The following is a 72,089-nucleotide window of genomic DNA, read 5'->3' as shown; positions in this document are numbered from 1 at the left end:
TTCATCATGATCATGATCGTGAAGATCATTGATTATTGACTGCGTGGACTTATTCATATATCTTAGATCGAATTATCTTCATGATCTTCGTCATCATGTAATTAGTCTTATTTGGTTATGCTCTTATGTTTCTTTTCTCACAGTGAATTTGATTTTGGGTTGTGATAGGTTCTTGAGTTTGTGTTATAGTACTACCATCATGAGATTCAAGAAAGGGAGTAAGGTTGAAGTTTTGAGCAAAAAGGAGGTGCCTTCTGGCTCATGGCGTTGTGCCGAAATAATCTCTGGGAATGGGCACAATTATGATGTTAAATATGATGTATCGTCAGTCATCACCGAAGAGGCGGTTGTTGACCGAGTTTCCAGAAAAGCCATTAGGCCATGTCCTCCTCAATCAGAAGGTGCAGATAATTGGATGCAAGGTGACCTTGTAGAGGTGTTTGACAATGTCTCATGGAAAATTTCAATAATTTCCAATGTTATCGGTGGGAACTACTTTTTAGTCAGACTTCTTGGATCCTCCCAGGAATTCAAGGTCCATAAATCTGACATCAGGGTGCGGCAGTCTTGGCAAAATAACAAGTGGATTGTAGTTGGAAAGGTAATTTTTATTTGATTTTGTTGGCTTATTTTTCCATAATGGTGGTCATTTGTGTATCAAAGTTTAAAAAGGTTTTTGAAGGGATTTTTTTCCTATTTTCTTTATATTTTCAAGCATGATCTAAGAAAGATTCATAAGTGGTTTCTTATTTGATTTTTCGCATACCAATATACCATCATTCAAGAGTGTGGGCATTTCAATATTGTTTAGATTATTCTTAAGTTGATTTTAGTCCGTTGTGTTCATGTGGTTTGATCTGGTGATTACCTTGTTATAATTGTTCCTAGGTTTCTATTGATGTCTCTGTTGTTTTTTTTTTCTCCTTTTGGGTTTTTTAAGTATCTGGTATATAACAAGTAGGACATTCATGTACCCACTTTTTTATGGCCTCATGTCTTCTTTAGATTGATTACTTATTTTTTAATCATGCATGCAGGGTTCTGTGAATTGTGAAGATGGTAAAAATAATGAACTGTCAACTATGAAGTATTATAAGAAGTCAACCTTCCAGGAGCCACAAAAATATTCAGAGATGAAACTTCATGCAGGGGACGATTCTTTTCCTGTTGAGGACAATGTTGGTTACCAGGAGTCCCATATGGTTTCCTCGAAAACCTTAAAAAGAGGATCACCTTATTGTTCATCTTATGCTGAAGCATACGCAGGAATGGGCTTCAAAATTAGAGCCATTGAAAAAGCGGGTAGACGTCAACGATTGGTTCCAGGGAATCCACCTCCATTACATGAAAAGGTAGATGCTGTTGCTTCCCCACAAGAAATGATGGGTGAAAAATACATGCATTCTTCCTTTAACAACAGAACTACTGGATTTTCTGAAATGGATCTCAAGAAGGGAAAACCAAGTGGCAATATCAGGTGTTTTATTGCAGGAAGCTTGGCATCTAATGATGTGGAGAATAGTACTTGTTCTGTTGGTAGTTGTAGTGTTAATAGCATCAGTTTCCATGAGTTGCCCAACCATTCTACTGATGCTGAATCTTCTTGTGGATGGGGATATGACAAAAAAAGTTCCCTTCCCATGAAAGAGGAATTGACAGCAGAGGTTCATAAGTTAGAGTTGCATGCCTACCGTTGCACTGTGGAGGCATTATATGCTTCTGGACCCTTAAGTTGGGAACAAGAAGCTTTACTAACAAATCTCCGTCTTATGCTCCACATTTCAAATGATGAACATTTGAGGGAGCTACGGAACCTAGTTTCAGCTGAACCAAACAATACTATTAGTTGACAAGAAAGTATTTCCTGGTTAACAGGTTTTTTTTTTCCCAGTAGGATCTCTTTATCCTTTTTTTAATAGCTCACAGGTCAGAATATTGCAACAAGAAAAGTGAGTTGTTATATTTTGTAACTCCTGTTTTGGAAAATTCAATCTGTAGTGATCTAGATAGTCAAATTTTTTTTTTTGTTTGGTGATCTAGATATTCAGTTACTGTTACCTCTCAAATGTATGTACCATAAACTCTTATAGAGGAATGAAATTTAGAAATTGAAGGCTTTTCAAGTCCATCCTGGTGTTAACTGCTTTTCTGATTTTCTCTTTCTTTGGTGTTACATGGGCTTGTGCAGTATAAATGTTTCTTATTTTCAATATTGTTTCAGTTTTTAGAAAGGGTCCTCTTATGCAAAGAGGATCAATTAATAATTTAATTGGCGACACCAAGAAAAAATTATTTGGGCTTCCAGTTGTATTTTTGAAGGCTTGATGAGTGTATTCTTCCAATGTCAAATAATACAAATGGTGATGGATTTTTGGAATAGCACAAGCAAATGATTTTGTTAATTTTATGCAAAGCATTTATAAGGAAAACAAGGACCAAAGGCGTTTCAGGCATGAGACATCTATTTTACTGCAAGGCATTACCTATGCATCACTGGGGTGATAAGTTCCAGCTGGTCGCTTTTTGTACCTCAATTTACTTTTGTTCTACACGTTACAGCTTATTTGAATTTCAAATGCTATCCTTGTATGAAAATATAGAAGACAAATGAGAGTTTTATCTTTATGATTGAGTAGTAACAGTTTGGGTTACGTGATATTAAGAATGCGTATCCAGTGAAACTAATGCTTATTTTTTTCTTATCCCTTTCTTTCATATCTGTCTCTTTTTCCCTTTTGTTCCATTCCAGTGCTAGAAAATATTTTTAGTTGATTTTGGAACAAATTTGGTAATACACAGCTGCTCTATGCTTTCTTGCTTCTGATTTAAGACTGTTGGCTCTATTTATAAATAGTTTGGTGTCCTCCATACCATTTGGCATCATAGGGAGCTTCATTTTGAAGATATTATTGATGCTTCCCCTGTATTTTCCAGGGCCAAAGTTGGAGGCTTGTTCAACTTGCTTCCAAAGGTCTAAAGATGATGGTGGAGTATAGCCACCTCTCTTCCTGCTGTATACAATGGGGCAGTATCTGCATCCAATTCACTACAAATAAATCAGTGTATGATGAGCAGTTGGTATCATTAATTTCTTTAGTTCCGTGATTCTTTTCATTTTAGGCAAGCAGCAACCATTTTATCTCTCTGTGCTGAAGGAAGTTAGAAAGACATTCATAAAAGCTGCCATGGAATTTCCTCAGATGTGGATGCTTGAAAGGTTTATACAGCCACTCTATATTATTGCAACTTCTTTTTAATTTTTTTTTTACTTGTTTGATATGTCCGCACCATATTTTGTATATCTGGTATCACCACAGGCAATATATAGATCCCATTAATTTGAATAATTTTATTAAGTGTTGGACTTGTTTTGAAATGTTGTATATGGGAAAAAGAAGAGCAAATCTCATGAAAACTCAGAAGTATTTTTTGAAGAATTTTGAGATCTTATTCATTAGAAGGGGAACTTATAGAATCTAAGAGGTCCTGCAATGAAATTTAGTGTTTTGACACCCCTTCTCCAGGGATAACATCCTCAGGGGATTGTCTCTTCATCTACATCCATAGCTTCAAGTCTCATTACTATGGCAGCATCAGTTGTATGTCAAATCAAAAACCTTGATGGGTGTAGCTTGGCTAATCCTGGACCTTCAGGCATAGGAGGGCTATTTAAAGATTGTTTTGGGACTATTTGGCCATATACTGGGCCCATAGGTTATGGGGATACCACAAAGGTGGAAACTACTAGGTTTGCAGATGGGAAGAGGAAGATTACTTAATTTGAGGAATGTGATGGAAGAAGGGGATTCTTAAGTAATTGTTAAAGAGCATCAGTGATGCAGGGGCTAAGGAGTCAAAATTGGAAATTTCTGAAATCTTGTGTATTTTTGTATTTTTGGACAGTAGGGGTATTTTCGTCAGTTTACAATTTTTCTGTGGGGTCCAACGATGGGGTCTGATTTGTCTAGTTATAGTTTATTTTTAAAGTTTCAGAGTCATTGAATATGTAGTTTAACACTTATTAAGTCTTCTATGAAAGTTTGAATTGAAATAGGACAATGGCAGTTCAGTTTGAGTCTTAATAGGATTCTTATGAGTCTACAGTTTTTGAGTCCTAGGATTTTTGAGAGTCTGCAGTCTATAAATATGTATGGACGTTTTACACAAGAAATGAAAAATTTTGAGTGTTTTTTTTTGAGCTTATGCTTATTATGGTGAGTGATTCCCATACTCTAGAGTGATTCTAGGCACCCCATGAGTGATTCAGGGTATTCTCCCCCCCTCTCTCTTCTCTCTTTTCTCTCTCTCTTTTCTTTTTTGTTCTTTCAAGAAGCCATTACAGCCATCAACAGCCGTAAATTTCTGATCAAGGGAGATCATTCAACATTCTCAAAGGATTGGAATTGAGCTGATCCTACATCAAACAGTTAAGGAACATGAAGGTACCAAAGCATAATGAGGGAGATAAGAGTTTTGGCAAGAGAACTAGGAGTCTCCTGGGTCCATATATCAGCATGTATCAGCAAACAATCTGGCTAAGCTTGATTGTTTTGGGGCCAATTAATTAAGCAGACAATGAAAATTAGTGATTTAAAAGGTGCACAAGAGAGGTGCATTTTAGGGTATGTGCCTCGCCTAGGTCCCAAGTGCAGCACTTTCAGAAGGTATGCGCCTGGTGTGCCTTAAGCTTCAGGCCAGGCATGTGCCTTTTAAAAGACACTTGAAGCTACAAAAGTCTTTTTTTAATAGGAATGAAAAATTTAAGACCCTGATATGGACTTGTTTGGGCTTGCCTTGAGGAGCTTGGTACAAAGGCAGCTCATAAAATCAGGAATGCATAAACATCACATTAGCTATTTGAACTAATGCAATTGGGAAAAAAAATAAAGAGATTAGGAGTTTACATGCTTGAATATGTTTTATATGTTATGCTTGATTTTATTTTAAAATTTTCATTTTAAATATGTTTTACATGTTATGTTTTTAATTTGAGATAATAGGTTTTTTAAAACATTTATTTTAAAATTTAAGTTTATATTTTTAATCAATATTGTTTTTGATATTTTTAATATTTTTAATATTTTTGCATTTTTGCACCTTACTTCAAAAAGGCACACACCTTGTCATGTGCCTCGGGTGCAATATGGCCCTTGCACTTTTTTTTTTTGCGCCTTGTGCCTTAAAAACACTGATGAAAATGGAAAAAAGAACAGGTTAGGCTGCAGATGCCAGACTAAAACTTTGGGGATGCTTGGTGTATTTTGCATGTTATTTATTCTTTATTTTATAATCAATAAAAGCTAATGGCTTCCAATAAACGAAAGGTTTAGTGCTAAAACAAAAGCAAAAATGATGATTGCTTAATTAAATTTTGTACTAGTTTAAAAGAACCAGTGAAGTGGTTCATGTTGACATGATTCTTTAAGCTGGAAACTTTTTTTTTTTTTTTTTTTTCAGTTTGTCTGAATTTACCCTTATTAGCATAAATTAAAGAATAGTTGAAGGGGCCATAATAGTCCTCGCGGGCACTGAGCATGTCTGTTAATTTTGCATCTTTGCATGATTAAAGGAACTGAATACATTTAGAGTGCTATACAGCCCTGCTAACTAATCAAGGACCATGAACATGGACATATCCATCCCATCTCCAATCTAAGGATTCCTTGTTCTATTGATTGCCTCCAAACTTTAAACATTATGGTCTGATTCTACCTAAAGACCTGGAGGCCACAGGGCCTTGCAATCATGGTTGTATATTAGAGAGGTGGGCAGAATGCCCATGGCATCTCAAGGAACTGTGGATCATATCCAGTTGATGGCCTACCCCCACTATAAGCTTAAAAAGTGTGACTTTTTAAAAGACCCAGAGGCCATATTCATGCAATCTTGGATGTTTTACTACCGATGTTGGCCTGATACCTGTTGTTTCTTGAGGAACTGTAACAGCATAGACTTACACAACTTTTTTCTTGGTTTGGTTGATGAAGCTTTTCTATGGGTCAACAACAGAACACTGTATGGTAATAGTTCCTTGGGCCTTGTTAATTTTATAGTACTAAGGAATTACTCTTCTTTCAACCATGAATCGTTTTTGCACTTGATGACCAAATTATGAAGATGGATCCAAACAATGGGAAAAAAACAATACCATAGTTCTCTCTCTCTCTCTATATATATATATGTATATGGATTGCCAAACAGTGAAAAAGAAAAAGAGAAGTTTCTAAAAGGATGTAAACCATAAACAATACCATAAAGTGTGCTTTCACAGTTAAATCCTTTTATGAGGCCTTGGACAGTGCAGGACATTCAGTTGCAGCTCATACCATCTGGTGTAAAAACATGCCTTCAAAAATATCTTTCTTTGTTTGGATAGATTATCTCAACAGAATACTTACAAGGGACAACCTTGCCCGGAAAGATTCTTTACTGGGATTAGCTAGTAGTGTACTATGTGAAGGACGGCTAGAAACAGCGGATCACCTTTTTCTGCACTGCAGCTTCTCCTTTGGGATTTGGAACAGAATTTGACACTTGTTTCAAGTATAAAGTTGCTGGCTTGCTGCCCAGGATCAGTAGAGGACTTTGTAAAGGGTTGGAGGGTGGAAGGGATGAGTAAAAGTTGAAAATTAGTCTGGAATATAACCCCAGCAGTGGTTTTCTGGTGCTGATTCTATTTTCCGGAAAACTTTGGGAAAGATGTTCTCTTGGTTGGCTGGTCACAGGTTGTTTAAGGGTGTAGGTTTTGAGTCCTTTTTTGTACAGGATAATCTTTTTGTAAAGCAGGGTGGGGGTCAAGGTTAGAGGGAACAGCTTGTCTTGGTTCCTGAATACATCATCTTGCTGTACAATTTTTGTTCATACTAATACAAATGATACTTTACCTTTTCTCAAAAAATAAACCATACCATAAAACATGACAGTTTCTTTTAAGAAAAGTTAGAGAAATCCTCAGTCCTCACTGACATCTGGTGGTGGGCTTTATAGGCTGAAGGTAGGATTTGGTTGGTTATGGATGAATGATAATGATGGAAAGGCAAGTGGACAGTTTATTGTCTATCAAAGAATGAATAGGAAATTAGATTCTTGCAATGAAACACTTATGAAATTGGGAAAAGATGAGGATTCTTGTTGCTAGAATATACAGTAGAGAGAGAGAGAGAGAGAGAGAGAGAGAGAGAGAGAGAGAGAGAGAGAGAGAGAGTGGTCACAACCAGAATTGACTAAACTAAACTTTTACTCATCAGATCAAGTCTAATACGTTTCAATTGCAATGACTATTTGATATGGGGATTCTATTAGGGAAAGTTAGCTGCTATGCTGGATAGTCTAAGATTTGGAAAATCTCTAAAGTACAATAACATATAGGTGGAGTGTGGGGCAAAGTTGGAACAAAATGTGAAGGGCAAAATTCTTGGGATGTCTTTGTTTCCATGACCTTAAAACCCTTCAACCAAGCACTGCTTGCATAACTTGAATGGAGGCTTCTTCAAGACTGGAGCTCTCTTTGGGATCCATTACCCCTCCTTATCCCTCCTCCAATCAAGAGTGAGATCCAATTAATCTTGGAGCTGCAAAGCATTCAATCTGGATTAGATCTTCTCAAGAAGGGCGTGAAATGGAGAGGTGGTATGGGAATTAACATTCAATTCAAATATGGGAGGACCTTTGGATGCCATCCCCCCCAAACTATATAGAATCCAATCTCTGCGTCCAAGTCTTTTGCCCTTTACCCAAGTGTCATAACTCACCCTGCCTAGCCTGGCTATATGGAAACCATCAGTTCCAAGAAAATATTTTCAACAAGGAGGAAGTCTAGGCTATTATAGCCATTCTCTGAGTTTGCAAGACCAAGAAGACACTGTCCTTTGGGATCACTCCAGGTTTGGGGATTACTAGGTTAGATCTGGATCAATGTTTTAAAACGTGGAGGCGTGACGCAAGGCGTTCCACTACCTAGAGGCATGAGGTGTAGTTAAGAATACAAGAGGTGTAAGCCTCCTGAACACAGAGGAGGGGGGTTAGGAGGAGGATGAAGAGGAAGGGGGATCTCATTTTTTCTTTATTTTTAATAAAAATCTTTTATATTAAGAAGAATAAAGATGCATAACATTAGTTGAAAGGGGGCGAAAGAAAACAACCTAAACCATCATCACCAGCCAAGCCCTGGGATACAACCAAAAATTTAAAATTTTGTTTGAGTGTGTGTGTTTGAAGGTCAACGTGGTGAAGAAACTTCTGTCTGATTTGGATAGCCTACTTACCATGAGATCTGTAGATATATTCATAAGGCATTTTGATGAAAAGATAGAAATAGGATCTTGGTTAAATTAGCTCCATTACTAGTGGTTGAAAAAAGAAAAACAGCTTGCATTAATGGCTATCATATATTTGCAAATATGGAAAACCAGAAATGAGCTTTTCTTCAATGCTTCTCAGCCCAACTCCGTCTTGATTGTTCAGCAGACTGTGACTTTGCTTAACAAGTTGTTTCTGATCCATATGTTGGAACTGGTTAAATCTGAAGAGTCTGAAGTGGTCTTGGCCCTCCCTCCTAAGGAGTTGTTTAAATTGAACTGTAAGGTGGGCTATGATCAAACCTCAAAAAAGGGTAGTCTTGCTTGTGTCATCCGATTGAGCTCAGGTTCTCTCCTGGTGGCTAAGAGCAGCTAAGAGTTCTGTGGATTAGTTTTTGAAGCTGAGGCCAAGGTGCTTAATCTTGGATGTCTTGAGACAGTTCTTATGGAGATCCAAAACGCAGGTGAGTCTGATGCCAAAGCTGTGATCAATGAAACAATGAAGTGGTGAAGGTCAAGAGGAATCCTTTGAACCCCAATTTCAATGCTCTGGTTGATATTGATCTCATGGGTAGATGTTTGAATCATGTGTTTTCTGGCATGCCAAACATGAAAAATATTTGGCTCATGAATAGCTCAAGATGTTAGGCTTTCATCTCTCATCTCTTCAGTTTTTGTGTGTGTGTGTGTGTTCAGAAACCAAATAACAGCATCATGTAAAGCTTTGTCCCAATTATATGGGGTTGGCTACATTGCTTTCTTTGATCAGCAACCAAATAAGTTGAATTTGTTAATCTGTCAAAGAATATATGATAGTGATACAACATACAGTATGCAGAAAAGGAAAATTCACTCATACAGGCTAGGCCCCAGCCTACCCACCCCATTACATTTTTCCTTCCTTTAGTTGAAAAGCCCCTTACAGCTCTGTGCACTGTTGTCTAGATGAAGTATCTGCTAGACCATTTGCCCATCTATCAACCAAATGAATACTAGCGGCCAGTTCCTCAAACTCAGCACCTTTCTCTTATGATTTCTAAGCTCCCATTAACCTTCTTGTTATGATAGTCACAGCCCTTTTTTATGGCCTTTTTTTCAGGTCAACTATGATGCTGTACTCCCCACCTAGTGGTGTTTTTCTTTTCTAAAGGAAATTTCTATTTACCCAAAAAGAATGGTGGAATGGACTTGTCAAACAAAAAATGGTGGAATGGACACAGTGATCAGCCAAAGTGTGGCTGATATGTTGGCAAGATGGAGTTAGCAGAAGTCAATTGCAAATAGAAAGTCAAAAAGTTGTTTGGCTTTTGAAAGAAATATCCATTTAAGACAAGTGTGGCTGATATGTTGGCTGATATGTTGGCTTGAAGGTTTTCCAATACATCTTTATGCTTAAATGTTGATATAACTTTTGAAAGAAATATCCAGAAATCAAGAGGAAACCAAACACCTGGGTTAGGGCTTGGGGAAAACAAGTCCAATGGTGATTTTTAAGTTCTTGAAACACCATTTAAGACAAGTGTATTACTTTCTATGACATGAGTTTCCTGCGTTTCATTTTTATATTCCCTTCTCTAGAGTATTAATATCTAAGAAAATAAATACATCTCCAGAAGCAAAGGCCATTACCCAATGTTGGTCCCGGCTATCTGGTCTTGGGAGGGGTGGATTGGATACAGCGCTAACCTTTTTTTTTTGTATAAAGTAAATATAACTAAGAAAATTTTGGCAATATTATGTAATTGATGCAGCGTTTCCTCTTGATTTGGATGCATAAGATAACATGCTTCACTTCCAAATAGTTGGCATTCATTCAGCATCTTTGGAGCTTGTTAAATTTCTGTATGTTGTATAATAGCATAATGCAATGCGGTAGGTTAAGGTACTCTTGAGCAATTGTCTTCTAGCATCTGACACCAATGCCAACCAATTTATACATTATTCTTTTCTTTGCCTTTCGTGATTCAAGGGATGTTGTATATTGTATAGAACATATGCACCTTCAATGATTTTGCTTTCATTTTCCGACTTGTAGGGCTCAGAAACTGTCACACAACAATATGATTAAGGCAGATTTACCATTATAGATGGTGGGGCAAATGTTGCCTATCATGCTGAGTTCAAAGATGGAAGCTGCTTCCTTGTTTAAGGTTTGATGTTCGTTCCGTCATCATCTCGCTGCTGTCTTTCTTTGTTATTCGTTGCATTGCATTATTGCATTTACACTAGGCTCAGTTTGGTGGTGTAAATGCTTGGTAGTGCAAATAGGGCGTGTAAATTATGATATACTTTTTTTTCTTCAGATTTGACTTTGGCTTATTTGTTTGTTGAATCAAATGAAAAATAAAATGATGTGGTCCCCACTTTATATGGAAGATAATGGGATAGGATAATTATTTGTTTGGGATGCAGCAGGAAGCAAGATGACGCTGACTCCACTTTATACGAGAGGAATTGAGGTTATGAGGAAGGTGGTGGTAATTTTGTAATCAGTTTTTGAGGCTCAGTTTGGAAAGAGTACAAATACAAATATGTACAGTGCAAATACATACAAAATAGTACAAAATACAAGGTTTTGCACTCTTTATATTTGTATTTGTACCCATTCCAAACCTAAGCATGAGATGCCAAATTTGCACTGCCGGTTGGTGCAAATGAGAGTACAAATTTTGTATCAGATAGGTGTATAAATCAGTCACAAATAAACAGATGCAGAACTGAACCTTGTGCAGAATATGCATTCGGTTTAGATTTGCACTGCAAACAAACATAGCATGTAACAAAAGGACAACATGCTGGCATTCAATAGTTGATTCAAATGTGGTAGAAGATGATTGTGTAAGGCATCCAATTTTACATGGTATGCCTGGACATAGGGGTGTCAATTGGACTGGATTTGGTCCAATCCGATCCAGTCCAATGTGAGTCCATTATAAATGGACCAGGTCCTATCCAATCCAATGAATGTTTTGGACCAGTCCAATTCAATGTCTGGACCATCCAATCTGTTTAAAGTCATTTTGATTTAGATTGGTTTTAACCCAAACCCGGTCCATTGACACATATATTCTTATCTTATATTAATGGACCAGATATTGGCTTAATCCAATCCAATCCAATATAAATTTGTTACAGATGGAACAGGTCCAATCGAATCTAATAAATATTTTGGACTGGATTGGTCCAATCCAATAGTCTTGTTGGTCCGTCCAATCCGTCCAAATTGATTTTCCGTCCAAATTGATTTTGGACTGGACGGGGTCCAATCCAAAGCCAGTCCATTGACACCCTTACCTGGACAAACAACTAACATGCTTAGATAACAGTACCACATCATGATGGTCAGACTATTTGATATGTATTTATGTTGGATTGTTTCTATCTACAAAAATGTCCGTCCATTCTTGAAAATTGTCACTTGGGATTGACAAGAAACACAGCTGGAGGTGCCCGACACAACAAAATTGAAGTATCCAACGCAATCTGGCACCATGGACAAGGTCCTGGTACCATAGCTGGAAAAGTACCGATTTAGGAGGCACAGTTTAAAGCAGCTTGTTGTATATCAGCCCTAATTTCCAGTGTGTTGAATTTGTTGCATATGATACACATTTTTATTGCTTTAGCAGCTTGTACAGAGTTGCTGAGCCACTGATCTTTACTGGAATTTATTGCCTAACGTTGAGAAACTTGGATAAACCAAGTACAATTGATTTTTTGTTTTTTTATGGTAAGAAATCCAGTTGATGTGAATATTAATTGATATGAATAATAAAAGAAGGAAAAAGATAAGATTCATTTCCAATAACAGGGGGCAGGTAAAACAGTTATGTTCTAGTTTCAGCCCTTTGGTCCATGTCAAATGTAAATCTGAAGGATAAACTTCAGTGAAGTACTTATCTGCTATTCTCACCAGAGGTGGCAAAAAAACTTACAAGTGAACTGTCGTGTGGAAATTCTGATCCCCTAAATAAACGGTTTATATTCTTAACATTGGGGAATGCGTGCATTCGCCTGTATGTCAGTTTTTTTTTTTTGTTTTCTCCTTCTCATAGTTTTACTTGTTGCAGACAAGGTGAATCAAACAAGGAAGTGGAGTGCCTGTTAGTAAGCTGAAATCCTGGGAGGATGTTCCAAGTCATGAAGCGGTTAATGGCAGATGCTCTTTTGCTGTTTTATGATATCTCAAGTTACTTCTCAGAGGAACCTTTTTCCTGGGCATGTAGATTCTATATTGAGCTGCGATGGATGGTGTGAATTGTGGAATCCAATGAACCGCTCTGAATGCAAATTGCGGCCTATTTTGTAATGCCGGCCAGTGGGGGCATGCTATTATGTGTGGGAGATAAACTTGAGTTTGGGGGTCCACGGGCGCAGATGATTCTGGTTCGAAAGCGAGCCGACTCTGGCATGCTCTGAAGACTAGGTGGAAAATGTACGATAAACTAATGTAGACACATGGGAACTATCTCCAGTGGGCCGATAATTTCTGCAACCAGATCTAAAGTCCTGCATGTCCTAATTGGTTAGTGTTTCATGTGAGCCCCCACCCCCCACCCCCCACCCCCCACCCCAGCTTACTTGTTTCTATTGTCAATTTGTCATTCGAGACTGTCTTCGGAATTTCGGTTCCTGCTTTCTGATTTAATTGTTTTTTAAGGTTTGATTGTTTGAAGACGGCAAGTTATCAAGATTTGGTAGATAAAAGGAAAATAGGTTGGTTTGTTAAATATACTATTTTACGCTGTTTTTTTCTTTTTGGACTAGGCTTAGATAGGGTTGGACTAGGCCATGGTTACTTGGTCTGGACCTGAGACCCTTACCTGAACTTGTGTTGGAAATTGGAACAGATGATTGAGCTAACTTGAACAAAATGCAGCATGAAGAGAGTATGCGGTATGCCAATGTGCCAAATGAATTGATACTTTGAAGAAATGTATCTACAGATTGATCATTGATGGGGCACTGGTTGAACTTTTATTTTGTCAGGTGTACTGCAAATTGTCCATGCTCTGCGCCTATGGATAATTAGATACTGGGTCTGAGTCACGGTTAGTATCTACACCATACTCCAATGCTAGTTCACTTAAACCCAATTTTCCACTCATAAGATTTAGATAGAGATATCTAGATAGAGGTTGTCCTTCAACCTGACCCAGCCAATCTATTGTGCCTTTGAAATCTTTGCCATTCTGGTTCTAGCTAAAAAGCAACAACGAATCAGGTGGGTATTGCGTGACCCAATAATTTTGAACTCTATTGAAGGGTTCGATTAGTTAAATGTCACAGAGCAATACTGGGCATGAAGTACCATTTCGGATTTATCAGTGTTGGCTTTGACATAGCCCCGTCCAGCCTTTCCTGGACCTATTCGACTGAAGCCAACATTGATCAGCACTGAATCGATATTATTGTGTTGGAAGGATGAGACCGTTGGGACCATCTTCTGGGTTGAGTTTGGGACTGCGTTGTCTTGCCTCCATGGAACCCAGTGCTGTGGTCCTTCTCATGGTCCTGATTCCTGACTTCGATCATGTGAAAGTAGGCACCCAACAGCCTTACAGTCTTAAAGACCCAAATTTACAAAATTCAGTATATCGACCTAAAAAAACGGCTTCGTTTCGTAGTTCTTGACTCTTTGAGTTGTTAAATCAGCATCAACATTACATTGAAATTGAATATTTGTACTTGGGGCAAGATGGTACTATGAGCTCTTCTTTTGTTTTGTTTCTTTTTTAGGAAATGAGGAGACTGTCACCCAATAATTTTGGTAATTACCATCATCTAAAATTGTAGTTCTGGACTGGTTTCTCAAATGCTACAACAACCATTAATGAATTAATTTCTTTCAGGGCGATTTTCAGATATACCAGAATATGTTAAAACCCTAATATTAATCCAACCCAATATTCAAGTATTCAAGCTCTCACCATGGATTCAGTATATTTTAATGGTGTAATTTAAGATAATTTGTATTATGGGTTTAGACTTTGGATTAGAAGGATATAATCAAATGAAGAAGAGAGGGGTAAAAGGGAGGAAGTGGTATGAGTTTACTTTTAGAAAAGACGAGAGTTTTCCTCCAAAACAAGCCTTTATTTAATAAATTTATTTCTCTCTCTCTCTCTCTCATATGACTGTTCTTCTGTAACCTGGATAAGGGGATTACCACATGGGGATATCCAATCATCAAGATAAAGACAAAGCTTGACAATAAAAATATATTATTCATTTGTAAGCTGCCTAACTACCATAGCCAATGAGAGAGAATTCAGTTGCATTCTAATAAATGAAAAGGAATCTAAGTACCTAATATACTATTGAAATATATGTGAAGGACACGGTGGATGTGAACTCAATAAGAGGAACTTTTTGCCATGCCCCTCATAAATGCAAAACATCATACTATCGTATTATTATATAAAACAATACCATTTATCATCATCCTCTCTCCTTAGTACCTATTAGTTTTATTACAAAAAATCCTAACAACTTGTTTTTAATTACCCGTAATCCTAAATTCCTATATATTTAAGTTTTTAGAGAAATGGTGTAATACTAATAAATTCTTTCAGTTGTTTATTGAGTTTTCCCTTAAAATTTGATGGAAAGGGTATTTGCAAAAGTATGGATATAATACCGACAAAATATAGATGTTAAATGTAACCAAAACGTGCTTGAGAAATTTATGAAGGGCAAAACAGCCTTCTTGTTGAGTTCACATCCATAGTGTCCTTTTCCATATCCATTTCAATAGTATATTAGGTACTTGATTCCTTTTCATTTATTAGAATTCAACTGAATTCTCTCTCATTGGCTGTGGTAGTTAGACAGCTTACAAATGAATTGTCAAGCCTTGTCTCTTTAGGGATCTCTTGATGATTGGATATCCCCATGTGATAATCCCCTTATCCAAGTTACAGCTAAAGAACAGTCATGAGAGAGAGAGAGAGATACAAGTAAATTTAATTATTAAAGAAAGGCTTGTTTTGGAGGAAAACCCTCTTTGTCTTTTCTAAAAGTAAACTCGTATCACTCCCTTCTACTTTCCTCTTCATTTGATTATATCCTTCTAATCCAAAGTCTAACCCCATTCTTCCTTTTAAAATCAGAGGCTATACTTTCCTCTTCATTTGATTATATTATCTAGGCATTGTCTCCATACCTTGTCAACTCTATGAGATTGTTGATTAGGTGTCCCAGAAGATCACAACAGCTAATCAATGAATCAGCATTTCACAGCACCCTGTGTACAGGAGTACAGGACCAAGTCACCCCAACTAATTCCAGAGCAAGAAAATAAATATATAGCTTAGGGAAGAAATAGTATTACTTAAGCAAATTGGACCACTTAGTCACCTAAATTACAGGACCCATAACACAAATTACCTTAAATTACACCATTAAAATCTACAGAATCCATTCTAAAACTTCACCTAACCTTAAACTAAGCAACACACTTGCTGATTTCCTATCTGGGGTTCTCTTAAAACTTGTGATAAACCTGGGAATTTAGCACGCAGTTTGAGACTGGATTAGGCCAGTTCCCTTAGCTTATAAATACGTTTATTACACATGAGACCACGTTAACAGATCCCCAGTAATCCCTCAGATCCATGGTTGAAGCAGAGTCCTCTCTAATCAAGCTCTTTATTTAATCCATGTTGTCCCCTTTTGTTGCTCTCATGCCAAAGCAATTGAAATACTCATGTCTGCCCTTGATTCATGCCGCCTTGTCGGGGTGTTTTTAGTAGACCAATGGGCACGATTCTCCTCGTATGTTTGGCTTGCTCATGCCCCACAAGCTTGGCCTATTGGGGCTTCCCTCTATCTCTGCAACTAGCTGCTTAATCCCATTTGCAGTTTGATTAATAAATCAATTAATCAGGCTTGGTTGTAGCCCGGCTCTCGTTCAGATGGAGCTCATTGCTTTAACTTAATTAATTGTTATGTGTTTTCTTGTAAAGGTGTATCCTCATCTTTCTCGTGTAATCTTACAAGATCTTCTGGTATCTAATAAACTATACCATTCACCTCATTCCCTCTACTCCCTTATCTTGCTCTTGAGGCCAATGATGAACTGGCTGAACTGAATGGCTTAATATTGCTTTGTCTTTTAGTGAACATTCATTCAGTCACTCAGGAGGTTGCAAGTATCTTAATGGTTGAAGTTGAAGTTGATGTTGAGTTTCTTACCATATCTTCGAAGGCAAAGCAATAAGTGATTCAGTTCAGCTGTTATTAGATGACCCCTTAACATGTCCTACTCCCTCTCCCTTTCTCTACATACATACATACATACATACATACATACATACATACATATTGAATTCGACTGGTAGGTGGGTGAAGCCCTAATGCATTTAGAATGATAGCAAGCAAAACATTATAAAATAACCTTAACTTGTTGTGATCTTGTCGCACACCTTCCGAGATAATCGTTGTGATAAGGAAGAATAAACAGGTAATTATCGCCACTAATTCACCCGTGACTGTTGACACAAGGGGAGATAAGGGGCTAGAAAGGTGGTTAAGGATTTGATTAATAAGTGGGCTTATAAGGTAATTATGCTATGTAAGAGATGTTGCACATGCTCCATGGCATGCTTAATGCTTTGTGCTTCTTTATGTAGAGGAATTCTTCTAAGCATGACAGAGAAAAGAAATCCCCCTAACCACATGCTTCCTGGGGCTATCAAAACCACAAAATCACAGCTCCAAGAACATAAGACGATCCCACAAAAGGGAGAAAAGATTAATTTATTTTTTATTTCCATCCATAACAGTTGCTTACTGCACTGTAACTAAAGCCCTAAACCCTATAAAGGAGAATGTAAAAGTGATTCTATCAGAATCTCCTTTGTTTAGGGGGAGGAAGGGAGAAGGAAGTATGTTACTACTACCAAAATAAATTTTGTCTTGGGTCATGCAAAGCTAAGGGTTCTTTCATTTCTTTTTCAATTTTTATTTTTTTTACTTTTTCTTGGTAATTAAAATAATGTAAAAATACCATAATTATATTAATTATTATGATGTAAACTGAGCCGTGTCTCGGTTAATACGTGTAAATAAAAATAATAAATTGAAGATTACAAGCAGTTTATCATGCATGGAGTACATGGCATGCATTATTTATATCATTATTGTTATCAAAATTTGGGAAATTTTGGCATGTTTTAACTGCTTTCTTGGTTCATTGTGCTCCGTTTGAGGATTCTTAATAAGCATAAAACATCTATAGTCTACAGGGAACTGTCTTCCAATTTGAATCATCTTCAATTCAGTTGTTCATTCAGCAAAAAATTAAAATAGAAAGTAAGAAATCAGTTGTTCAGCCAAGTAATTACATGATCTCCCTCATTGGTTATGGGGATGGAAGGGGGCTTCACCATTATTTTGATGCACCATGCAATGAAGAAGCATTGGTCCACCACTTAATAAGTGGGGCCCATAATAAAAGGCTTTAGATACCTTGAAAGGACCTTAAGTTAACCTTATGGGCAATATGTCCTTGATGGAACCCCTCTTTTAAACTATGATTAAGGTAGGCTGATCCTGATTTTCCCATATTAATTCAGCTGGTGGTTCAACCTCAAAAGATCCTGATTTTCTGATTCTCTTGTTTCAATTAAAAAGGGAATGGTCTGGTTTTGGTTGAACCAGGTTCAGCCAACCAACCCACTCTGATGGTTTTTGGTTGAACTAGGTTCAACCAACCAACCCACTTTGATTTTCAAAATCATTTGGTTAGGACACATTTCAGAGAGAGAGAGAGAGAGAGAGAGAGGAAAGCATGTACTATTCATTTATATGTAAAATTACAAAAATTGTATAGGGTGTATACTTTACACACATGGAAAGATTTATAACTAATGGAGGCAGTGGAGAACGGGACTGAGGGAGAGGTTAGTGCTTATACTATGGCGGAGGCGCTTGTATCACAATAAGAATATTCGGGGGTAAAGTGGTCTTTTTGGCAAAGTACACATGATTCTATTCCGAGCACCTATGAACAGAAGATGTACTTGCAAAGGTAAAGAACTAAAGGGAAATGATCTGCTGTGTCGCAGATGCAGTGGCTCGAAATTCAGGAATCAGGACCCCTGATCCGTGGAGGCGGTGGGGCCCGATAAACGGCGAAAGATGATCGGAGCTCCGTACTGTGGGTAGAGGAGCATCAGCACCGTTGGCGCATGCTGATAGCTCGGTGCAAGTCGGAAGGAGAATCTTTGCAATATGATCGCCATCGCCAGCTTCGCCTGTAAGATCGCCAGATTCTGCCCAATGCATGTGCGGGCCCCAACCCCAAACGGTATGAATGCCATTGGATGCTTCGCCGCGCGGGCCACACCATCGGAGAATCTGGCGGGGTTGAACTCGTTTGCGTCATTGCCCCACAGCCCCTGATCGTGATGAACGGCTATGATTGGAATCAACAGCTCCGTACCACGTGGGATCTTATATCCCCCGAGCTCCACGTCAGCCTTGGCCCGCCTTATCGTAGCGATCGCAGGTGGATACAACCGCAGCGATTCATTCAGTATCATGCTCAGCTGCGAGTCAAAAGTTCAAAACCCCAACTCATTTTCATTGAAATTCCCAAAAACCGCCCAAAAATTTTTCGAAATTACTTCTAGGTGGTTTTTTTAAAGGGTATTTTGGCAATTTAATTCTTACCTTCCTGAGCTTAGCGACGTCGTCTTTGGTCGGGATGTCGTGTGGCCCACACACCCTCAGGACCTCTTGACGCCCCAGCTCTTGCCACTCTGGATGCATTGCTAGCAGAACAGTTGTCCACGTCAGCAAATTCGACGTCGTTTGCTTGCCGGCGAAGAAGAAGCTCTTGCACTCTTCAACAATGTCTTCGACGGTGATCGTCGACGACGGAGAATTAGAGGAAGAAGAAGAAGAACCGGACATTGTTCGAGTGGTTTCGTTTTCACTTGCTTTGATCATTAGTCCCAGTAGGTCTTTTGGGCTGCTGCCTCCATCCGGCGTTTCGTTGCAAGAGTTCTCTTTTCTGCGATCAATGAGCTTCATCAGAGATTTCTTTATTTCTTTGTCCAGCTTCCAAGAACTCCGGTTCTTCTTCGTGGGCAGGAATCTGAAAAAATTTAAAAAGAAAAGAAAAATTAAGATATTACAGCTCCGTAGAGTTAAACGTACTTGAGGCCTCGGAAATCCTGCAGCCTCTCTTTTGGATTATTATATTATTTTGAGAAGATTTATTAATTTGTTAATTGATTAATGACTGTTAATGATAAGAAGGCAGATTGATTCAGGAATGAATTAAGTACCTGTATCCCGGGATGAAAACCTTCTGGAATGCCTCGGCGGCATAAATCATTTGCTGGGCTTGTAGCCGGAAAATCGCCTTGCCGTCTTCGTAGCTTATACCGAAGGCCGTTCGGGTGATGACGTCTTCGGTCAAGGTCTGGAACCAATCGGAAACTTCGATCTCCACTTCGCCGGAATTCGACATTTCTGACCACTTCTCCGACATCTCCACCACACTCTTTCCCATCACCGGTATCAAGAGCTGATTTAGAAGAACGCAAACAGAGATTAATAGCAGTAATGGAAGAAATAAAGCTGAGAAAATTAAATGGGTTGGTCATTTCTTTTGTTGTTTCTGAATTCCTTCTGGACTTACTTTGAGGTTCTCCATGTGGAAGGTTGGTGAGATGATCTTTCTGTGGTGAGCCCATTTCTGGCCTTTCAGAGTTAATAGTCCTTCACCTTCGAGCTGTCTGACGAGTGGGTGGGAATCGTTCTTCTCGTAGAATTCTGATCTCTGGACGAAGATTTCTCGAATGAGGTCCGGATCAGTGACTGTGAGACGAGGTGTAGGACCGAACCATACAAGGAAGGTCGCACCTGCAACGAGCCAGAGTTCCCATGTCAGATAAAATGGAAAAGATTACAGAGAAGAAAAGAACTCCAATGCACTAGAAGCAGTATATATTGCAGCACTGAAGAAAGCAGGAGCTATCTGCAACAAACCAAGTAGGAAATCACTTCACAAGCTCAAATGGTAGATATGGGTGTTCGAAAAGAGGAAAGATAAAAGGAAACATTACAACCACTACTTTCAGAGTTCGAAGTGAAAATGGCTAAATGGGTAGATAGAGTAGACCCTACGAGAGAGAGAGAGAGAGAGAGAGAGAGAGAGAGAGAGAGAGAACCAAAGAAAAATAAAGAAAGAAAATAGAGAGAGAAATTAAAGAAGAGGACAAGACATTACTGTACCACTACCAAACAGTTTCAACTTCTTTATCAGCATTCAGATTCATTTAGATCAAAATAAAATAAAATAAAGAAAAACATAAAAACTAATCAGCAGTCAGAAGAAGCAATGAAGAATATCTAGAGGATCCCACTTCATAATTATATATACCACTAAAACAACCCAGAGAAAAATTTAAATGTGAAAGGTTGGTCTGTACTAAATTGGAGCAAAAGAAAGAAGAGACAGATGAGCAATAAGAACTCAGCTGTAACCCACGGCCTAGCTCAAGGCTAAAGAAAGCCTGACAAGCTTGGAAAGACCAAAGAGTGGGAAAAAAGAGAGAACTTTAATTCAGTCTGTTTTGATAGCTAGAAGGAGATGTCACAAATAGAGAAAACTGATAGCTCAGAAAAAGCAAAATTTCCATCACAAACTAAACAACTGACACTGGAAGCTTTCAAAAACCCAATTCAGAAAGCTTGAAGACCATAAATTCCATTGTTCAAATGGCCTCATGAAAACAGTGTTTATGATGATCACCAACCTTACCTCATTCATTAAGGGCGAAAAACAAAAGGAATGAAGGAGGAGGACCACAATAGCACAATGACTGCTCTCCTCAGATTTTGAGGAGGGAAAGAAAGGAAGAAAGAAAGAAAGAAAGGAAGAAAGAAAGAAAGAAAGAAGGGATATCAAATGAAACATGAAGATATAAAAGACGAAATACCATAGATTTTCTTCCAATGGTGGTAGAAGGAGAGAACTCTAGGGAGTATATTGTGTGAGAGAGGCATGGGCTGAGATGAGGCCTTCAACATCAACTCCACAAGCTCCTTAACGTTTCCAACGAAGAAACGATAATGGGGTCCTTTGATTCCTTGCTTTGAGAAATGCTCTTCAATTCTTCTGGGTCTCCACCAAAGCAGACCCATGATCTTCAAAACCAACACCAATACCAGGAACACTAAAACAGGCTGCCAAAACCAGTTCTCTTCCATGTTTAAACCTTGCTTACAACAGTCTCCTCTCCTCTCTACTACTTCGTAGCCTTTCTCCTTATATATCTTTTGTATATCCTTTCTTCTCTTCTGTTGCTGAGAGAGAGAGAGAGAGAGAGAGAGAGAGAGAGAGAGAGGGGTGGATGAGTTAGAACTTGGAGCGTTCTATGCGCTTTATATAGGAGCTGAGAGGCTTTGCAAGGCCGGCGCCTTAGGGGCCGCCATTGGAGTTTCTAAGGGTCAACGAATGAGGTGTATTTAATCCATTTAACCCATTGATGACAGGATTGCCCTCATAAACCCCCATTAGTACAGACATATCCTCTAGTTTTTTTTTTTTTTTTTCTCTTCTAATAACCCAATTAAATCTTTGCTGGTTATCTTTTGACTTTTGGGTATGAACATTCACCGGTAATATCAAATCCTGCATTCTAAGGTAACGGTAGGCTGGTCATTAATGAAGTTTAGGGTTTTTTCACTAGAATATTAACATTCTAGGCGTGAGGAGGAGATTTTGGTTAAGTAGTCCATTTTCCCAAAACAGACAAGATTTTGGGATAACAGAGAAGCATGAGGTGTCCATTTGTATACATTTATGCCTCTATATAAAAACTATCTTAGGTAGAATCTCATAAAATGGTTTCTATAATAAATTCCCTCACTTCTTTTGTCCCAGGAGAATTGATAAGATTGCAATGAATTCTACCGGCAGAGATTAAATTTACCATATAAAAAAGAGGAATTCATATAAGATATTGAGAGAAGTGTGAAGCAGGTTTTGTTGTAGAGGCAGCAATACCTAGCTGTTCATCAGCTTTACATTATTTTATTCATTGAGTGTAAGAGAGTGGATGAATGCAGTTTAGCAGTTATAAGAAATAAATAGCTTTCATCTTTACTTAGCTTCTGATATCTGCCTTGATTTCTCTTTTGCCAAAAATAGAAGCTGAAACGGTTGCCCATATTAATTTTTTTTCATCATATTAAAAGAGGTTGATGAATTAGAAGAAATGAGTAACTTTCAGCTTTATTTGAGCTCTTTGTTCTGTGTATCTTGATTTATTTTGTCCAAAAGTAGAAGCTCAATATTCACCTAATGGATCCATTTGGGGTAACTGTCTAATTTCCGTTACCAAACCAGTGGTCATTATAGCTCTGCATATGGCTGAGTAAGGCATTGTCTCAACATTTTCTGCTGTAAAACGTGGAAGGGTCTGAATACTTGAACCAAAGATGGTGGTCTTGCCAAAAGCAGGTTTGGAACTCCTTTAACCGATAGTCTGCAATTTTCCTTCATGGAGAAATCCGTAGCTCAAACGTGTCTGCAAATTAAGATGGCTGTAGATCTGGGGGAGACCAGACCATTACGTAGGATGAAAATCTGTAATTAGAGAAGAATTTTACATTTGGCAGCATTTTATGGGTCCAAAGGGGCTCCACATGTTCCCTTCTCCACCCCCTATTAATGAATCAAGTTTCAGTACAACAGCTATGACCAACTACACCCTTCTTCTGTATGGAGTTTTTCTTTTTCGTCCTTTTACATTGAAACATTGAAACTTTTGATGCCTATTAGTTGAGACAAGGTCCCATGAAAGGTAGGTATAGAATTCATGTGTATTGGGATCAAGGATCAAAGTATTGATATGCACAGAAACGACGTATCGATATGATTAATATTCAATTTGTTTTAATTTTTTTTATTTAGTAATCATTAGAGGGTTTGGAGATATGAAATTCTTTAGAAATTTTAAAATGCATTTATATTGATATATCCAGACATATTTGAATATGTATATTGATACAGATACAATACGCCTCAAGTATCGATATTTTAATGGTTGTTGGGGATGTCAATATAGGAAGCCCTTACCTGTATATAATACAGTTAAATAATTAAATGTGTATTGAGAATCATGAGAGAGAGAGTAGAGATTATCTTCTTTTTGTTTCTGGTTGGAGAGAAGGTAAGTCCCAAGCTCCTCCTTGTTTCCAAGAAATGATATTGGGTGAGAAGAGGAGGGCACAAAATGGGGTTGGTGTCTTGGAAGGTTGCTCTTACATTTGTGCACATGGGAACAAGGTTGTCTATTTGGGGGCCTCTTCCTCCGTTTTTGGCGGGGAGATATGCTTCGGTCGACCCAGCAAAGGGTGCCCCACGCTAGGGCACCTTTCCTAACCTTGTCTTAATAGGCCCAAGACAAATTGGGGCCATGTGCTCCTCCAAGCTCCTACAAATTCACATCAAGCCTTAGAGTTTTAGCATTTGAGACTTTGAGTTAGGCTCAAGACTCACTCTTCTACTAAGATAAGATAGAGATCTGAACTCATGACTCGATTGAGTGTCCATCCATATATAAACTTGTTATTCATTAACAAATTACATAAAAGATCTATCTGCAATTTTCTTATCTAATTATGAGAAAAGTTCAAGTATTAATTCATTAATTGGGACCTGAATCCTGGAAGTTAGTATGCCCTAGGGGTCCAGACATAGGGGTCCCTACGTGGAGGTCTTAGTTTTGGTCCATGCTTGAATACAAACAATAAATAAATAATAATAATATATAGTCTAAAAAGAAGGGGGAAAACAATGAACGATGCGTTAGACGTGGTAGTTGATGGGTAGCAAATATGGGTTCCATACACAATCTAAGGACCCAGGGGTGGAGCCCTGTGCCCTAGCCAATAGGACCTAAAGCCCTTCAACTTTAGGTTATGGGCTCGATTTGGGCTTACCCTAAAAAAAGTTATTTCATAAACAACTTTATTGTACCCCCTCTAATTATCTTAAGGGGACAAGGACTGTAATGGAAGGTTTTAATTCAAAATTGATGCTAAATATGGGAAAAATCAAGTGGATCGGCACCAAACAGGTCCTAGAAAAGAGAATATATATATTAAAGGCTGTGTTGGGTCTTGTCAAGTCAAGCCAGGTCAGCTTTGAAGAATGTCTTGCTGCATGGCCTGACCCAAATTCAGCCCCGGTTAGAATTAGGCAAGCCCAACCAAGAAACACCAATGTTTTAAAAACTGTCCTGAAATCGGAACCGCTTTGGCTACTGATTTTCAGGTCAGTGGTCTGGTTGTTCGGTTCAATTGGATGGCTCATTCTAATTAAAAAAATGACTAAAATCCATTTGTCTGAGTCAGATAGGTCAACGGTTTGACCACCCAGATCAGTGGATTGCTGATCAAGTCAATAGTTTTTGACCCATGAATGAGTTAAGGGTGAAACAGAATTGATTGTCTGAACAGTTCTCGGGTCTAACGATCCAACCACCTAGATGAATAACGGTTAAAAAACAGTGAGAAAGACCATGTGGATTCATGGTTCGGGTCAGTAATGGCCAAAAACCATTGTAAAACGGCTCAAAAAGTGCAGACTACAGACTGCTGATGGGATCGTTTTGGAGTGATCCTGTTTATATTATTTGTTTGAAAATGTCGGGAGCAGAGACCATGTGAAGGGTAGAGAGCTGAGAGTCAGACAACATATATGGGATGACCCCTGCCTGCCTCCAAAGCCAAGCACCAATTGTAAGTTGTAGGGTTGCAGCAGAGAGAAAAAGATAAGAGAAATCTAGTTTTATTTTAATTTATTTTTTTCTGATTAGCTCAATCATGAAACACTAAGAACCAAATTCTAAGGGCAGCTTTTTCTACCCTTTGAATGCTTCTAGGAAGATATGAATTCCGCCCAATATGTCAGTTTTTCCTTTATCCTTATCTTATTAGTTAGGACAGATTGTTTTAAATAAAAGTTCTAAGAAAATCATAAAAGGACAGAGTAGAAGATGAATCCAGCATTCACTTAAATAAAGCTGTGGAGTTTTCGAAACTGAACAAAAACAAATCCAACCAAGAAAAGCTCAGCAGCTGGTGCCCTTTGCTTTATTTATTTATTTTTTCAATTTCTATTATTTCTCTTTTTTTTTTCTCATTCATGTGTCAGAAAAGCTGCCAACAAATTGCAATTTTTGAGGAGCAAGGGTGTTGTTTGTCATTTTCCAAGCATTGGCCAGAGAAAGTATTCAATTATTTTAAATTAAATTCCAATTTAACTATCCTTTATTGCCTTGTTTTATTATGTGAATCAGGGGAGTAGGGAAACTACTGATGAAGGACATTTCCCTTTTCTAGTAAGTTCATTCGCAACGGTTTGCTCTAAAATAACTAACCAATCTCTGCATTTTCAGCAAGCTAAACAATGTGGATTAGCTTCTGTAATGGGATTTCTAATTTGGTGGATGATACTGAAGAGATTTTAGATATCAGAGGCTGCAACTCTTATTGTTTTCATCTAATAAATCTGATTATAGTAAGTTGGTCCAATCAGAAGCTTACCCATCAGTGAAAATACAGTAAAGAAGTTCACCACTGCAAGCTTTGATCCCTTGCTAATGTGAAATTACCATTAATTCTTAGCTTACAGCTCTGAGAAAGATAAAGCAGTGTAGTAAATTCTAGAGATTTGTGAAGGAAAAAAAGCTATTATTGGAACCAATTTAAAATGATGAAAAGATTTGGATTACATGCAAAATTCAGACTGTTCTGATAAGGGGGTCTTTTTCTGTTCGAATAGTTACATCAGACCCAGATAGAAATAGAGAAGTACAGCGAATTTAGAATTCAGGGATACAAATATAGAGGCAATTCAAAGAAAAGGGTTGAAGAAAATAGCACCCATCACTCTTTCAGAGAGGAAAAAGGCGCACAATTTAACGAGTTGTCCGTCGTCCACGCAATCTTTTCAAAAACCATATCAAATCCAGGCATGCCACGTGGCAACCAATCATTTGCGCTTCCTTTCTCTTGTCTGCAATCCAGACAAAGGACCTTTGCGTTACATCAACTCCAGCCATGGCAATCAGCAGGTCCAATTCCTAATTAATGGGTTTGCTCTCCTTGGTCCCATGGCTCTGTTTGTTTGCGGTGCAATTTCAAAGCAAATCTTGGGTTGCTTTTGCTTTGGGATTCGCTCTACTTTGCTCCGGTCTTTATGTTATTTCATATGCAAATGTAAACAAACAAAAATAAGACAAAAATGAAACGAAAAAAAAAAAAAACAATCAAATTTACACTCATATAATTTACATTCACATGCCTTTGGAGTTTGGACCCGTGCAAATGAAATTGCAACGCAAACAAGTGACCAGAAAACAATCAAATTTACACTCATATAATTTACAATCACATACCTTTGGAGTTTGGACCGGTGCAAATGAAATTGCTACGCAAACAAGTGACCAGACTCCCATTTTCCTCTTTCTTCAGGTTCTATGTTCTTTAATACTGCATTACTTACAAATGGAATTACATGCTCTGATTTTAAGGCTTCTTTCTTACCTTTTCTTTGAGATCAATTATTTACTAAACTGGCATGGGCCTCAACCAGGAAAGTTGGTTCAGTGGTAGGGTTGGCATGGGCCTCAACCAATTAAAATTGTAAAAAACCAGAGACCCAGTCAGCTATCTTGTAACAATTTTAGTTTTATGAAAAGATGGTTTGATGGTTAAACATGGCTTAATGGTAAGAATAATTGTTTCACATTTGTTGTTATGATGTGCTGTTGGTTCAAACCACGTGATTTACACAAAATATTTACATGAAGAATTTAGGGTTTGTATGGTTTGCAGTTGGAATCGGATTAGGAATTGGAATCTAAATTATTTGGAATCAGAATCGGAATAGTTTATTCACATGGTTTGTTTGGTTGAAATCAGAATGAGAATTGGAATTGGTTGTAATAGAAGTTCATTTCTAAGAGAGGGGAAGGGAATGGACATTCCCTCAAATGGAAGATTGTCTTCTCACCACGAATGGGAATGGGATTCCAATTTCGCCCAATCAAAGGATTAGAATCAGAACAATCCATTCTGATTCCAATTTCAATCCCCTATTCTTACGAACCAAACAGGTCCTTAATGGAATTAATATTTGGATCAGCAATTAAGGATAGAGCTATGATACGGAACTACTACTAACTGGACCTATAAAAAATTGATCAAATTGGAGTAGTTGCCTCTGTGATTGTTTTCAAAAGATTTGTTACAAGATCTGATAGTTAAATGATAGGGTGAGCTTTTGCAAATAAATCTTGGAAGATAAAAGACTATTTGGTTGAAATATTTTTCATAAATTTCAGAAGATCATAAAAGCTAGAAGACCATTTGGATGAAAATATGTATTATGTATATATGAATGTCTTTTGTGTGGGTCAACAAGCCTTTCATTTAATACACGTGACCCACATACATTTTCTAAGGTGGGTCCCACATATCATTGGTGGACATGTATGTGGGGCCTACATACATTTTATAAGGTGGGCCTGACATACCATTTGGTGGGTATGCATGTGGAGACATGTATGTGGGGCCCACATACATTTTTTAAGGTGGGCCCAATATACTATTGGTGGACATGCATGTGGGGTCCATGTGTGGACATGTATGTTGGAACTACATAAAATTTTCAAAGTGGGCCCTACATACTATTGGTAGGTCCCACTTACACATTTAAATAGTTTTTTTTGTGGAAAGATAACCCATTTTCTCCAAAGCATGTGCATCGTGCCACAGGTTCAAAGAAGACGGGGTGTTAAAAGATTGTAAAAGCTTCATTTGAAGCTTCCTTAAAAAGCACAAATTCAGGTTCTGACGTCTTTTATGGGTTGGAGCTTTTTTTCCAATAGATCTTTCCATTGCCAAATAGGAAAATCCTAGAATTTAGGCTTCTAAACAGCTCGAAGCCCGCATGGAAAGACTTGCCAAACGTGGCCTTGCCAACGCCATTGTAAATCGATTGGTTGGATTGGACTAATCCAATGAGAGCCCGATATGTGGAACACATGGAAGCTATTTGTTTCGTTCATTTTTGCTTTTATCGGGCCAATATGGATTCTTTGGCTCAATTTGGGAGGAGTATAAATGCAAATATATAGAGTGCAAAGCCTTGTATTTTATATGATTTTGTATATATTTGCACGGTACATTTTTGTATTTATACTCTTTCCAAACCGAGCCTTTGAATTTATTGGTTGATACATTGTAATTTTAAGGGAAATTGTCTAAAATTCATCATGAGTTTTCAACATTTTTCTTAAACTCAACTTTTCAAAATGTTTAAAACTCACCATGTTAGTATTTATGCTTTTTTCAAACTAAGCCTTTGAATTTTTTGGTCGATACATTGTAATTTTAAGGGAAATTGTCTAAAACTCATCATGAGTTTTCAACATTTCTCTTAAACTCACAACTTTTCGAAATGTTTAAAACTCACCATGTTAGTAAGTTTTTTATTTTTCAAAGCCCACCTTCCGCTAATGCACTGTTAATGCTTCTTAACAGAGGTGTCCATGTCAGCATAAATAACATTTTTCATGACAAAATTACCCTTGAATGGTGAGTTAGAGGAAAAATGGTCTTTTTCAGTTTTCAATTTTCTTTTTTTTTTTTTTTCATTTTTAGTGTTTTGTTATAATTTTCAATGTTTTTTATAATTTCTATTTTCTACAATCTATAAAATTTCCTGTATTTTTGTTATTTATTTACAATTTTTGTGTTTTTCTACAATTTTTATTTTCTGATTGTTTCAATTTCTATAGTTTTTATAATTTGAAACTAATTTTTTATTTTGTTGGCAATTTCTAAAATTTTTTATATTTTTTGTAATTTCTATGTTTTTATGTATTTTATATTTGAAAATATTTTTTTGAAAATTTTTCTTTTTTTCATGTCTAAATATTAAAACGATAATATATTAACACCCGTTAATTTATTTTGTATATATTTTATATTTTTCTATGAAGGTTAAAATGATAATGATATTAACACTCATTAGTCTCTTTAACGTCAAGTTAGTGACATGGTGAATTTTAGACATTTTGAAAAGTTGTGGCGAGTTTAAGAGAAATGCTGAAAACTCATGGTGAGTTTTAGACAATTTCCCTAATTTTAATATTATAAACCATGTACATTCTCTTTCATTAATAACTCCCTATAATTACTTCATTCCTAATGACTCTTACGGCTCAATTTGGAAGGAGTACAAATATAAATATATAAAATGCAAATACATACAAAATAATACAAAATATAAGGTTTTACACTCAACATATTTGGATTTGTACTCTTTCTAAACTAAACCTATATTTTAAATAATTTTTTAAATTCAAATTTGTCACACTCTTATTCTTTCTCATTAATTCTTAAATAACGTCAATAATTACTCCCCCTCTTTCTCTCTCAATAATGCTTATATATATGAGGCAACTTTTTAAATTCAAATTTGTTTTACTTTTAATTAAATACTACATTAAGTCAATAATGAAATACGAGTTTGACACATCATTAAATTAACCTGTTTTGGTTTTAAACCATGTCTACCACTATGTTATAGTCTAATTGCTTGTTTTAATCATATGCATTTTGAATCTTAAGCAAACTTTTTCTTCTTAGTGGATCTTTATTAATAAATGTTAAAATTGATTATTAAAATTTATATACTAATAAAGATTCACACAAATTGTGTTTATTTTAAAAAATTAAGGTGTACACACATTTCAGGTCTTCTATAAATTTTCAATGGTTATCAGTTGTTTCGATACCTCACGTTTTATATAAACCATTAATGTATGGTTTTTCATGTTTAAATAACTTATAATCATATGAAATTGATATTTATTATTATTAATATATTTTTTAGGATTTATTTGAGTTACTGGTATAGTTGGGGAATCGGATGATGATGATTTGAATTTCTTAATGTATGCGTATCTTGATTTTTCATCTATATCCATGCAACATTTTTCAATATGTATCTTAAAATTGCCTTTTTGATATGCCTTACAATTATTCATTAAAATAAGGGTTCTCAAAAACACCTATAAACAGGTGTATTGAACCCCTAAAAATACAATATAATGCGTTTGACATGGGGTGTATCGTATCCATACTTTGAACCTTGTGTCTAACATATTTAACTGGTTGATCAGACTGGCGAATCCCGTCAATTGCTCTATACATTGGACAATTGAGATAAACCATTTGACATATTCGGGTTGAGCTAATTTGGGTTGGGTATAAATTGAACATATTTGTGACAAACCCAATTGTTATCGTCCTTTATTTGGAATTAATTACACCAATTGACTATAAGTTGAGTTAATACTAGGTATTAATAGTTTGATTTAATAGTTACTAGTAAATGACCCTATACTAAGTACGGGGAATCAGTAATGTTAAATTTACATTATGGATCAATATTGTTAAATTTATATTTATTAATATTTTAAATAATTATTAAAATTTTAAAAAATAGATTTTCAATAATTATTAGAATATGAAATATGTAGAGGGTTAATGATTATGTGAGGTTGATAGAATATAGGCAGAAGTGGTTGTGGATAACCACTTTTGCATTTTCTGCATTTTTTTAGGAATGGATTAAAAATGGTGGTAATGGGTTGTGGGTTTTAGCAACAATTTCTCAGAAAAATGCCATATGTCTAGCTTTCCAGAAAAATGAAAAGGCCATGTGTCTTAATGGTGGGGAGCCATAGCCTGGTAGTGGGTTGTGTATTTTAATAGAAATTTCTCAAAAATTGCCATGTGTCTAGCTTTTTAGAAAATGAGAATGCCACTTGTCTAAATGGTGGTAGCTATAGACTTTAACAACAACTTCTAAAAAAAATGCCATGTGGGGATTATATCTTGAAAGCCTTCCTTTAATATATATACTAGTGAATGACCTTGTACTAAGTATAGGGAATCATTAGTAATGTTAAATTTACATAAAGGAATTAATAATGTTAAATTTATATTTATCAATATTTTAAATAATTATTAAAATTTCAAAAAATAGATTTTCAATAATTATTAGAATATGGATAATTTTCTTTTGTTATGATACGTAGAGGGTTAATGATTAACTGAGATTGATAGAATATAGGCAGAAGTGGTTGTAGATAACAACTTTTGCATTTTCTGCATTTTTTAGGAAATGATTGAAAATGGTGGTAGTGGGTTATGGGCTTTAGAAGAATTTCTTAAAAATTGTCACGTATCTAACTTTATAGAAAATGATAAGGCCACTTATCTGAATGGTAGTAGTGGGTTGTGGGCTTTAACAACAAATTTTCAGAGAATGCTATGTGTCTAAATTTGAAAAAGCCACATGTTTAAATAGTGGTGATTGTAGCTGAAAATCTTCCTTTACTATATATATATATATATATATATATATATATATATATATATATATATATATATATATATATATATATATTAGATTTCTAGTAATTAATCATAAGTTAATTTATTAATTAATTATGTATTGAGAATTAATTAGGGTAGATTTCTAGCAACTGATCTTACTTTTGACTTCATCTTCAAATGGTAGATTTACGACTAAAAAGTTCTATCAACTAGAGGAGGAGAGGGGTTTCTTAGAGCAGAATCCAGTTTTGAGTTAGAGACTAAAGAAAATTTGGAGATTAAAAATTCCTCCTTCATTTAAATTGTTCATGTCAAGAATGGTCAAGGGTTATATTATAACTAAATGTGATTGTTCTCTTGTGGTGTGACCCGGCATATGAGCTATTCGATCTATCAAAATGAGTCTGAGTCGTTGTTTCATCTATTTATATATTGTATTTTAACTGAAGGTTTAAAATTTTGATACGTACTGAGCCGTATTGGGGACTTCTCAATATGCCCTTACAAGGGGTGTTTCGGGGTTTAATCCGGTTTAGGGGGTAGAGTAGACATGCCTTAAATTGATTCCTCTGAACTAGGTTAAAAAAACTAAAAAGAAAAGGAGAAATGATCTTCGATACAAGCTGATATGCCCTACGGATGTATCGATTGTATCAATATTTTGAACCTTGCTTTAACTAGAGCTATTTGATTTTTGAGTGCATTGTTTGCTATTTTTAGAAGAGCGATGCAAGTTTCCTTGTTGGTTTGGCTTTTGACTTAGGTGGTGTTTGGTAAGTTTGAAGTCTGAAGTCTAAAAAGGAAAGAAACCTCAAAAAAAAAAAAAAAATCAGTGGAAAGTTTATTTTTCTACTTTTGTAGACATCTAAATACAATGGAGTTGTTTCGTAATCTAAATGTTTGTGACACCTGAAAAGGTTATATTTTATAAAATTACGCCTCAAGTTCTTATTTAAGTAAAAGTAAACAAAAATGATTAAAGTAAAATGATATTATAAAAAATAGTACATAAATAATAAAAATTTTGCTAATAAATAATAAATAATATTAATAATAATAAAAAATGTTAAAATGATAAAATAGTAAACTTTATTATAAATATAATAAAAATGTGTGAAAAGAAAATAATAATGGTAATAAAAACTAAATATATAAAAAGATCATTTAATAATAATAATAATAAATTAGAGATATTTACAATTAGTAAAATAATGTAAAAAAGAAAAATTAGTAAACAATTATAAATATAATAGTAAAAATTATCATACATATAATAAATAATAAAATAATATAAAATAAATAGTGTAAAAAAATATGAGGGTAGTTTTGGATTTTTCAAGGATTTAAAAGGGCATCATAGGAATTCAATTTTCGTGCGCTACCTCCAATAACTTGGTATTTTAAGTTGGCTCTTGCTAACTTGGTATTTTATTTGGCAAGAGAGAAATAAAAAAAAAATTGTTGATAAAGGTATTTATCTTTATGAAATTATAAGGAAAATAAATAGTGTTGGGCTTTAATGTTTTAGTAGATGATATATGTGCTAATACTAAGGGTTTGTTTGGTTTCCTAGAATAGACGTCTGAAATCGAAATCGGAATAACCCGTTCCAATTCCAACTTTTGTTTGGCAAGAATGGGATTTCAATTCTCATTCTTGGGGAATGGGATTCTCATTCCAGAGTTTGCCAAGAAATAAAGAACTCATGACAAAAACCTCCAAACCCTATTATTAATAAAATATTATTAAATAAATACAAAGATAATAATAATAAAATAATTAAATATTATGAAAGTAATAATACGATCATAATAATAAAAGAAGAATATATTAGTAATTAAAATAATAATAAAATACTAGGATATTAATTATTAAATAATAATAAATTACTAATAATATATAATAATAAAAATATTAATAATAATAATAAAATATATTAGATAGAGGGGTTAAATTAATTCAAAGTGATGGTCGGGTGTTGAATTGGGAGTTAGGTTTTTTATGGATTTTGTGTGCTAAACGATGATAAGTCCTTTTTGCTGAGTGCAGAAGGAAGCTTTGGAGCCATTGGTACTCCTCTAGAATCAGAATTGGGCATCATTCTAAAAGCTCTTCTTTTTGCTAGGGAGGGAGAAAGGGTGGAAGGATTTGGTTATAGTTTGGGACTCTAAATTGGCCATTGATGGATGTTTGGGAAGGAAGAATGACATTTTTTTGGTCTTGTCAGGAAAAGCTGAGCATTATTTATTTTGAACCTCTTGAACAGTTTCTCTTCGGTCTCTTCTGTCCATAAGAACAGCTTGGTGGTCTGCCACACCAAACTGGTTGGAACAGATTATTACACTAAACTCGCTGCATTTTTTTATACTTACATTTGATCTCAGATATAGAACTAGGCAGATTATCACTTAAAAAATAAATAAAGACACAAATGGGGATTATGTTTTAACTTTATTTTTGGCTATTAGGCTGCGTTTGGTTGTAATGCAAATAAATTTGCATTGATGCAAAATTATGACTACTCATAATTTGAGTCTAAATTCTGATTTATTTTTGTTTCAAAATTTAAATTATTTTGTTTCATTGCAGTACAAATGAAGTAAATTAAGACATAAAACAGAATAAAATAAAACCCAAAACAAAATTAAACCAGAATTTACATTTTTTTCATTTGTACTCTCATACATTTATACTAGTGCAAATAAAATTGTACTGCAACCAAACACAGCATTAATGTTTATGGTGAGATAAATTCAATGATGGGTTCTATACCCTAAACTGGGTAGCACTGGATGCCACGATAAATAAAAAATTAGGTCGTCAGATATACTAATGCCTATGGGCAAAATAAAGAAATACTAAATTTGATATCTCAAAAACAAAACACAACTAAGAGGGTGTTTGCCAATATTGTATTGTTTTGCTTTTGAAAACAAAAATAAAAATAAAAATAAAAACCACTGCCACATAAGCAAAATCATATTATTTTTTAATTATTTCTGTTTCTCAAAACAAAATCAAACTTCATATTTACATTTTTTTTTGTGGGGTGGGTGGGGGCGGGGGGGGGGGGGGGGGGGGGTTGAACAAAATAAGTTGAATTTATTTGTGAATATGATGAGCAAAAGAAGGTGTACTTCTTTAACTGAAGTGGAATTAAAACAGATAGGTTCAACCTTTTTACTGGGTACATAAAAAGCTTTTTATACAGTGCTTATGATAGTTATGTGACTGTCGACCCAACAGAGTGGATCCTGAAAAGCAGACTCGTTACTTGTTGCTTCAGACTGATTAAAAAAAAAAAAAGAAAAACTAACCCATTATTGAATTTATTGAAATAATTTGTTTTGGGGGACAAAAACAACAAGGGCAATAGTGGAAAGGGAAATTGGGGGAACACAAGCTTCTAAATTACATAAAAAGAAGTGGGGAACTGCCTTATGTTTGTTTTGTGGTACAAAGATAACAACCTCTGTGAACTGTGGACAAACAACAAAATATCCAGAGAGAGAGAGAGGGTACTCCGTACTTTCTGCCCTCCTTGTTTAACTTTTCTCTTTTTTTTTTCAGTTAAAAAGTCCTAATTTTATTACAATTCACAGCCACTAATTTTGTGCCTTCTTTATCCCTTTTTTTTCTATTTTCGAGATGCTAATATACCAACAAAGTGCTGCATTTCATGCCCTGTGTTTTGTCGCTTTAAAACCATCTTTGTCCGGATGTCTCTGTCCAACGGCCCATGTCTTCTACTTCTCTAACCCCCAAATCTCTCTCTAAAATTTAATGTTTATTTTACTTTTCTTCCGCATGCCATTCTTTTTGTTCATTTTAAAACAGTAGTTTGTCACGTGGGTGGCACCTGAGTGACACCACTACTAAAGAACTATGAAAATTTATATGCATTTGTTTTAGTATGGAAAAGGTGTATAAATATGTATATTATGTGTATTTATGAAAGTTTGATCAAAACTACATAAGCTATCAAATTATTCAAAGATATGAAAATATGAAAATAATATTATTCTTTAAAATCTACCAAAAATATTACTTGTTAATATACTTTGGCATATAAAAATATTATTTTATTTGATAAAATGAATATTTTTATACATTTACATAGACAAATATGCCAAACTTTTCATATTAGCATCTTAGCATGTATTGATTTAATTTTTTTAACCAAATTTTCTTTTACTAGGGTAGGGGCCCATCCATGCAGCCATGGCCCATGTGAAGGATTTCTGTTCATTAGGCTTTGTCTCTACGCAACTCAACTAGCAAATCTGCTGCCTACAGATAGCAGAACATTGATTTAATAATATGAAAAAGCTTCCTGCCTCTTGCAAACAAGCTTTTTTTTTTTTTTTTACATGTGAGTTGATGCTTGTTTGGTTGATCTCTGCTTTATTATTACTGCTACTATTAATAATAATGGAGTTTTCCCTAGGTGAGTAGGTGATACCAATGGTGCTTGGTTTCAATATTTTACTTTTTTTTTTAAAGAATACTTAAAATATATTCAGACACGTGGCAAAGACCAAGGAGTCAAGTATTTCAGGGCTGATATTAATTTGCAGCATGAATAAAGGGGATGAGTGAAAGTGAAACATGTATAGCCCTTTTGGGTTTCATTGCCACGTGTCATTTAACTCAATTAATTTTTAATTAAATTAGGTGTAAGTAAGTTTTGAAACCGAAATTAGGGTTCAGTTATTGGAACCCAAACATGAATGAAGAAGAGCAATATGGAACTGGCCCTGTTGAGTGTTGAATGTTCTTCATTTATAAGGCTCGTTTAGGAGGGCTGAGCTGAAGATTCAGTTAAACTGGCCGGTTCGGCTGCTTTGAAGTGCTCTGGATGAGTTATTCAAAGAGACTGAAGCGGACATTCATTCAAATGATTGGCCAACAGTCGAATTTGGCGCTTTGGATTTTTCGACAGACATGGTTTATAAGCTGTCAGTGTGGGAACCATCATATCTGAGATGTGCGAACGCTAGATCATGTTGGAACATGTTGAAAGTATTTTTTTTTGTTGGGAATAGATTTAATCTCTTAGAAAGAATTCTATTTTTTCATTTTCATATACTCAAAAAATTCAAAATATTGTAATGGGTTTGAACATTAATATTTATCCCCACATAACAGATTGGCAAGACAATCTGTTATTAATCATTCAAATTCTTTTCTAAATCTTGTGTGTGGCTTATAAACCATCTTATGCAACATTGTATCATTTCAAGTGGGTCCCCCGAACCCCAACTATATTTTAATGGTGGGTCTCACATATCACATATGTGATATGTGCGGTGTAGAATTTGTATGCTTAGCTATTTTTCAAATATTCACTAATATCCTGAACAAAGACTCTGATAGAGGTCCCATAGAGTGATCTTATGGATCTCATTGCCTCAATATCTATTGGAGAAGTGGGTCCCATGTTGATCCATGTCAATATGCTGGTGACAGTACTGTATATGTTGGGCTCACCAACCTTATCCATATACCATGGTTAGAGGGAGTAACGTGCATCATGTGTGGCCATCTACCCACAATGCAACAGGCACCTAGAAGGCTAGAACCCTAAATGGTAATAGACCCTCTTTTTATTCTCAACAGTGGAATATGCTAATGACAACTTAAGCACATGAGGACAGGGCTTAAATAGGGAGTTTAAGCTTAACAACCCTAGACTTTCTTTAGTTTAGTAGGGTTAGGGTTTAGGGAACAACCCTAAGACTTTTATATTAAGGGAAAACACTGCCTTTAGCTTTTGTCCCTTCATGACCTATTGGTCCTAGAATTAACTGAAAAACCAAGCATATGAGAGCATTGAATTCCCCATAATGCTGGCTTTGGAGTTTGGTCATGCAATCTCTGACTCCCTTTGAATCTTGAGATATAATATGTTAGTTTTCTCTCTCTCACTCTTTTTTTTTTGGCAGAGCAGACATGATACAGATTTCTTCAAATCCCATTGGAGAGCATTCTGGGTCCATGAATGAGTAGCCATTAATGTCTCATGGCTGTTCTGATGTAGCCATGTAGCTCTTGGGTTTCATCTTCATGTAGGAAAGAGAAGCTCGTGAAGCTCCTCCCTCATTGCTTCTGTCTCCCTTCATAACTCTATTATTAATGTATTAAGATATATTAAAACAAAGGACAAATCAAGACAACCAAAGCCCACTGCTCATAGAGAGAGAGAAACATGCGAACTCATTCAAGCAAAGCTAGACAGGTATTGAAGTAGAGGGACAATTATCATAACTACCAAATAAAATATAGTAGGGACAGCTGTAGTAGAATACTATCTTGGCTGAATCTAGAGTAGAAGAAGACCTCCTTTATATAAAGACAAAGAGCTGATTACATGGCTCTAATCTCTCTTTCTCTCTCTCTGTCAGGTTATCCATGCTTTATGGTGTACAAGATTTCTTCACACAAACCTTACAAGGGCCAAGGCTAGGGATTCGGATTAGCTAAGCGTTGGACAACTCTATAATCCACTGTAAAACCAATGACAACGCCCCACGTCAACCATAAATGCTAAGTGAGAGAATGAGTGGTTATGGGCCATATGCATTTAATATGACTAATGGAATGGGCCGTTATGATTGGTTCGACAGCCTACTACACAGCCATCGTGTTCAGCTAATCGGATATCGGCACCAGGACCTGGACCAGGTTCAGATATGGCACAGGCAGAAAAGGCCAGATTCATCCGGCCCTCCACTTAAAGAGGGCATATTCTGTATATGAATATGTCCAAGTCTGTGATATGATTTGTTGTCAAACTGTTTCCCTAATGTACATATCCCTGTCCCCATGTATGTTTCTTGTTAACAGCATTCACATCTCCATCATCCATGGCCATCACGTGATAACGCGTACTGAGAATATCTCATGGACCCTCCCTCATCTCTGCATGCATATATACAAGCATAATTTATCCAATTTCCGGCCATCAGAATCAAATTTGAGTGCATGGGTTGCAATTGCAAAGTATACTTACAAAAACAGGCCCAGCCCAGTTTTGTGGAACCAGTGCTGCTGGGGGACCAGATCTCCACTCTGATTTTGTGTTTGAACCGGTCCACCATGCTAGATGGTGCCAGATGTGGTCTAGAATCTGGTTTCTATATCTCTGCCACCCTCCAATATTAGCTTGGGTGGGCCTGCAGGCAAAGTGGATTACCCTATGCCAGCCCGTTTATTCCAGTTCTTATTCGGTCCGGTCCTGATATTGCCCATGCCTCCAACAAAGATTGAATAGCCAATTCACAGAGAAGATACCAGACAATGCATGGGTCCATGGCTAATCCGTGTCCGTATAGCAGCAATGGAACCTGACCTTTGAAAAGATGTGGGAGTTTGGATCACTTGGTCTTGGCCGAAGAAGCTCCGACCACCTACCGACACTGAAAGGCACCCTAAGCTGTAGCTCCGTTACAAAGCTCTTTATCAACCTGTGTCATGAAAAAAAAAATGAATAGCACTACTCCAGATGGGGCCCCTCTTTAGGGTAAGAAGGCCCTAGACAATTGGGACAGTATCCTTTGAGATCCCCCCACCGGATATGGGCAGTGCTGGCTTAGACAAGACTTCCTTTAATGCCAAGAAGATGGCTCTCTTACTAACCCCACTGGGTTTGGATTCATGAGGATGCATTGTGGGTTTGTAGTATCCAGTTCGAGCCGACACAAATTGGGATGAGCTTCCATATGTAATGAGGCCTGTTTGGGGCCCCAACATGTAGAAGCAGAGGTTATTGTGGCAAGTGGCAACATGAATGCTTAGTCCCCTTTTTTGGGAGGGTTTTCACATAGCAGCTTCTGGCACACGGAAAGCCATGAAACTGAGCTGAGAAATCTTTTCTCTTTTCTTTTCTTTCTTTTTTTTTTTTTTGGGGGGGGGGGGTTGAGATGACCATTTTCGGAAGCAGTTCAGTCAATGCAGCTCAATCAAAACTGAAGCGCTGGCAAACGGGCCCTTTGAAGCATGAGCAACTCTTTCATCTAAAACAAACAGTTCATGGAAATCCAACATTGTCCCTCATATCAAGTGTTGTGAATTGAGGAGAGTCGCCAAAACCGGGGTCTCATATATGTACACTCACATGGGACTTGCACACAAGAGAGGGGCACCACAGACAACACAAAAGCTTAAGCTATTAAGCTATTGGGTCATGGTCCACTCTTGTGTATAAGTCCCTGACTTACACCTCTCCTATTTCTTTTCAATGTGAGATTCTCTTCAACTATTGATATGTGAATCCCAACATCAAGACCAATTTTGTGCTGTCAAATTAGAATATAATAAAACAAATACCACCCCTTATTAAGGTTTGGATTCTTTGATATGGGTCATTTGGGATTCTTCTCCAGATGATGTTTTTCTTTCTATTAGGTACAGGTTTCTTCTGACCTGTATAAATTAAACTCTATGAAATTGGGGCCCCTTTGATTGGCCTGTTCTTTGGACATCTAGCTCTCTTCTGTAAAGCACATATCTAGCAAATATATGGGTACATTCAATGGTGGAACAGATTGCTAAGTGGAGCAAGAACAGCCGAGATTCTTAATGTTGAAAATTGACCCAAGATACAAGTGATGATTCTATATGGGACCAGTGCAGGATGGCAGTTGGCACCATTCTAATGTGTAGACCCATCTTTGTATCAACCTCAGACACTCCAATTTCCTAACCCAACAGGAGGAAGAAACAAAGAAAAGAAGAGAAGAGAAAGAAGAGACCAGCGCACTGGTCCCACACACATGGCAAGCATAAGCTGCAAAGGCAAGTAAGGAGCAGATCAAAACTCATCAGAATTGACAAGATTATAGTTGTTTCTTGTCATTTCTAGTAGGAAATAGGGTATTAAGGTAAGTAGGAATTAGGGTTTAGGTATGGGCATTTGAAGTTTTTATGATTGAATTCATGATCCAATGCTTCCATCGTGTGACCAGCAGTTAGGATTTAGAATTTAGGGTCCTGCAGTACTTGCATTTATTTATACTAAAAAAGAGTTTTCCCAGATCAAAATTACAAAGCAAAATTGTCCCATCTTTGTACCAAATCTCTTGGTATAGATATTGCCATAGCCATGCCTTGGACAATAAACAAACAAACTAAATCCTGTTGCTGTAGAGTTTGAATAAAAATAATTGTGATGATAACATTGGGCCTTAATCATTTATTCACTATTACAACTTTTAAATAACTGTTATAACATGATATTTTAATTTTATATTTATTTGTTTGATATCAATGGATATGACATTAAATAGAACAAAATTGCGAAAAACATATGGCCGACCACCTGACCCTATATATTCAGGATACGACTTAGATGATGATGATATATATATATTTGAAATGCATTAATTAAAATTGAATCTTTAATTTCACAAACATAATTAAATATTCATAAAACAACACTAAGGCATCATAGTTACCATTAACTTGAAAAATAAATTAAGTGTTAAATAACATATATCCCAGTTTTTATTTTGGTAGTACATTTTAACTTCATACATAAGCAAGCTAATTAAATTCACCTTGCTGTGAAGTGTAAGCCAGCAGCTCATGTTTTAATGAATTTATTAATCATCCTTCACTGCCTCTACTTCCAAATTAGGCTCAGTTTGGAAGGAGTACGATATTGGTTTAGAAATACAAAAGACAACAGTTTACACTGTTCGTATTTGTATTTATACTGTTTCCATGCATACTGAGTCTTAATCTTTATCTCCCTATAATATAAGATTAATTTGTTCACATAAGTATCCTAAAAGCAAAATATAAAATAAAACAAAATAACACTGGCCCACACATGGTCATTGCTTTCAAACTACAAATGGCTAAAACGTTTTCATATTATTTCACCTCAACTACTAATAAGGGTGAACAGCAACTGATGAGAAGTCAATTGAAGTGAAGACCGGTCGATCCATTATTATTATTATTATTATATGCATGGAATGGGTTCGAAAAGGCGTGGAACCATGAAGCTGATCAGACATTTATCTGTCACGTGAAACATTTATCTGTCACGTGAATTTCATGTGCTTCTCCCTCTAGCTCTTTCATGTGTGGGAACCCAAACCCATTATTTGATAGCGAAACCCTAAAAGGAATTGAAGGAAATAGACAGTGAGCAGAGGCCGAATGTCGGGCCATCATCTAGATTAGACAACCATCTATATAATTGATGTCATATCCACAGTCACTCCCATTCAATATCAATCAATACTAATTGATGATTTGATAGATGCCAACCACTAAATTGGACGGCTAGGATCTTAACAAATCATATCTGGGTGGTTGGGCTTGTCTCAACTCAGAGCTCTTGGATAGAGCTTGTTCTGCTACCCACCCAGAAGTGGGGCTAATGCTTTTTATATTGCTTTGGATGAAGGATTCGTGTTTCCTTCCATTTGAACACTACCCATCTTCTCTTCTTATCTTTTATTGTGGGAGTTTTCTGAAACTTCGAGTTCATTGAAGACAATGTTTATCTGCAATAGTTTAAAATGAAGTATAAATACATAACAGACACATTTGCAATATTGTATTTAGATCAGGCTATCTGAAGCGATGGTTGTGCAGTAGGGGTGCAATTTGGGCAGACTCAAGTTGGGCTTTTGTAACAATTTGAATATGCAAAGTTTGAAGGACCGAGTCTGAAATAGTTTAAAATGCTAATTCGAACCAACCCGAATAGCATTATTATTATGTAGTTGTAAGTTGTGGAGTCAATAATAATACCCCATACTAGCACTAGATACTAAGTGAGAGTGCGAGTAGTTGTGAACGATATGTATTTATGATTGGTGTGGAGCATTATTATTGGTTTCATAGCTTGCCACACAGTCGATCATCATGTTCAGCTAATCACAATTATAATTTATAGTAGTGGGAATGCCCCGAGATATAAGAAATGACTTTTTAACCTATATGCACCCAACCGAGTTCCCATTTGCTCGTGAACTTACTGATGTAAATGCATGAGACTGCAAATAGGCTGAAGTGTGGATTCCAGATGGCTTTTGCTTTAGGTTTGACTTTGTTTTGTTTGTTTTTGAAGAGTAAAATGGGAAAGGAATTATGTGATCCCCACTTCATGGTTTTTGGTAAGGAGGAGGAAAATAGGTAAAGTAATGGGGTCTCGACTTAGACGAGAGAGAATCAAAATTGGAGGAAGGTGTTGCAAACAAGACAGAAATGTAAATTTTCTTTTAATCAAGCCAAAGTGGAAATCACAATCACAAATAAAAGGATGCAAAATTTATATATGGTTTAATTGCACTACAAACAGAGCCTTAAAGTCAAAGCATCTATGTAGAGTACTGTGGTGATTGAGCACAGATGGCCTGTATAGAGAAGTTATTCAGAGTAGCTTCATATTTGAGCAGTGATTGCGGCATTTGGAAAGCCCTGGTCGGCTTTCCAGATTTTTACCAAACACAACTTGTGAGGCTTAGATCGGAATTGCCATAAGCCGTGTCTCTAAAGCCCTTCCAAATGGACACAAAATAAAAATTAATGTGTGTAGTGCTGGGATTCTTATTTGTCATGTGGGTAACCTGGACAGAATTTTAATAAGAATTTGATAGGCCTTGAAATATAGGCTTAGTTTGGAAAGAGTACAAATACAAATATGTAGAGTGTCAAAATCTTGTATTTTGTATTATTTTGAATGCATTTGTATTGTACATTTTTGTATTTGTACTCCTTACAAACTGAACCGTAGTAACTAAAGAGTCATTATGAGTAACTCTTGAATAAGAGAGTTAAATAATTTTAATAGGAATGTAGCCATCTCATTGATATTAAATTTATGGGCTTTGGATATATATATTTTTTTTAGATTTGATTAAATACTTTTTTTTCTTTTAATTTAATCAATCTCTAATTGTAAGGATAGAAAATGTAATTAGATCTTCAAATACCTTCATTAGTCTTATATATTATTTGAGATATTAATTCTAATTCTCCCTCATTAAATCCTATATTAAGGTTTTTTTTCTCACCAATAAACAATTAAAAAGAAGAACAATTAATGAATATCATATATTCATCGTATCAAATAAAAATAACTGTGATAAATATAAACAATTAAAAAAAACACAAAAATATATAAAAAATTAGATACATATTAACTATCATAGTCATCTAAAATATCCAAGTGCAGAGCATATGCACATTTGCGGATAAAAGTGATAAAATTGTGACCCAATCAGCATTCCAGTTTTTAATCGGGTCCAAAGTCTCACAACTCCTTACATTGATTCAACGTTCGAGGAATATATGCAATTGAAATCGAGACAGGCCAAATTGGTCTACGGCGCCGGAATGGACTCAAAGTGTTCACTTTTGACTTCAGGTTTTTATTTGATTATAGTGCGAATTTAAATAAAAAAGTTGAGATGGCCGAGTTGGTCTAAGGCGCCAGATTAAGGTTCTGGTCCGAAAGGGCGTGGGTTCAAATCCCACTCTCAACAAAATCTTTTTATTGTATTCGCCAATCCAACGGATTATTTTTCCATTTTACCATAAACAATTTAGGGTAAATTACAAGGACCCCCTTGTACTATGACCTGAGACAAAGATCCCCATATTACACTTGTATTAACTAGGAGAAAAATGTTGTTCATCTTCCCCGACCTTCCTATATTACCCTTTCGTTCCTTCATATTTCTCTCTCTCCCTTTCTCTCCTCTTTCTCTCTCTTGATTTCCCTTCTTGCCCTTCCCCTTAACAGCGTCAAGATTGAACCCATTTAATTCAATCCCGGTCTCTCTCTCTCTCCATTGAGTTGGGGACATGTTCCGACGCCTTGTGGAGCCTCTCGAAACCAATGAACACAATACATCTCTTCATTGCTTCTCTTCTATGAAACCATTTACAAAAGATACGCGGTTTTGGCATATGTAGTCCACGAGTCCAACCACGACGTGACACCGGCTCCGACTTGTTGACTTAGTTGATCGCTGAATTCCCCCATACTGAATCGTTAAGAGAAAGGTTTGCCAAGTTTGTCAATTGTAGCCTCAACTGATCGCTGAATTGCCAGAATGACTATTCATTGTTCTCCATTTTTCTCCTTTGATGATTCAAAGATATTTGAGCAAAGAAGGAGAGAGAGTCATGAGATGGAAATAAATAGAAAAAAGAAGAAAACAAGAACCAAGTAAATGAGGTCGATAATCCAATGAATGTTGGAAGAAATGAGGATATATAGGGAAGGATCAGAGGATTGAGATGGGAAGGGGAGAAAAATTGGAGAAAAATTTCAGGGGAGGGAGGAAATAGGTTTGTTCCGTGTAGATTTATCAAATTGGAGAATCAAAAGCTTGGAAAGAAAATCTGCATAATCTACATATTTGGTAGTTAGTAAGTAGTCGATGGGCGTGATGATGCCAAGACCGTGTATCTTCTGCAAATGGTTTTGGTAGTTAGTAAGTAGTCCACGAGTCCAACCATGACGAACACGTTTAGGTCGGGACGTGATGCCGGCTCTGGCTCCGCAAGTGTTGCAGGGGAGGCGGCTCTGGCTCCGGCCCCATCTCTGCAAGTGCTACAGGAGAGCCTCTGGCTCCATTTTGGGAGAGAGAGAGAGAAAGAATGAGAGGACGGTGAGGAAGGGGAAAAGAAGAAAAGAAATGAAAACAATAGGTTAAATAGGTTTTAAGAAAAAAAGGACAAAAAAAAGAAAAAAAAATTAGTAGGATATTTTGATAATTTAACACATTCCATCATTGACTTAACAGTGAAGGGCGATCTTTGTCTCATGGTCATAGTACTGGGGGGTTTTGACACAAAACAAAGTACAGGGGGATCTTTGTCACAGACCCCATAGTACAGGGGGGGATCTTTGAGATATTCAAAGGTCAAATGGTGCACACAAACACAGTGAGACGGATGTTGCTGTTGCACTGCACCTTGCAAGTTGCAACTAAGTACAAATTGACCCATTTATTAAATGGGCCTTTAATTAGGCCTGGACTCAAACCACAAGCTCAAAAAATGCAGCTAAACCTGATCCACTAACTTTTTGCGAAGCCAAGTCTAGCCTGTTAAAAAATTAATTTGTGCCCATAAATACTCAGATATCCTTGTTTTTTTGTTCCTTCTTATTTGGTTAGAAAGCAGTAAAGCCAGTAATAGCATATTACTGAGAATCTAATCTATTTTATTTAGAAACAAGTATGCTTCAATCATGGCAAAGTTAAATATAAGAAGAAAAAAGTTTGGAAACTCAAACCAAGAATATGAAAAATGAATCGAAGTGTAAATATTACAAATGAATACTAGTAGGAGAGCTATGCATACGCCTGAATATGAGTAAAGAAAATAAAGGATAACATCATAATAGATTTAACCGCTGAAGTGAGATGAGAGATAAGGGTGAGCAATTTGGGATTTGGGTTATAATAAAGTTAAAAAAAAAAAAAATGCTTCATTCATGGCGGGAAGAAAGTTACATGGCTTGATGAAGCATTGTTAGAACATGGAGCTAACTGACCCTTACAAGCAATATATGTCGCTCAATCCATTCTGTTGGCCTGCATGTAGCATTAACAAAATTTACTATCTTAGTACTATCGGAAAATATCATTATGTATATTATATGCAGCTACATTGTTGAGGCCTGCTAGAAGTGCTCTGATTTCGGGCATCATAACTGTTGATGGGCACAGCATGGTTTGCCTTCAGCTTTGATGATTTCTCTTTGGATGATTGGAGGATGAACCCACCCTCGTCCTGCATTGCCTGTGTGATTGTAACTGGTGTTGGATCCTGTGTGATTATTATACAAAATTTACTAAAGTTGTCCTGCATCATCACTTGCTTGCTCTCATTGACCCGTAATCGAGTTAGCCATTTGGACATGACCGTATGAATGGGCTTGGGCTGTGTTCAGGCCTATTTGTGCTGAGAAGTGAGAACCAAGGCATATTGTATAAGGGCACTTGAACATAAAGGGGGAATCTTTTTGACAAAGGCAGCATTTGACTGTGTATGCCCCTGATATGAACTAAGGTGGTCCTCAGTTCCTACCAGAGTACCAGTTATTATAAGGCCCAGATCTGTCTCACGGGCCAAAGCAGGCTGCAGCTCAAGCACCACCAAACCTATAAATACTATTATGTTTATGAAAATTTACTTTGCCAATTTCCGTTAAATTAAGATTGAAGATTTTACCTTTAAAACTCCGTTAAATTAATATTACAGATTTACAGTTGACCTCTGTCCTCTGTTGGCTTGGGATCGAATCTGTACGACATATCCCGTTGAATTAAACGTTTGCCAGTGCCCGACATTTTCAGACTTGTAAAGAATAATAATTCAATATCTTAGAGTCGGAGGGTAAGACGCCTCGAAGTTTCTCATTTTCGGGTTGCAATGCTTTACAATTTATACAACTCTTTGATCAGTCAGTTCAGTCATGGCTTTTTTCCCTGAACAAGCTAAAAGCTACCCCATTCCTTCAATGTAACATTCTAATCCATCTTCTTTCCTGGCAATATTCCCCTAAATGTTGTTGAGTTGTGACCCAGATGTGTAACATTTAACTCAACGGGATCCAGAAGCCAAACTGCCATCCCAGATAATGGAAACACAGCCACGACCAGCATTTAGTACTTTTACCCGAACAAGAGATTAGTCATCAGACGAATATTTTGATGACCCATCCATCCAAAAGTCCAAAACCATGCAAATCATTTGAATCAACGGGGTATAACAACCAGTCTGTCAATTCCACAGAATGGGGGCAACAGCCTCTCTATTCGTGGATCACAATCAAAATAATAAAAATGACGGTAACACTTCTTAATCATTCACGCAGCCGGTCGTCTAATAAGAAAATAACTTCTACGATCACCTACAACCGTTGATCATATAGCAGTTCTAAAAACTAAATAATTTCATCCCATAACCCTCGACATTTGAATATAAACCACCTAAGCAAACCCATTCATGTATTCTAGAAAACTTGTGAAACCTAGGCATGAATAATGCTTAACAAAGGTAAAGAGAATGAGAAGAACAAAAGCTTTGATGCCTCTCTATCCTCCTTTCATCGAATGCATCATCGCCGTCATCCTATCCTCCTTTCACTCGAATGCATCATCATCGTCATCAGGGAGAGGCTGACTAGCAGCAGCAGCGAGCTCAGCTTCATGCCTGTAAAACCAAAAACACACACACAATACAAGTTCAAGATGATTTCAGTCAGACAAGAGCAACAATGTTCTTTGAGCAATATGTCTATGCGAGAGTATGTAGGGAAAAAAATGTATTTGGGAATTGCAACCTTAAATACTAAACTAAACATTTCACGCTTCAGGTATAATCCACCCTCCCCCCCACCCCCCACCCCCCACCCAAAAAAAACATAGAAAGTCCAACTAAATCATAATGGATGAATACATGATAAAGTCTAAAGTCTTACAAGCTCCCATTTTAAAGTATAGATGTTCTAACATTGGATGCACAGGCACCAAAAACATGCTTCTTGGGTAATGAACAATTTGCCCCAAATTCATAGTTGAAAAAACCCCCAGATTATCTTCGATTCATTGGATATTTTTCACCAAAAGTTGAAAGACATGAACATGAAAAAGTAGGCAACTAAAGGACCAAAAATCTTACTGTTGCTGTGCAGCCAGATCAATATGCACTTCAGGAGGGGCAAGAGCTGGAGACTCAACAAAGTGGAGATTAGGATCCCTGTGCCACAAAAACCAATATTTAACATCCAATCTCCTCATATCCTTTAAGAAAAAGATTAATACAAACTAAATATATAATTCCAGTACCCCGCAAGCTTTCTGGCAAGATATAGGAAGGGCTTCTCAAAGTTGTAGTTGCTCTTTGCTGAGATCTCATAATATTGGAGATTCTTCTTCCTGTGGAACGTAACTTGTTTTGCCTTTACTTGCCTGTTCTTGACATCGACCTTGTTTCCGCACAGAACAATGGGGATATTTTCACACACACTGTGGTTCAGACAAAATGGTCAAACCATAACATCACCGATAAACATCTAAAAGAATAGGAAACATGTCTCCATAAGTTCTCAGGCATACCGGCAGAGATCACGGTGCCATGTAGGAACATTCTTGTATGTCAACCGAGCGGTAACATCAAACATAATAATCGCACATTGCCCATGGATGCTGCACAAAGCAAATACTAAATTTAGTAGAAATATTTAACATACTTAAAAAGAGAAAGCACAGAGCCATCACCAGTGAGATAGATCAATGCATTTATGTGAATCAGAAAGGAACATGATACTCAGACCAAGATTTCAGTTTAGAAAAGCTTCCTCGTTGGAATGCTTTTGTCAGTAATACTCTTGAAAACATTATTCAGCATAGGGCTGCAAACGGATCGGATCGGATTCGGTAAGGGCATATCCAACCCAACCTGCTAAGAATTTTGACTGATCCGAATCCAATAAGGATCCGTTGGATTTTCAAAGGTATGATTCGAATTTGAATATATTATCGGATATCCGATTCGATTAGAATTATATTTATAAAATATAATAATATAAATAATATATAGAATATACATATATAATATGTAAATAATTTAAAATATATAATATATCATAATTAACAGATCGAATCGGGTCATAGCAGGTCAGATAGGCCAATATCCGAATTTGATCCATTGAGTTAATGGATCGGCTTTTCTGATCCAATCTGATTTGCTAGGATCAGGAGGGATATCCAAATCCGCCTCTCAACGGATCAGTATCGGATTCGGATTGGACCTGATCCAACTTATTTGCAGCCCTAATTCAGCATTCCAGTGACTTGTTGGAACAACAATTTCAGATTGACCAAAAAGGTCCAATGTAGATCTGAGTGCAGAATACCTATTGCTACCATGAAAACAAATCTTCTATCACATAATTGACAAATACTTATTAAACAACTTTTGAGTTTGAACAAACAAAAAATACCACCATTGTCAGACAAGCCAATTGCATTGCATGGTACAGTATGGAGCTTACATGGTGTAGACAACTGACCATATAGACAATCTAGAGGGTCCATCAGTTTTCTGCTATGGATTTACAATGCGAGTCCTGGAATACTGGGATTGCTTATTTGATTGCCAAATGCCTACAAAGCTCTCATCTGTTTGAGTTCAAATTTCAGAAATCTGGCCATCCCCCTACACTAGAAACTTCACAAGCACAAGAGATGCCACCCCTTATAATGTCAAGAAACATGAGAGGAGCCAGTCAGCTTAAAATTCTCACAGTCCTACAGAGTTAAACACAAAACAGTAGTAGTTTGAGAAGATCTCTCACTGATGATATTGTAAGATCTCATTAGTAGCTTGAGAAGATCTCTCACAAATGATATTGTAAGATCTCAGCACAAATCTCATCCGATATTAAAGATGCTGTAAGATCTCACAACTGCTGTTCTTCTAGAATATGTTAGTTATCTGATCTTATCATCTCAACATTTCCACGAGAGACAAAGATGATCTTAAAGTCAAAATACATCTGCTTACACCTCCTTCTATTTCTGTTGAATTTTCATCCCTGTTGAATTTAAAAGGGAAAGTAGGTTTTTCTACACCATAACCAACTAAACTTCTAAGTAAAGGGGGCTTCTATTTTTTGTCAGATAAGATCCAAGAAAGATTTCAATCATGTTTGATAAAGAACAAAACAGAAAAGGGGATAGTTGGAGAAAGGTACCCTCTCAATTGTCAAATTTTAATATAAAAAACGTTACATGATACATATATATGGTACATGTCCCTGGCTCAGCATAACTTGTAAATTGACCTGCGGAATCATCAGTTCGGAGATGGGGTTGGGAGGTCAAACGGCGTCCCAACTTCAACAAAATATAATCATCAAAAGGGGGAGCTTTTCCCCTGTTATACATGATATAATATATAATCACACAATTTATAAAAAAAAAATGGCATAATTATCAAAAGGATAATTTCATATCAATATCAAAAGAAATGAGTTATCAGGATAGTTATGTAACTGCAGCTTTATATAACAACCAAAAAATTTAAACATCTGAGTATTATGAAAAGAAAATTGAAACTAGAGATAATGACGTCAGTGAATTTATTGATATCCAAGTGAGGGAAAGGGAAAAAAAAAAGTTAAGACAAGTACAATCTGTACCGTTATCCATAAAGAATGAAAGGGTGGGAACCACAGTCCATAGGTTGAGACTCATACAACATTACAATCTAAAGTATAGTACAAGGTTATTACAAGGTGGAAGGTCCAAATATGGAGCTTGCTGTTAAGTCCTGTTGCTACGCTATACACTAAGATATTGGCTATCTTGGTGTTTTGATCAACAAGTTCAACCTGCATGCTGAAGGTTTTCTTTTTTCTTCTTTTAGCTTACAACATGCTGAAGATTTTGATTCCATAAAAGATGTCTTCTTTTCTGTACTCCTATTTTAGATAGTACCTAATTTATATGTTATAACATATTACCACTTGACAAACGCCCTCAACTAGCCCAGCTTCAGCCTTGTATCAGAGCTGATAATTCAGTTATAATGGAATTTCCGTGGTAAATTGCACTTGAAAATATGAGGATAACTTCATCAGGCCCATTTCTATATGCACCTCCAATACATGATAGCCCAGGATTACCCAAAGAGTAGCAATTGACGTTCAGCTTGGTCATCCCTAGGGAAGGGGACTCTCATTCTCGCAGCACTGGGTATCTAGGGGTGGCAAAGCTACCTCAATTATAGATTCAAATGATAGATATTTGAGTGCTTCAGTTGTCAACAACCAACATTGGCATTCTCTTTGTAATTATGTCAATGATGATACCTGGTTTGGATTTTGTCAGGAAAAATGCTAGAATTACTTCCCTATCATACACCCCAAAAGATTGCTGTGTAATACACCTCCAGAGGGCGTTCCCCTTGCTAGCGTGTGGAGAAAGGAAATCTGGCTCAAAGAGGTCTGAACTGACAGAGGCTTCCATGTTGATCCAAATACTAGTCAGAGAATAACAACAAACATGAGAACCTAGGATCATAAACTGCCGACATGGTTAAGCTGCAGTCATCACATGTAGACAACTAGTTTCCGCCTAATATTAAAAAAATTAAGAACTCAATGCCAAGACAAACCCAAACAAAGCGTTTCACTCGAATCTAATGATATATTAAAAAAATAAAAGCAGCAACACCAGTAAAATTGGAGATGAAAAATATAGAACACCCAACATATAATATGCTCTAATAAAAGAAAACGAATGAACCAAATGCTTACTAGTATCCATCTCTAAGCCCACCGAATTTCTCCTGACCAGCAGTATCCCAGCAATAGAACCTAATCTTTCCGCAGTTTGTAAAGAAGTCCAAGGGATGAACTTCCACACCAATAGTCGCTATGTTACCCAAAAAAAAAACAAGAATGAGAGAGAGAGAGAGAGTCAGGAATCAGGAACAGATAAATAAAGTAAGCGTATCAACAATACTAAATCGAAAAATAACAGATGAGAACTTGACGATCCACTTACGTTCGTACTTCTTCTCAAACTCGCCAGTAAGATGCCTCTTCACAAATGTGGTCTTTCCTGCATCATGCAAACACTTCCAGATCAGTCGAAAACAGTATCAGGGAAGCTAATAACACCAGAACCAAAACCGATTGCAGTAAGAAGAAAATCAAATATAACCGGGATTTGAAAAACGGTAGGCAGGTCATGCAACCATCACAACTAACAAACAGGACGATCAGAACCCAAGAACAACTCAAAAAGGCACAAAACCAGTAGAGACAAAGAAATAATAGAAGAGACAAATTAGAAAAAATCATATTAAAATATCAAAGTGAGAAAACAAAATACCCGTTCCTCCGTCACCGACGATGACGAGCTTGAAGCTGGGATAGTCAACCGTCTGCTGGTTCGGCAAAGCCTGCAAAACAATACAGAATATAAATCAATGCTTTTGATAGATAAAAGGACTAAAAGGAAACCCCAGAGAACGGAAGGAAAGACTAGAGAATCCCAACTTCCACCACGATGGATAACCCAAGTCGGGCAGAGTGGAGTGCAAGAACAAAACCCTCAGAAACCATTCAAAGGTGAGTTCAGAAACAAACCCAGTAACCCAACAAGAAGAAAAGACGCATTCAAGGATCTGCGCTTGAAAGATCGTTGGGAGATGCAAAGACTTACCATGGATCGCGGCGTTAGAGCAGAAGGTGGGAAGGAAGGAGGAGTTCAGAAGTTGGGTGAAAACAGTCGACCGGGGGGCGGGTGAGTTGAGAAGAGGTCAGGGTTTTTCTTCTCGTAAACGATGCCCTCCTTCGCCTCTCGCCTCTCGCCTCTGCGTTGGTGTTTGGTTTGCTAGAAGGGTCTCGTCTCATGTAGCAAAGGCGTCCTAGTCCTACACGTCGCACTTTAATGGCAACCAGGGCTCCACGTGTTTGTCACATCATCCTCTGAGAAGAAGCCAATAGAATCCTGCCATTTGGCAAATATCAAAATTTGATATTACATGATTGACCCATAATCCAGCCCATGTACGTTAATGGACCGGATATGATTCCATTTTGTAAGGCCCTTTCTCTTGTATATAAACCCGCATTCAAACCCATCACTGGCTCCCCCTCCCTATACGTAAATGGATTTGGTAAGATACGACAAATTTCTTCTTTATGCTTTATTAATAACTAGAAAAGTAGAAATATCATCGCGATATTATAAATTTAATTTGGGATAGGTTTTTTATTTGTTTATTTTATTTGAGACTTACCATATTTTATAATTCACAACTTATGCTTATATATTAAATCGGATTTACGTTTCTTATTTCATTTAAAAAAATTAAATAAGGTTTAATTTGTAATCAACAACATATTTCATCTAAAAATGGGGTCCACTCCATATAAAGTTTTTATAATGACTTTTCTTTCTTAAGTTAGGCTCATATCTATTTGTTTTTATCTATTTTATTAATTATTTAATATTTTTCATTAATTAATTATTTTCTAATTTTTTAATCATTTTTTTATTTATTATATTTTAATAAATTTATATAATGTTTATTCATGTTTTATTATTTTACCATTTCATTAATTATTCAATCATTTTCTTATAATTTAAATACCCATATTCAACTTAATCCACTTTTTACATTTTTTTCTAGTCCTTTTATCTAGTTATTCCATTTTAATCCATTTACTAAATATTTGATAATGTCATTATTTTATTAATAAATTTTATTTAATTGTTTTTACTTGGTTAATCAATTTTGGTTATTTTGTTATGCTAATCTTCCTCTCTCTCTCAATAGTGGCAAAATCTGAACATCTGAATATATTCATACGATAATTTGGGGATTTGTTACTGATTATGAGAAAGATTGGGGGATTTCCCATGGAGATGAGAGAGAGAGAGAGAGAGATTCCCACTTTACAATACAGATTTTTCCCCACATCACACTGGTTTTGCATTCTACAATTAAATATGTACAAATGGAAAAATACAAAATAGAAGGTTTTGCACTCTACATATTTGTGTTTATACTACTTTCAAACTGAGCCAAAAAACACATGTATTTTGGATAGATTTGATCCAAGTTAAAATTTTATTAATGATAAGGTAATTAAAAAACGGTTTTAACTCTAATTATTTATTTATTTATCTACAATTATTATTATTATAAAAGTAAAATCCAAATACCATATATTATATATGATTAATACTTCATTGCACACGTGCTCTTACACTATTTGATATAAAAATTTATCAGATAATAATTCTGATAAATTACTAGATTCTCCAACCGTCAATTCTTTCATCTACAACGGTGCTTGATTCATTGCAAATGTGCAGGCTGAATCAAGCAAGACATACGTTGAATTATACTCTCTTCTTTTATAACTAACAACTTAGCCAATGTAATCTCATCAACATAATTGCATTTTTCATAAACATTTTTAATTAAACTCTGTAATTTATAATAATGAAACAGAACCATGTGATTCGAAATTAAACAAATTAATAAAGTAGCGGCTTTGATAGAAATATTTTTCAAAGTGTGATCAGATCCCACCTTTAAGGGTAAAGTTAGTGCATGCATATCTGCTGCCCTCGCGGCCATGGTATCATGGTTTTAAAACTTATTGATCCGGGTGGTCAAACCTTTTGACTTGGGAATTGGTTAGTTTTGTTTTATACTTGGTTCAGTCTTTTTCCAAAAAAACGCTGAAACATTGAATGAACCGCCGAGTCAAATGGTTGAACCTCTAAATTTACGATATAGGCAGCGGTTCATGGTTCTATAATAAAAAAAGAGAAAATTGTTTTAAGAATTAAAATAGCCAAAAATTGGAGGATTGGCTGGTTAATGGGGAAAGAAAAAGGAATTGATTGGTTGGTGTTCGGGTGATGGTTGAGTTAGTCAAGGATGCCATATGGCTATATTTGCTCCTCATTTGCCTCTCCTCAGGCCATGTTAGCACCATGTGTAACGGAAGAGTACGACTAAGAAGGAGTATCTTGCACGAATAAGGAAGTGAACTATGCCGGGAAAGAGGAAACCTCTTGAAGACTTTGATGGATGCCCTCATCTCAACAACCCTAGCAGCCTTATCCATATGGGACACGGACACCCAACTATAAATAGTTACTCCCCACTCAAGGTAAGGGACCTTTTCTGGAACTGCAGTTTTTCATTACATCTTTGCACTATATCTTCGACTTGAACCAACACAATTTCAACTTGCTCGCCCTGGGCACATCCTTCTCAATCTTATTAACTTGAGCATCGTAGTACCTACCTGGGGAACAACTTTACAAGCCTCTAACATTTATCCTAGTTGCAGATTTCGGTGTGCAGTTTCATCCTTCCACCTCAATCTCGTTTAATTGGCAGGACTATCGAATTGTGTCCTCAATTTGGAACACCTCGGATTGGACTACATCAATTGGTGAGAGGGAAGGAGGAGGCAACTACCGCCGCACTGCCCATCACCATCACTAGGGGTGTTAATTGGACTAGATTTGGTCCAATCCAATCCAGTCCAATGTGACTCCATTATAATGGACCAGGTCCAATCCAATCCAATCAATATTTTGGATCAATTTAGATCAGTCCAATTTAATGTATGGACCGTTTCAAATTCATTTTGATTTAGATTACCCAAACCCGGTCCATTGACACATATTCTTATCGTCTATCAATGGATCAGATATTGGCTTAACCCAATCCAGTCCGATATAAATTTGTTACGGACAGCCCAGGTCCAATCCAATTTGTCTTGTTGGTCCGTTCAATCCGTCCAATTTAATTTTGGACTGGACGGAGTCCAATCCAAAACCAGTGCATTGACACCCTTAACCATCACTATCAGCATCGTTGTTGCCTCCTCCTCTTCTTTCTTTCATTCTTATCCCCGTTCTTACTCTCTTATCTCCTCTAATAATATACATATAGAATCATCTCATCTAACATTTCAACGTGGAATGTTGAATCGCTGACTTGAAAACCAGTGGGCGAAGCGGTTCTATTTTCTGGGTTAATTTTAAAGCATTGAATTGTATCATTTTTTTGCGACCATCCAATGAAACATAGACACATCAGCAAAGGTAATAAAAAGCAGTTTCGTTCACTTCATTTATTTTCATTGTTGGTGTGTGTTTGAGTTTCATTGGGGGGTTGCCACTTGCGAGGGAGTTCCATGGGTGATGGTTGCAAGCACATGTAAAAACTCCTTTATAGGCAATGAAAACAAATTCTTAGTTATTACCAGTGTTCCAATGATAAAGAAGAATTTTGTTTCAACTAACAAAAATGAATAAGAATAGGAAATTCAATCTGAGGCCTTGGGCTCCCAACAACTATTGGGCTGGGCTCATGTTTACATGTCTAGGCCCCTAAGTAGCCCTTAGTTTGGATCTTGGGCTAAAGGACATCATAAATAATGTATTGGCACTTAGACGAGTAATTCAACTAATATGATTTTAAGCCAAGCATGATTCATGAACTTTCTCTTATATAGTGAACATTGAACAAGCTATTGAGGAGGTTATAAACTCCTTAAATCGCTGAAGCTGAAAACCTGAATGGGCTCACGATTACACTGTCAATAGACCTATTCATGAGCCAGGTTTAAGTTTTGACTTTTGCCAAAATTTGAATGAAATCCGAGCCCGATATAATGTAAATCAGGCAACAGGTTTATGTCAAACATCTTATTATTTAATTATTTTATCCACTGAAAATTAAATAAATTAAGCTATAAGTCATTCTCATTCCTAATGGATTTGCTCCTTGGCAAATCCATTTTTGATAGATAATGGGTGGAATATGATGCCCGCTGGGCTATTATCACTTATCACCGACCCTGCTATACTACTGGATATCAACCCGGACTATCTAAGCTAGTTGAAGTCTATGAGACAGAAAATAGAAAATCAATTTAGGAATATTTTAATAAATATGTCAATCAGCATCTTTAATTTGTGCCAATCAAGGCAATCACCGAGACCCATCTGATACAACTCCGGATCTCCTGTCCACGATAACTGTGTTATATCTACCCACAACACACTATCCCTATGAATTGGGAACATGTCCCCTAGCATAATATTATGTAAGAGGATGAGATGTTCTCCATGTGTGGCTGTGATATTATGTGAGTGGACGTGAATAGGAGATCCGGATTCATCTGATACAGTCCATCCGTCCCAACATCCCTTACAGCCATAGTCAAGACCATCATTGCCTAAATGGCCTTAATTTCTTGAATTTGGCTTTCTATCAGGGCAAGTCGGTGCTCACACCCTTCGAGCAGCCCCTTGCAACCTTGCATTGGGAATATCTCCCATATAACTACGGAGATATTCCTACTGCAAGGCTGTAAAGGCTGTTGGAATGGGCTTTGCCCTGACTAAAGCCAGACTCTAATTTCTTGGTTTCATGACTTTCATCTACAATGTGTTAAAGTGAAAGAATTTCTATCAAAGAAAGCTATGATTTGGTTAACTGCCCAACTCAGCGGTTTGCTGACCAAAACCAATAGTTTTGGAGGAAAATCCAATATTTGGGGAAAATGAAATCAGTCACCGAATCGATTCCCAGTTTTTATAGTCCGACTCTCTGGTCCAGTCCAGTTTTGAAAAGCATACTCGAATGTATATTTCTACTGGGATCCCATCAATGGATCCGGCTAATTTATCAGCTAATTTTAATTCTATTGTAGTCGTGTACATGCATTGGAATCTGCTGGTTACCTATTATCCTTATATTAACATCACAGATAGCGTGCCTTATATTAACCTCACAGCAGATTGCAAGCGTGCATTGAGAACATTTTATCAAGTATGGGAGATGTTCTCAATGCCCAGCTGAAAGCGTTGTGAGGTATGCTCTACGTGGATTCCTTCAATAAGATTGAAAGTATCGACATGCTCAATACTCAAAAACTCAATATTGACACTTTTAGCAGCCTATTCTAACAAGGAGTTCTGCTATTCACATTATCCACACGACATTACAACCATAGGATTTTTGGGTAATAGATCCAATTCTGAATTGATAAAATTGGGATCACCTACTAACAAAACATGTACCTTCCAACTCCCTATCAACATCGCGCCGTAAGATGATTGCGGTGTCAGATCATGTTGTGGTGGCTGGAATGTGTTTTATTGGCAGGTGATACGGAAGGACGGACTCAAATTGATAGGGTACGATATATTGAGTTGAGATATTTGGAAACTTGCTTTTGAGCATGTCGGCCACCAACCGATTCCGACGACTCCCGAGAGTCTTAGAGTCAAGATTATTTCATTTTGGCATGTCCTTTAACAGACGCCAAGCTTAGGCCAGGTCACCGCCCAGCGCACACAAGTAGAAATTGGCCAATATGGACGCACAACGTTTTGTTTTATCATATTGACTTGAGATATTTCTCACAGGTCGGCCCATCATTTTATCTGCATGCATTCTTTAAATTTTTACAGGTAGGCTTTATATGCTTTTGTCGTTCTACCATCCAGCTTATGCACATGGCATAGATACAAGCGGTGTTTGGTATGGTTTGATAAACATTATGTCACGGTCGGGAGCATGCACATGGCATGCTCCCGACCCCTTCCTCGCCCCCTATCTTGACCTCGAGCTATGTTGCTAAGGAAAAGTAAGAGCAGAATCAAAGAAGTTGGGAAACATAATTCAAGGACAACCCTTTGAAAGTTTTTTTCATCTCCTCCCTTCATTGTTAGAAAATAATGGAATTTATAGTTTATAGGCCCAACAAACTTAGCAATTACTACAAGATAGCAATTACAAAAAATATCAACTTTTAGAAAATAGAAACTAAAAGAAATAGCAGCTTCTAAAAAATAGCAGCTACTAGAAAATAACAACTGCTAGAAAATAGAAACTAAAAGAAATAGCAACTCTAACTCACTACAGCTAGTTATTTGGGCTGACTCAATAAACTAAAATAAATTAAAATTGCTGCACATGACACATTATCATGTCATCGTCAAATAAACATTTATCCCATCATGTTGATTCGTATACAAAATATTGATAAAAATTGGTTTTGATTTATGTGTGCATCAATGGTTGGGAGAAGCTTCATTTAACAATTATCCCAATGATTAAGCGTTTATTCACTGATCCACTTATGCGAGTTAACATTTAGCTGTTAATAAACAGTTAATCAAGTAATTTTTCTCGGTTTTGAAGACAAATCAAATACAACGGAAGCTATCATTGCAAGTTAATAGATCAGAAAAAAAAATGTCTGAAGAATAAACCATTTTCATACAGAAAACCATCTCCCTACGACACTACTCATTGCATTTGTTTTACCTGCAACCAAGCTTCATCCAGTTTTTATCGTTTAGTTTGGGCTCCATTTGGTTGCTTGTAGAATGGAGGAAAACGTTCGTTTTCCTGAAAATTGCAATTACATTCCACACTAATCAGTTGCTTGTGGAAAAGTGAGTTTAAATTGTAGAAAGATGAATTGAAACACCTACTTTTCCATTAAGTCATTTTTTCAAACAGAAGTTGGTATTCCCAAGAAGTAGATGACTCAGTGCTTTGAATTTGAATCTAAAAGATTAAAACAAACAGATCATGCCATCATTTATTATTGGGAGGTTTCCCATTTCATATCCTGTAATTTTACTGCAACAATGGTTCTACGACTTTGATCAGAAATCAAATTGGGTGCTGCTAATAATACAAGGGGACACTTGGTTACATTTATGTTTTCCTTTTTCTCCTTTATTTTGCCAGAGCTTCACATAGACACTAAATGTCAACTGTCTATGGCACTAGTATACATATTATATATATATTACTGGAACTGGATAATCTCAGATCATGGATCTGTTGCTGGCCTTACAGCAAAAAAACATTCAAGTATACCAGAAGAAGCTAACAATACATTAAGCGAGTGACGGGAACGTCACCTACGGGTTCAAACTCGCCGCGGGTTGCGAATGCTCAGCAACTTTACATCATCGATGACAGGCCCGCAGAGGGAGGCCATGTCGTCGCTCCTCATGGTGTAGAATGTGCTCAGGAACATGATCCGTGTGCGCGTGGAAACGGCCGTGAATCGGAGCACGGCACGCTTGAAGCCTCCCGTTCCCTTCGACTCATATGGGACCTTCACGGTGTTCCGGTCGGCGAACGCCTCGACGACCATGGAGCCTTCGCATTTGTTGTTGGCATCTCCCACTGCGAACGTGAGCGTGTAGACCTTGCCCGGAATGGTCCGAGCTATCTGCGCGATGGCGCTCTCCTTCCCTGCAACGAGCTCCACCGCCCGTCTTCCCTGCGGCACCGAGAAATGCTCGGCATCGATGTATTTCACGGCTTTCAGGGATTCGATCATCCAGCCGGGCAACGGAGAGTGGTCGTCTTCGATGTTGGGTGGGACGAGGACTCCCCACGATGTGTTGGGGAAAATGTAGGGGCCTTCTTCGAAATCTCCATTCTTCAGAAGGTTCTCTGCGTAATTAACAAAAGAAGCCCCTCATTAGTCATTAGAAAGCCCATTCCCCATTTAGAATAAGCCCATGGGCCTAAGAAGATATATATCATAGAAGATAAAAGGTAGAACATACTGTTAGTGGGCCTAGGAGGATATAGGGCCTTGAGAGCCACGGAATCAATAAGAGGCCCACAAGCGGGATCCTCCTCTACACCTGGGTTGTGGATGACTATCTCCACTTCTGGGTAATCAGCCTGGAAGGCCCACGCGTAGGAGTCCCAACCGTTGCTACTGTACATGGTTTGGATGGGGAGGGTGCCGGAGTCCGGCGCCACCGACACGTTCAGCCGCTCCTCTTGCGCACAGGTCCGAGCAGCGCTGAAGGTTATGGAGTAGTACATTCCCTTTATCACCTTCACCTTCTGTTTGATTGAAGCTTCATTCCCTAGCCTTACCGCAAACTGTCCCGCCGGTACCACTAGTAGCATATCACCCTGCTTCTGTCCCGCCTTGATGTACTCGACGAAGCCGGAAAGTTCCCATTCCGGTATCGCGTGGCGGTTGATCACCACCGTCCCTTTCATATCTGATGGCTTGGGCCCGTATTCGAAGTCGCCATTGGGCAGCAAACCTGCATCATCATTCATCAGGACGCATTCAGCAAAACATTTGTTTATTCAGTACCCTTGTTATTCTCTCTAATTACAAGTTGTCACACGACTGGGGACTGAGGGGAATGACAGATATGACTATGGTGGCAGCGGCCAGATCATAGACCAAATGCTAATATTGCGGTGTCACCAGACGGCCACATGGGCATCATTGTCAATCCGTCAATTCAGGGCCAGGTGGTGCATTCATTTATGAGAAAATCTGGGAGCGTTCGTGAGAAGACAAATCTAGCTCGGAGTATTAGGTAGTCACATGGTTGCTCTACGGGGAGGACCACGTACAATTATTCCCTTAAGGTGTCAGTCTGCCAATCAGATGGACCGTAGCGCGGAGATATTCAATATCGTCATCATAACCGTCTGATGCAATTCGAACGATTGTGATTAGTGGGTCAGAATCTTCTTCTAAACAAGTCTGGACGGTTGTAATTTCTTGACAAGGACGCCCGACACCGGGGAGTCGGAAGCGAATAGGACTTTGGCTGTAAAATGTTGCCCAGCCACCGAACACATGTATGAATGACGAATAAAAGAGACAGAAACATTATTTGACGATGAAATGACGTATCTACCCGTGTTACGCTCGAATCTTAGCTTGTAGATGGATATGACTACATGGCTAGATCAGTCATACAGATCTGCCGCCCACCAATCCAGAACATCTACCTAAATGACCAAAGCAGCCTCCGTCAAAGTGATAATGTTGGAAAAGCTGGTGAAACCATGTATGGGTATTTCAGTCATTTAAGTTGGACCAACAATCCGTCTCAATCTTTCGGACAGAATTCAAATTCTTTTGAATAAAATGGAAACGAAGAAAACCAAGGTCGACAGGTCGACAGTTAGACGAGAAGTAGACTCTCTGCGAAACCGCTGGATTGGAATCTGTTTACATGGACTGAGGAGTACACATTCCTGACGGACAGTGCAGCAAATTGCAATCCTGACTGTAAAGCCAGCCTGTCCAATACAATCTGGTGGATTCCGAGAGGGTTCTACAGGCTACAGCTTCGAATCGTCGTTTCAGAGTCACCGGAGAATAGACCGGAGAACTCGCGAAAAGAAGCTTGAATTGTGAGAGGAAGTTCAATCTAGACAAACGGCTGGTCGGAAAAACAAGGGAATCGGACAAAAACCGAACGGTCGAGGATGGGATTTCGGAGACTACTACACAAGGAAATTCCCAGGCAAAGATTGAGAAAACCAAAAAACGAACGGAAAACTACGACAAATGCCTATGCAGTGAAAACTCGTAGGGTGCCGGAGAAGTGTCAAAAGCTTACCGTCGATGAGGGCTACGGTTAGGTGGCAGTAGGAGGCGCAAAGTAGCACCGACAGTACAGAGAGTGCGAACTTAGACATCGTTGCTTGAGAGGGTGGAGAGACTGAGATGATTCGAAGCGGAGAGGGGAGTGTGCATTTGCTTTTATACATGGTTCCCACCGAAACAGCCCTCAGAGTTGCTCCAAATCACGTAAATACCCCTGTTTTTCTACACCTAACGTATCGAAAATATGTGTTAAATAAGATCTAATAATTTTTTTTAATTTATTTAAAATGGAAATTCACGTGGGGGATTTTTCAATTTTGTATAATAACGAATTTACCCTATATTTTATTATGTGGAATTTATCGATTTATGAATTGAAAGCCGAAAATGGATAAGTTCTGGTGGAGGCTAAAGACAAAAGCTGCTCGGATCACATGGTTTGGGGGGTTTTCAAAGCGAAGGCCGCGACAACACAATGCATGCCTTTACTTCGCTGTCGCTTCGAGGTCAGTTATGTCATTTGACACCAACTTGGCAAAGCAAATCTTTAATTTAATTAGTGAATTGTTTAATTAAGGATGGGCAATGATTCCTCACTTTGGGAAAAGAAGAATTTAAGCCAAATACGTGCATTTGAAAATGACCAAAATGGACGTTCTTTAACTTTTGGTGAGTCAGTATGCACGTGGTTTTTCATAAATAAATGTTGGTTAGATAGGTATTTAGCATTGGTTTTGGGAATATCACATCGTTTTCTGAAAAAATGGTATCGTGAAGTTGTAAGTATTTATTTTTTGTTTTAAAATCGTATCATCACACAAGCAATTTTTTTTTAAGAAAATAATACTGGTTTTGTTTAGTACTAATGATGGCAATAATGTTTTCAATATTGATCTTATTATCCAACGTCTAAGATGATATGACATTGATGCCATGTCATTGCTTCGTTGGCAGCAATGCATCATTTTTTTAGAAAACATCAAATTTGCCATTGCTTCAGATCACACTTTTCCCAATTTCTAATGCATGGTTTGGAGTAATTTTTTTTTTTGAGAAAATAGTACCAAACAAGAGGGCATTGCTCCCAGCACTGTTTTCTCTAATGTGATGCCTACATAGCACCGTTTTCTCAGAAAATGGCACTAATGCCAAACACTGCCTTGATTTGCTCGAGAATGAGATGAAAACCCAAGAATCTTGAAAAAAGGCCATGTTACCCTTGCTTTATTTGATTTTGATAGTTAGACCAAGTGCTTTGGAAGCTAGGGGTAATCCTTGGACTTTAATGAGAACCAGGCTCCAACTCAAGATTTAGGTCTAATAATCGTCTCCAACTCAGGCCCGAACGTATTCTGAAACAAAGCCTAGCCCAACCCATGAATAGATTCACTATATGCAAGGTTCGAATTACCATTATGGGCAATGCATGAAAACTATATATATTTTGATTCTCAACATTGATACACTCTAAAAGTGGCAGTGCATTTTAAACAAGCTTTGAAATCTTTATTCACCCTAAGAAATATATACTAAGCTTTGAACATCTCCATTCTCCCAAATTCGTAGTACATATATGGTGGATCACCCATACTATAAACTGATAAATATTGGGTTGGTTACTATGTAAAGCTGATGATCTCTACGAGGCTTCAATCCGTGCTATGGTGGTGCCTCTTAGCTTCTTTTTGGTTCGAAACAGGTAGGCACAACATTGTAAGCATAGCCAATGATTACATATAAATTTTTTTTACACCTATCCCTTAAAATATCTTCATTCTACCGTTGAAAAAGATTAATACCTATTTTTTACAGTTGTCAAAATATTTATCAAGTACTCATTTAACGTGCTTACTTTGTTGTTTGTTGTACCTACTAGATCCAATCCCCTAGCCTTCTTTGTTCACCATCAACACTACATGCAACACACATGCCTCTCTACTTCTAGTTTGAGATAAATGACAATATTCACTATAATGGGGAAAGGCTTGTCAGACCTGCGATGCAATTTGGCTTTCATCACCCTCACCACTGATCACAAACAGCTGAGGCATTATTTGGCAGGAAACAAAAGGAATGTAATGGCCAAAGCCATTACTGCACAAGCTTCAGAATTGCAGTTTCAATACGTTCCCTTCTCTATTATTATTATTTTTATATACAATACATTCATTTATTGAGGGGTGTTTGTCGATATGTGATTTTATATTTTAAAATTAAATGCTTCCTAATCTTATCTCTCTTTTGTTTTCTTGGAAGATGTCTTATCTCTTTGTCTTTTTTAATCTTTTTTTGGTATCTTAGTTGGAGGACAACAAGAAAGCCGGAGTCAAATCCAAATTTAGACTCTGTTTGGATATAAGTTTTTGCTTTTGAGCTTTTGCTTGTAAAAACAAGATTGAACTGAAATGTGTTTGAGTAGAGTTACACATTATACTCTGAAGTCAAAACACTTTTAAGCACCAAAAATACAAAGCCTGAAATTGGGGCTTAGAAAGAAATCATTTTAAAAGTTACCAAATCCCGTTTCTTAGGATTATAATCAGTGGCGGAGCCAAAAATTTTCTTTTTGGGGGGTTAAGTTGAACAAAAAAATGAGATAAAGAGCAGAAGAAGTAAGGTATAAGGGAAAATGGATTGAAAAGGTTTGAATCTATTACATAATTTTTAAAGAAAAAATAAATAATTTCATTTCTTTTTTAATTTTAAGGTTGGAGGAGAGTTAGAGTATGATTTACCCACATGTAATTAGTAGGACACTTGTCATAGATTGTTGATGTAGCCAATCCCATGTAATTGAGATAAGACTTAGATAATGATGACGATGAGTGTAGAAAAAGATCTAAACTCAATGTGATAGCGAGAGAAAAGAAGTCAGTGTAGGAGTACAGCTTGGTAAGAATGAATTGGGACAATGTGGATGGACATTGTTTCTGTATTAATTACTTGCAATCTTAGAAGGTTGGTGATCAAAAGTTTATATCAATGGCCTTATAATTCAACTTTCACCATTCATAGCAAAAGAAAAGTTTGCTTTTTTGTATCATTTCATCAAAGCAAGTTAAAAGAGACAGAAAACAACGTTTTCACCATATAGTAGTTGGACTAGTTCAGTATGAGAGGGATGGCTTTATTGTAAAGCTAAGGTCAATTTGGTAAATCTATTATAGCCGGAAAATAAGGATCTCTCTCCTGAATATATAGTATATATAAAATACAAAAAATTAAAACTCGATTTGTTGGCTTCTTGTAGGGAGGAGACTGAACCTAAGTATATCGCTTAATTTGTAAGCTTGTGTTCGTTGTGCCGGAGAACAGCTCCGGAATGACGGAAATAGCCTCGAGTCCCTGACCTGCTGACCCCATGATGTGTGGGGCTCTGCTTTTGCTAAAAGCCAAAGAGCAACATGACTCCGGGGGCCGGGTTCTGAGAAGAGGGTCGGATTGGGACCCACGATTAGACTGAGAATCGGGACCTAATCCTCCTACTACTAGGTCAGTCAGTGACATTTTGTGGTCTTTTCTCAGGGGAAGGTGTGGGCCTCTGGGTTCAAGGACTAAATAAGGAGTGGGACCTCCGTAATGTCAGCCTCATCTCTCTCTCTCTCTGAGCAGTTGCATGTGGATGGCCGAACTCAAGCCAGAAATCAAGGACCTTTCTATTCTTTGGAGCTTTCCTTGTCTCAGAACACATCTCATTGAACTTATCGATTTAGTCCAAACACAAAAAACTTAGATTAATTAAAAGATACTGCATCAAAATAAATATAACATAATATTTATTATATCTTAAGAATCATCATCATCGCCATCATAACCATGTAAGAATCATCATCATGATCATTTAAGTCTTATTTGAATTGATTATATGAATCCTATTTCATCATCTCATTTTCTTCAACATCATTGTTATCATTCCTAGTCACCCCTAATTATAATATAAATTTGATTAAGTCAAATATTTTAAAATCGTACAATAAAAAATCATTTTAACTGATAGTTTCAGTAGATAAAGGCAATTTTTTGCCTTTAATATTAAAAAGAGATAATAATTTTATATAATAACTAAAATAGGATAAATTTAAAAAAAATATATATCAAGATAGGGCATTGCTCGTTTTCCTCCTCTCACTCTGTATTCGTGAGATGTTAAAGTTGTTGGCGATAACTATGCCCATGGACGAAACAATGGAAAACAGAAACCCAGAAGCAAAGCTCTACGGCTATGGCGGACGAGAAAACAGAAACCCAAAACAATGCCAATCTGGCCATACTGGAGCTCGCTAACATTATTAGTGTCCCTCAACGCCATCATCTGCCTCAAGGTTGCCGACGCCATCTGGCAAGGTAGCTCCAACGTCCCTCTCTCCGCCTCTGAGATCTTAGCATGTGTCCTCCTAACCGGCGATCTCGATAAGATCCAGCGCATCCTTGAATGCTCACCAGCTACGATGTCTTCTCGGAATACATTGCCGACGGCTCCTCAGAGCTAATGCAGAAGGCCATGTCGAGGGTATCCATGTCGTTCGTGCCGTTCATGAAGGCAATACTAGAGGAAGGGGTGGAGCACCGGAATGTTAGAAACATTTACAAGAACAAAGAGCAGAAGAAGAAAACGAACAACATTATTCTTTTTTTATTTTATTTCAACAAATTTATCCTATTTTAGTTATTATATAAAAATATTACTTTTTATTGATATTAAAGGCAAAAAATTGCCTTTATCAGCTAGAAACCCTAATTCCAAACCCTGACGGTGCGACATCCGATCCGGTCTGATTTTGACAACCTTGGTTTCACTTGAAGGAGTACTTACCATAGAACTAATGAAGCTATGGTAGACGGATATTGCTTTTAGAGAATATTCACTGAGGTGGTGTTTGTTTGCTCTTAATGGACTTCTAACTATGTAAAACCAACTTTTCATAGAGTTGACGATGACGGCATGTAAATTGGTGATTGTTGAACTTACTTTTTTGTTTTTTGATGTTATACAGTTTTCTCCCTCTACTTTTAGAGGGGTGAGGGGTAAAATTCTGAAAGAGACTATTTTCACATGAGAAAATCTATAATATTGAAAAGACATCATTGTTGAAAGGACTTGACCAATCACAACTCTCTGATTTTTTTTGTGAAAGCTCACCTAATTGATTCCTAGTTTTATGATGTCAGTTGATCAGTTGTAAGTGTTTTTCGTATATCCTTTCGGCATGATAGTCGAACCCTTTTTACATATTCAAACAATTCAATTGCATTCAGAGATAAAAAGTGAAAAAAGAAAATAAGATTTCGACTGTTCAGAGTCCAATATTTTCTGCTTTTAAGAGGTGAAATCCATTTCTACCAAACAGCAAATGTCTATTCTAAGAACTGTGGCTACTCAGACCAAAGTTGAAATTTGCGAGAATGAATAGAGGGTAACATGGAGAACAGTGTAGATTTTGCCCTTCAATTAAGCCAGGAAGAATGGAAGATTATTGGGTTTCCTAGATTTCTTTGCCAAGAGAACTGATTTGTAAATCCAATGTTGAGACACATTATTGTCACAAAACATGTTCGTAAAGAGAGCTAAATTTTTGTGATTATTCTAAATTTTTAATCAAGGATCAAAATTTTGCAATGTATGAGCCGATATATATAATATCGATAATCCACATATATGCCAGTTTAAGTTTGATTTCCGAGGTTGACCTGCTTTAGGGGTAGACAGGCCTCATACCAAAAAAATAGAAAATAAAAACACCCAAAGATACGGACTGATTCTGTATTACCCCTTTCAAATTTTGACATCCATCAAATGCAGCTTAAATAAATAATATATTTAGAAGCAGATTTGACATTGGAATAAAAAGGACCCAATAATTTCCAGCTGAAAGATCCAAAATGGGGTTTTAGACATTTAGTCCTAGCCAGTGGGACAAACTGAGGTCTGAGGATCCCACTGTGCTTCCATTATGGACATACTAATATGAACCAATTTTCAAACAATGTTGCTTCTCTGTTTCGTGGGTCTTCAATAAATAAACTCACTTCTTAACTTTTATTATGCATCTAGGTAGAAATAGGATGACTTTCTCACTGTGGGATAGATGTCTTATCATATAGAGATTATTGCCCTCAAAAAAGAATCAAGTGAAGCTCATCATGCATGGAAGAAGACGAAACCCGCTCAAGGAGGTCTCCCATTCAGTTAATATCCTTCCCATGTGAGGATGTATCGTACACTTTGGAGCCAATGTAATTTAGTCGTCTCCTTAAAATTTTCAAAGTTCAAGCACCTTTTTTTTTTGTGCTGGACAATTCTTCGAACAACTTTATGCGTCAAATGCAAAAGTTTTTCAAATAACATATATTTTTCATATCATAGTCGAACCCATTTGAGAAATGTAGTTTTAAGTGGGTTGCTGAAGGGGACAACAAAGCTTTCAGGCCTCCGTCCAGCCCTAATTATGGCCCTGTACAAGAGTTACTCCGTGGCCATAACTTAGGCTGTGAGCCCCCCACCCCCCGTTCATCGTACCCAGCCCTGAAGAAGAATTTTATCTCCTCCTCCCACCCCCCCTGCTTGCTAGACTAATCTTGTTCTCTTCTCTACTGAGAATTTGAGATGGTCCCTCCTTTAGATATTTCTTTGATGAGGCACACATTGAGAACTGCTTACAACGAACTACCTTGAGGAGAAGGATATTAACAAGTGGGGAAAAGAGAGTCTCACTTGCATGGATGGACCCATCCCTCTTACTACATGTCAGGTGGAGGGAGGCTTATATGGGGATCATGATTTTTGTTTTTTTGAATTGTTATTGACCCAGATGGTCAGACCGTTCAAAGTGAAAACTATTTAGGCAATCAGTTCCATTTCATGTCTCAGCAGAATCTTTGCGAAAAACTGTTGAATGGTTGAACTATCAATCCATTCAACCTGGATAATGTTTTTTATTGTTTTTTATTTTAATTACAATAAACCGTCTATTCAGGCCAGATAGTCGAACCATTAACCCATAAACTGGTGACCAAAACAATCTGATGAGGGCAGATTTGGCCATCCAGTGGAATTGTGACACGCGGCACCTTGTGCCAACTAAGTATGGCCTCCAGGCAGCTCGCCATAAGCAGCTTGCCACAAGCAGCCTGCCACAGGCAGCTGCCAGAGCTCGCCATAGACAGCTCACCATGGGCAGCTCACCATAAGCATGTTGCCACAGGTAGCTCGCCATAGGCAGCTCGTCACTTGTAGAGAAGCTCGGTACAGGAGTAGTTTGGCGTATCACAGGAAGATCTCCTGCCTAACGACCTGGCCCAAACACTGACCCATCGGCTGACAAGAGCGCCGACCTGACAACCTGGCCCAGACACTGACCTTGCCAACTGACACGGGCGCTGACCTGACAACCTGGCCTAGACACCGACATGCCGCCTGACGCAGGCACCGCCCTAACAACCTAGCCCAGGCACCGAACTGGCCGCCTGACACAAGCGCCAGCCTAATGACCTCAAGGAGTTCACCACCGCACCCTGGTTCTGACGGGATGTGATAAGTCTTACCGTTTGGAAGCTTTTTCACCCACCTAACCCGCGAGGACTTCGGTATATAAAAACCTCACCCCCCAAAGAGGATGGGAGAGGGAAAAAAGGTGGAGGTAATCCCTGCTCTCTAGTTCTCTTGTTTCTCCAATATTATCCTCAAAGCTCTCTACAATCAGAGTGCTAACTTAAGCGTTGGAGAGCCCCTGCCGGGAAAATACCCCCGGGTTTTCTGATTCAGTTCTTGCAGGTCCCTCAGCTCCCGCCGTATACAAAGAGGAGGAAAAGATGGAGGTCTCGCAAGTCCCTCAGCTCCCACCACCTACAAAGATGAGGAAAAGATGGAGTTCTCGCAAGTCCCTCAGCTCCCGCCGCCTACAAAGAGGAGGAAAAGATGGAGTTCTTGCAGGTCCCTCAGCTCCCACTGCCTACAAAGGAAAGAAGACCATCTCATGCTGAGGGCAGTCGGGTTGCGCTGCACCAGGGAGCTCCACCATTCTCTAAATCACAGGCCGCCTAGTAGGGAGTTCGCCACCAGGTAGCTCTCCACCAGGCAGTTCGTCACCAGGGAGCTCGCTGCCAGGAAGTTCGCCACCAGGGAGCTCGCCACCAGGTAGTTTGCCACCAGACAGTTCGCCACCAGGCAGTTCGCCCCCAGACAGTTCGCCACCAGGCAGTTCGCCCCCAGACAGTTCGCCCCCAGACAGTTCTCCACCATGCAATTCGCCACTAGGCAGTTCGCCACCAAGTAGCTCATCACTAAGGCACATCACCACCGGGTCAAATAACGAGGTACTTAACCAAAAAATTTTTACATCACAAAACATTGGTACGTGGCCAGAAACGGTTACATCACAATCCAATTCGAAATCAATTTTTAAATCATTGTAAGAGACAACAAAGGTTTGGCCTACCTTACCAAATAAAGGGTTTGATCCAGACCCTAGTTCAATGGCTCAGCCAGGTCTTGTTAGATTCCTTACGATGACTATGGACCATTTGGACTAGTTTCCCTTGGCCTAGGTCGAATTCAGGACAGAAAAATGTCAAGCTCGACCCTGAGCCCAAACCGGCCAAAGTATTGAAGATTATAAGACCAGATCGATCAGCCTATTTGTATCGTTTGTATCGTCTCAAACCAAGAATCAACGTCATTTAAATAAGTTGGAGATTTTTCTAATATTTCAATTTTTTCAAATTAAAAAGAAATGATAAAACTTTTAACCGTTGAAAAAACGATAAAGCTTTAATGATCCATATTCCGATTTTAGAAATTATATTAAAAGGGTTATTTTTATTGATATTAGGATTCAAAAGTTCTTTTTATCAGCTATAGTCCCTAGATTTTTTCAATATAGTATATATTAAAAGAGATTCCTACAATGCACAATTGCACATACTAGTGTTAAAAGGATGTTGATGCTACATTCAATTTTTTAACTGAAATTGGTTGTGGGTATACTCTTATACTTAATTTTTATTTTTAAAAAGGGAAAATCTATGATTGGAAAAGATATGACTGCCATGCACAAGTTGTTCCCACATCCCAACCCATTGGACATTAAAGATGTGCATTGGGAATATCCCAAGCCCAGCATGGCCCGTAGACCATTGTGTCAAGCCGGTTCAAGTTCATGTTGGGTTGCGGGTGGCATGGCCCGATTTACACCTCTACATTGTCTATGGTGGTGTTTTATGAGTAGCGATGTGGGAACAATTTATGGGTAGTAGATCTCATGTGGTTAAAAATATGCTCATGCTCTATTTAGTTTCATAACTAAGTTGGTGGTGGGTGATTTTAAATTAGGAATGGCAATGGGTGGGGGTCATATTTTCTGTCTTCGATCCTGACTTCCATTAGGGATAAAAATTGTCTTCCA

The 72,089-nt window shown here is 37.3% G+C and overlaps 4 protein-coding genes and 1 non-coding gene across 8 annotated transcripts in view; 2 read left to right on the top strand and 3 right to left on the bottom strand.

Moving 5' to 3' along the window:
- LOC148869328 (uncharacterized) overlaps window positions 1–13,027 on the top strand; it is a 14,019-nt gene extending 992 nt beyond the window's left edge. The window contains exons 2-7 of one of the 4 annotated variants that reach the window (XR_016107173.1): window positions 169–601; window positions 1,038–1,352; window positions 2,935–3,062; window positions 3,160–3,217; window positions 10,333–10,447; window positions 12,368–13,027. Coding sequence is in view for 1 of the 4 variants with exons in the window: in XM_088969516.1 (XP_088825642.1) it covers window positions 200–601; window positions 1,038–1,850 (1,215 nt within the window). In the remaining 3 variants the exon portion in view is untranslated. Of the gene's footprint in view, window positions 1–168; window positions 602–1,037; window positions 2,127–2,934; window positions 3,218–10,332; window positions 10,448–12,367 lie in introns of those variants that run through there. The other 3 variants (XR_016107172.1, XR_016107171.1, XM_088969516.1) reach the window with 3 other exon arrangements.
- Window positions 13,028–18,079: 5,052 nt separating this feature from the next.
- Window positions 18,080–22,015, bottom strand: LOC148869327 (cytochrome P450 734A1-like). Its single transcript, XM_088973454.1, has 5 exons — window positions 21,254–22,015; window positions 19,951–20,174; window positions 19,595–19,836; window positions 18,975–19,401; window positions 18,080–18,850 (listed from the first exon to the last, which is right to left on the bottom strand). The coding sequence occupies exons 1-5, from the start codon at window positions 21,522–21,524 to the stop codon at window positions 18,392–18,394; spliced, it is 1,623 nt and encodes a 540-aa protein (XP_088829580.1). The 5' UTR covers window positions 21,525–22,015; the 3' UTR covers window positions 18,080–18,391.
- Window positions 22,016–44,164: 22,149 nt separating this feature from the next.
- Window positions 44,165–44,245, top strand: TRNAL-AAG (transfer RNA leucine (anticodon AAG)). The gene has a single exon. It is a non-coding gene; the product is annotated as a tRNA-Leu (tRNA).
- Window positions 44,246–47,443: 3,198 nt separating this feature from the next.
- LOC148869325 (GTP-binding nuclear protein Ran-3) lies at window positions 47,444–53,331 on the bottom strand. Its single transcript, XM_088969515.1, has 8 exons — window positions 52,958–53,331; window positions 52,625–52,694; window positions 52,295–52,351; window positions 52,045–52,162; window positions 48,839–48,928; window positions 48,569–48,748; window positions 48,402–48,479; window positions 47,444–47,933 (listed from the first exon to the last, which is right to left on the bottom strand). The coding sequence occupies exons 1-8, from the start codon at window positions 52,958–52,960 to the stop codon at window positions 47,864–47,866; spliced, it is 666 nt and encodes a 221-aa protein (XP_088825641.1). The 5' UTR covers window positions 52,961–53,331; the 3' UTR covers window positions 47,444–47,863.
- A 6,535-nt stretch (window positions 53,332–59,866) lies between these two features.
- Window positions 59,867–62,851, bottom strand: LOC148869324 (BIIDXI-like protein At5g11420). Its single transcript, XM_088969514.1, has 3 exons — window positions 62,702–62,851; window positions 60,881–61,378; window positions 59,867–60,764 (listed from the first exon to the last, which is right to left on the bottom strand). Exons 1-3 carry the CDS (start codon window positions 62,778–62,780, stop codon window positions 60,229–60,231), a joined length of 1,113 nt encoding a protein of 370 aa, XP_088825640.1. The 5' UTR covers window positions 62,781–62,851; the 3' UTR covers window positions 59,867–60,228.
- Window positions 62,852–72,089: the final 9,238 nt, after the last annotated feature.

This window comes from Nelumbo lutea, chromosome 2 (genome assembly GCF_056320005.1).
Source record: "Nelumbo lutea isolate HS-2025 chromosome 2, American lotus-T2T, whole genome shotgun sequence".
In the NCBI taxonomy this organism is placed as follows: Eukaryota; Viridiplantae; Streptophyta; class Magnoliopsida; order Proteales; family Nelumbonaceae; genus Nelumbo; species Nelumbo lutea.
The sequence above is the reverse complement of the archived record's forward strand: the minus strand, read 5'-3'. Positions and strand labels throughout refer to the sequence as shown.

Excerpts from the sequence above, each read along its gene's own strand:
- LOC148869327 (XM_088973454.1), bottom strand. The coding sequence starts at position 21,524 with ATGGAAGAGAACTGGTTTTGGCAGCCTGTTTTAGTGTTCCTGGTATTG. Across the intron at positions 19,837-19,950 it reads TCCACATGGAGAACCTCAAA|CTCTTGATACCGGTGATGGG; the intron begins GTAAGTCCAGAA and ends CTTCTAAATCAG. Across the intron at positions 19,402-19,594 it reads GTTTTCATCCCGGGATACAG|ATTCCTGCCCACGAAGAAGA; the intron begins GTACTTAATTCA and ends AAATTTTTTCAG.
- LOC148869325 (XM_088969515.1), bottom strand. Across the intron at positions 52,352-52,624 it reads CGTCGGTGACGGAGGAACGG|GAAAGACCACATTTGTGAAG; the intron begins GTATTTTGTTTT and ends TGCATGATGCAG. Across the intron at positions 48,929-52,044 it reads GGGCTTAGAGATGGATACTA|CATCCATGGGCAATGTGCGA; the intron begins GTAAGCATTTGG and ends TGCTTTGTGCAG.
- LOC148869324 (XM_088969514.1), bottom strand. The coding sequence starts at position 62,780 with ATGTCTAAGTTCGCACTCTCTGTACTGTCGGTGCTACTTTGCGCCTCC. Across the intron at positions 61,379-62,701 it reads AACCGTAGCCCTCATCGACG|GTTTGCTGCCCAATGGCGAC; the intron begins GTAAGCTTTTGA and ends ATGATGATGCAG. Across the intron at positions 60,765-60,880 it reads TCCTCCTAGGCCCACTAACA|AGAACCTTCTGAAGAATGGA; the intron begins GTATGTTCTACC and ends TTAATTACGCAG.